At 45.7% G+C, this 51,607-nt stretch overlaps 3 protein-coding genes and 1 long non-coding RNA gene across 6 annotated transcripts in view; 3 read left to right on the top strand and 1 right to left on the bottom strand.

Annotated features, from left to right (window-relative positions):
- The first annotated feature begins 4,633 nt into the window (after window positions 1–4,633).
- LOC306802824 lies at window positions 4,634–7,636 on the top strand. The gene is made up of 2 exons (XR_013774483.1): window positions 4,634–5,034; window positions 6,968–7,636. It is a non-coding gene; the product is annotated as an uncharacterized lncRNA (long non-coding RNA).
- A 1,031-nt stretch (window positions 7,637–8,667) lies between these two features.
- On the bottom strand, window positions 8,668–16,691 carry CD8B (CD8 subunit beta). Of its 2 annotated transcripts, XM_079307396.1 has the most exons (5): window positions 14,850–16,682; window positions 12,225–12,572; window positions 10,250–10,345; window positions 9,558–9,647; window positions 8,668–9,240 (listed from the first exon to the last, which is right to left on the bottom strand). In XM_079307396.1, the coding sequence occupies exons 1-5, from the start codon at window positions 14,893–14,895 to the stop codon at window positions 9,200–9,202; spliced, it is 621 nt and encodes a 206-aa protein (XP_079163522.1). In that variant the 5' UTR covers window positions 14,896–16,682; the 3' UTR covers window positions 8,668–9,199. The 2 variants fall into 2 exon arrangements, with proteins under 2 accessions (XP_079163522.1, XP_079163521.1); XM_079307395.1 differs by lacking the exons at window positions 8,668–9,240; window positions 9,558–9,647 and having other exon boundaries at window positions 9,672–10,345; window positions 14,850–16,691.
- Window positions 16,692–18,539: 1,848 nt separating this feature from the next.
- Window positions 18,540–28,562, top strand: LOC306801950 (uncharacterized protein). The gene is made up of 2 exons (XM_079305524.1): window positions 18,540–18,687; window positions 24,439–28,562. The coding sequence occupies exon 2, from the start codon at window positions 24,449–24,451 to the stop codon at window positions 27,071–27,073; it is 2,625 nt and encodes an 874-aa protein (XP_079161650.1). The 5' UTR covers window positions 18,540–18,687; window positions 24,439–24,448; the 3' UTR covers window positions 27,074–28,562.
- Window positions 28,563–50,264: 21,702 nt separating this feature from the next.
- Window positions 50,265–51,607, top strand: part of SMYD1 (SET and MYND domain containing 1) — a 19,835-nt gene continuing 18,492 nt past the window's right edge. For both annotated transcript variants that reach the window (XM_079306054.1, XM_079306053.1), the window contains exon 1: window positions 50,265–50,680. In XM_079306054.1, the coding sequence (XP_079162180.1) occupies window positions 50,559–50,680 (122 nt within the window). In that variant the 5' untranslated portion in view covers window positions 50,265–50,558. The remainder of the gene's footprint in view (window positions 50,681–51,607) is intronic.

Below are 51,607 nucleotides of genomic sequence, written 5' to 3'. Positions count from 1 at the left end.
CCTCTAGCAGGCAGCTTTTCCGGTGTGAGTGAAGCTGTGGTTTATGAGCCCTTTGCTTCCCCCCTTTTCTTTGCAAAGCTGCAGCATTAAAGGGGTTTGCAGAATGTCAAGTGCAAGAGTCACCCACCAGGTACTCACACTGTTTTTCCACTGTAGCCACGTGTTTCCAGCTCAGTGGCCAATGCTGCCCACTCTTCTGGGTACTCTGTGTGCACGTCACATACCTCAAAATCCAGAATGCAGACCACAAACACTCCTGTGCTCTCACCTCTGCTCAGTGCAGCCCTGCAACTGACCACAGGCTTGAAAATCTCCATCATCTCCAGGCTTCTTGGCACCTCAGCTGAAAGTTTGATAGGAAACTTGGATGTGTGAAGGGTTTTCCTGGAGGGAAATTTCCTCTCTTGGTGCTGCAGAGCTCCTTTGTGCTGGCGTTCAGTAAATCAGCAATTTGTGATGCTGTCTTTTGGGGACTGGTGACAATGTTCTCTGCCAGTGCCCCAGCTGCTGTTAGGCTGGTTTTCTGCCTCTCTAATCTAAATACCACAGATCCAGACTAGAAATAAAAAAAAAGTTTTTCTATTTCTATATAGACTTAAGAAAAGGTAAATTTTCTGCTTGGCTCCAACATATATATTTTTTGGTCTGAACTGTTCTAGGAAGTGAACTGGCTTCATTATCTCATTTCCAATTCTCACAATCAGATTTCTGTTGGGTTCAAGGCACTGTTTGATTGCTGTCCCCTGAGTCCAGCTCCCTTCCAGGGTCTCATAGCCTTGGTGCAATCCCCACAGTTGATGTCTTCTGTCACCACCAATCCAGATCTTGCCATGTTTGGTTTCCTTCTTTGCTGTACACTGACCTTCTTCCCCAAAGACCTTGGGCAGGAAATCCTGGTGGAGATTCCTCAGGGTCCATCTGTGTGGTGCAGGAGGACTTCCCTGGAGCAGGGTATTGCTGTGCATCTTTACTCATAAAATCTTTGAGAAGGAATAAATTTCCACAGCAGGTGGCAGCTAATGGAATGGAGGAAGGGTTCCCATTTCTTCTCTCCACCTCTCCTGCTGGCAGAGTTGACAGAATGGAAACCCATGGCTTGCTAGTCAACTTTCTTCATCCATTTTGTGGTCCTACTAATAGTGTTTACTGGCTTATACAGCTTATTTCTTCTCAGTTTTGCATTTATTTGAAGAAGCCCCAACCCCTTTTGAATTAAACCTGTAAGATGCAACCCTAAGCCACAATATCCTGATCTAAAGGGACAGGGTGGGAGGGATGGTGGCATCAAAAAGCAGCAGCTGGTTTAATGCTCTCCTGCCATCAAAAAACCAAACTATATGTGGTGTTGAGTTTCACTTTTAATAGCCAGATCCCCACCAGTACTGCAAAGAGAAATGTGTGAATACTGTTCCCATCTTCTGCACTCCCTGTTTGTGAGTGTTGGACTCAGAGGTCAAATGGCAAATCACATCTAAAACAAATCCTGAAAACTTTGTTTTTATACACATTAATGTCTTTGCATTTATGTGTTGTAAATACAGAACTGCAGGAGGATTTTATAGAGACTGGGCAATACAGGGAAAGGGTAGGTGATTGTGAAGTATTGTGTGAAAGGAAAATCAGTCCTGACTTGCCTATAAAATTTAGTTTAAGACAGGGAACATCAACTCTTTGTCCAACAGGAAAAGCAAACTGGAGGTCAGCAGGTAGGAAGGAAATTGGGTATAAAGCAGAGAATACAGCCTTGCCTTTCTGTGGTCCAATGGTCCATCCATAGCCAAGGCATGGTCCAGTGCACTGCACAAATCCTGAATGCTGGGTGTTGGTTTCACCCCTCATCTCACAGAGGGGACTCAAATAACAAGTAGTGGAGCAAGAAAAGGTTCAGAGCAGGACAAAATCAGGATCAGAGGCCTGGGGTGGATTTTGTATGGCTAGGACTCTTTATTCTAAAAACATGATTTAAATGGATTTACACTAAAGGTCTCCAGGGTAAGGAGTGGCTGAAAAGGAGTGGAGAGAGTTTGATTATTCCCTGCCTTTTCCAATAGAGAGAGTAAAGGGCAGCAGGTGATGGTGGGTGAGGCTGAAATCAAAATCCTCCACCTTGGGATGTCCCTGACAAAGGACACTGTGGATGCAGAGCCTGGACAAATGCTTGAAGAGAGGGTCATTGTGGGTTACTCAACAGACAACAACAGGCTCAGGAAATCTATTCAGTTAAAAATAGACTGAATATTAAGGGAGAGTGTCATATATGATTTTCTTGTCATTATTACTTAGCCATCTGCTCAGAGCCAGTGTTGGAGACAGGATGGTTGTCTGGATGAACTTTTGCTTTGAACCAAACCAGTAATTTTTATATTCTTAAATGTGAGATCTCATTACAATCTGTCATTTTAAGGAAGCCATTTGTTACAAAACTCCACATCCATTTCCTCTGAAACACTATTAATTTTCCAATTATCTCATTCTTTAATGCTGGACACTTTAATCTTCCTTAGCTGCTCACCCTGCACAAGGACATTTATCCCAATAACAGATCCTGTGGTTTTCCACAGAAGAACATTTATCCCTCTTGGAAAAGGGATAATGGCCAGGAAACATGTTTGACCCTGGGCAGCTACCTCAGTTTGTGTTCCAGCTTTAGGAAAGCAAGGAGTGACCCAGGTTTGGGGGCCAGGAGAATTTGCACAGAGGCAGCTTCCCTGCCCTGGCATCTCCTTGGGATGTCACCTTGGGCTCTGCACAGCAGGATCTCACCCATATTTTCAATTGCATCAGAATTATCCTGCCTATGGCAGTGATGGGTGTCAGATGAAAATGAAAGGACCAGAGGAAAGGCATCTATTTTAGTAATGGCTGTTCTATCACTGCTCTGACTCATTTCCTCCTGCATCCAGATGACTTGAGACATGTATTTTAATAACAGGAATGTCATTTGCAGCTCATTGCCCAGGGCAGGAATATACAATCCCAGCCCACAGGAATATTATGTGTCAATATTTTTTAAGTGACTGATAGGGAATATCCTAACTTGAATTTTGCATTCAGTGTTGATGTTAAGGCATAATGTTGAGAAGCCCCATAGCTGGGCATCAGTGCAGCCCAGCATCTCTCCCTAAGACATCTGTCAGTGAGTTTACTTCATGCTTGTGCTGGGTGCTTGCACTTGGACTTTGTTGAAGAATGGCAGCAGTTCTTCCTGTGACCCTGCCTGTAAGCCAGGAGCCCCCAGAGCTCAGCATCTCATCCCTGCTGTGCCTGAAGAGCTGTCAGATATTGATAGGTTGGGGGAAATGGCCTCAGGTTGAGCCAAGAGAGGTTCAGTTGGATATTAGGAAAAAGTTTCATCACTGAAGGAGTGGCTAGGAATTGGAACAGGCTGCCCAGGGCAGTGTTGGAGTCACCATCAATAGGAGTGCTCCAAAAACAAGCAGACATTGCATTTTGGCACTGAGGTATTGGATCAAAGGTTGGATTTGATGATCTTGGAGGTCATTTCCAACCTAAATGATCCTCAGTTCCATGCTATGGTAGCACTGAGCTGTGGTGCTGCCATGTGGAAGAGCAGTGTGCACCCAGCTCCTCTGAGAATGCTGTGCCTGTTCCCAGAGGCAAGGATGGTTCTGTGCCCAGCAAGGATGGTTCTGTGCCCTGCTGGGATGGTTTTGTGCCCAGCAGGGATGGTTCTGTGCTCAGCAGGGACGGTTCTGTGCCCAGCAGGATGGTTCTGTGCTCAGCAGGGATGGCTCTGTGCCCAGCAGGATGGTTCTGTGCTCAGCAGGGATGGTTCTGTGCCCAGCAGGATGGTTCTGTGCCCAGCAGGATGGTTCTGTGCTCAGCAGGGATGGCTCTGTGCCCAGCAGGATGGTTCTGTGCTCAGCAGGGATGGTTCTGTGCCCAGCAGGATGGTTCTGTGCTCAGCAGGGATGGTTCTGTGCCCAGCAGGATGGTTCTGTGCCCAGCAGGATGGTTCTGTGCTCAGCAGGGATGGTTCTGTGCCCAGCAGGGATTGTTCTGTGCCCAGCAGGATGGTTCTGTGCCCAGCAGGGATTGTTCTGTGCCCAGCAGGATGGTTCTGTGCCCAGCAGGGATGGTTCTGTGCCCAGCAGGATGGTTCTGTGCTGCATTTCATGCTGCCTGCACAGCCCCAGCCCTGGCTCTCTGTGCTGGCAGGGCTCAGCAGGATGTGTAGTGGGTGAGATCCCACGCACAGCTCTGGGGACAGAGATGTCTCTAAAGCCACAGCCCTCCTCCCTGCCGAGCCCTGTGGGGAGGGAGGGTGTTTGCACACCAGATTTGGGTGCCTGGCCTCCTGGCTGGATGCTGTAACCACGAGAGAGAAGAGGAGCAGAACCCCCAGCGTGGCTTGCAGCTGGGGCAGGGTAAGGCTGAATCTCTGAGCTCTCTGTGGAGGAAGGGGTGGGATGGGACAAACAGGTGCCCGTGGTGGTTGGCACCAGCCTGTGGGTTCAGCAGGGTCACAGAGCTGTTAGGGTGGAGGGGAACTGCAAGATCATGGAGCCCAGCCCTGCACCCAGCTCTGCCAGGGCACCAGCAGCGTGTCCCCAAGGGCTCATGGCTTTAACCCCTCCAGGGATGGTGACACCACCACTGCCTGTGACAGCGCCTGACAGCCCTTTCAGTGGAGGAATTTTTCCTAATATCTGATCTAGAACTCCCCTGGCACAACTTCAGGCCATTTCCTCTTGTCCTCACATTTCTCTGGAGGTGTCCATTGCTCCCAATGCTCTGAGGAGGGAATTCCAATTTTTTTTTTTTTTCCCCAGAAAAGCTCAAGCCCTTGGAAAAAAAATCAGTATTGCAAAACTTCTCAAAATTTCTCCTGGATCAAGTTTTTTGCTGCCTGATGCAGAGGCTCAGTCCAGGGCAAGACAAAACACATTGCTGGGCCCCAAAAAAGCCAAGGAGACAGACTCAGAGGTGCCTGTGTCAACCTGGCTGCCTGAGAGTTCCCTCCAATCCCAGGAGTTTTGGGAGAGGATGGAGAGGGCTTTGCCATCTGATCAGGTTTCCTTTGCTTATTGACTTCCAGCTGAGTGATTCATCTTAGGTGTTTGGGGGTTTTATAGTAAATGAATTAAATAATTTTGCTGTATGAGATCCCTGTTGCAGCAGCACATGTACCTGGCAGAGAAAAGATCCTGAGCTGATGTTGTCACTGGGATTTTTTTTTTTTTTTGAGTGTTTTATTTTTTTTTTTTTATTTATTAACTAGATCAGAATGTGTAAATAGCAATAATGATACTCTCTCTCTCAAAAGTGTGATGCAGTGCTCTTTCATACATATGTATTTTAAAGGCTAAGTGAGAAGTTGAACTTTAGCAGAAAAACCCAAATACCCAAGGGAGGAATGTAAAGGCTCCTGTCACCTTGCAAACATTTAAAGCTTAGGTGAGTTTTGCTTCCTGTGAAAGAACCACTGATGTATGAACTCAAATTACCCTTGCTCATAGCAAGGTAGTAGAAGAGCAAAATATATTTATTTTTATATACATTTACATTCATTTTTATATACAAATTTGTTTTTTACTTGGTCCAGTATGTATTCCACTTGAATGCTGGAATAACAAGTGTTTGTTTATAATCCCAGAGAAGCTGCAAATCTCACCAAGTGCACTCATTATAGGTACATTGATATGCACAAGTACTTGTTATTTCAGCAAATAATATATACTGTAATATCCAGAAATTATAGTAAACAATAATTAGAAAAATATATTTTAAAAACAATTTTCTTACAAAATTTTATGTAAACCAGAAATTTAACACATTGCTATTTTTGGCTTATTGAAGTCCAGAAAAACAGGGGCAAAAAATACTCATGCTACCTGGAGGTAAATTTTTTATTCTTAGAGACCTTTTTTTGGGGATTTCCTTGCAGTTTCTGGGACACATCTGATTTTATACAGTGTCAGAAAAAGACATTTCGAAATTCCTATTTAACAGATCTGACCTGAATTCTTAGAAATCCTGCTGTGAATCAATAGCTCCTGCCAGGACAACATATTTAATTAACAACTACAGTGCACAGAGTAGTTCTGGGTGAGGGTAATCTGGAGGAATTTCAACAGCACCCATGGATAATGTATCTCCTTTCTTTTTGCACAGATTTCAAGCTGAATAATTTAATAGAGGTGTTATTCAGCCTTTCACTGTTACTCAGCAATTTAGGACTGGGAGCTTTAAATTCAGAGATAACTTAACTCTCATGTCAATAATTTGCTTTCAGTTGAATGGTTTTAACTGCACCTGATTTGATTTACTTTTTGGTATCATAAAAACACAGACCATCCACATAAAAATGAGCACTTTAAAAGAGTAAAGAAAGATTGAGCTCTTCCAATATTAGATTAACAGCTGAGATATTCTGTAAAGACCAGCAATTAAAAAAAAAGGCATTTACAGAACTGTAATAAAACCACAAAGACTATTTACTGCAATGCCTGAAGTATCTGAGTTTCTGCTCAGTATCTATGTCCTTTGAATATTTTAATGCTTTCAAGATCTGCACTGTTCATTGAGAGAATAACTGCATTGTGTTTTTATAATATAGAATAGGTATTATATATATTCTTTGTATATAGTTTATATAGTATATATTCAATATTCAATACCTGTTCTATAACATGTTCTATATCAAATATATATATGTATACTATAAAATATAAAAGCAATACAGTAATAATAAACCAGACTATTGCAACATATAATTTTTGATCTCTCTTACAATCCCTTGCCCAATGATTTGTGGAAATGAGCACAATATAGGTTAACTTTTGTACTTGAACCCATACATCTGCAAGACCCTCTTTGTCCTTTTGTCTTTGTCCAAATTTTGTGGTGTCTCCTTTAGTCATTTAAAAGGAAATAGTTTATTTACATTTGAAGCAAGGCATTTGGGTTATATATATATATAAAATCCCATTATTTTTCCTTCTAGGTATGGCTGTTCCTGGCTGCAGGAAGGATGGTGACCATGGGAGACAGGAGAAGGCTGATCATTATTGGAAGGAGTCAAGGAATAAATTAGGGACCCTCATGTGCCAGGACATGGTGGCAGAAGTGGCACTGTGATGGACACTGCACCTACCTTTATCTCTCTCCAGGGATGATGCTGTTAGCAGATATGCACAGAAACACTTTCCCATTAAAATTCAAGTTGGAAACAACGTGCCATGACAGAACATGGCATCCCTGACCCTTGGCTGGCATCATCACTGTGCTCCCAGCAGAGAAGTTGCAGATATCAGGGAACTGGATAATTTTCTCAGCATATTTTCATTAATGTTTCTGTTTTGTGCTTATTTATGCTCTGTGGAAAAAAAGTCTATGAAATGGAAATCCATTTTTATCTATCAGCTCTCACAATTTTGAGACCCACTGTCAAAACCTCTCCCAGTTTCACTATCTAAAACATTCTATTGATGATTATAGAAATTACTATAATTTTTTCATAATTTCTACTGGTAAGCTGCCCAAACCTGTGTTTCAACAAGCCAGACAATATCTTTGGGTGCTGCTGTCCTCTCTGTTTTCACTGCACACAGGTGATGTGGAGTCTGAGCGGGTTTTGGTTCTGCTGGTTTTTTTTAATTATTAATTTTTTTTTTCCTCAAATACAAAGGAAAAGTGAAGACTATGGGGAATTCAGAAACTGATCAAATTCTTTGCTGTGTTTGCTGCCCAGCCCCAGCCCTGGCAGCTCATCTCCTGTGCTGCCTGAACTGGCAGAGCTGAACAAGGTGTGGGCATTAAGGTCAGGACACCTCAAGTGTGAGAAGCTGGAATTTCAAAAGCAGCTGCAGGAAGATGGAAGAATAAACCTTTTATTTTGTTAAAAGAATAAGCCTTTACTCATGGGAAGTTTCAAAGGGGTTTTCTTACAGCTGCCCTGTGCTCAGCAGGATTTCCAGCCCCAGCTCTGCCTTGGAGCCCTGGACAGCAGCTGAGCCTTGTTACCATCCCTGGGGAGATCTTCCCTGCTTGTGGCATCACTCGTGCAGGGATGTCACACAGGGCTCAGGACACTCAGTGTCACTGGGGGCTCAGCAAACAGGGGTGTCACTGGGGCTCAGCAAAGGCAGGCATCACTCAGGGCAGCTCTCCCTGGCCATGCTGTGCTCCCTCTGGCCATGCTGTGCCCCTGGGCTCAGGGCAGCTCCCCCTGCCCATGCTGTGCTCCTCCTGGCCATGCTGTGCCCCTGGGCTCAGGGCAGCTCCCCCTGCCCATGCTGTGCTCCTCCTGGCCATGCTGTGCCCCTGGGCTCAGGGCAGCTCCCCCTGCCCATGCTGTGCTCCTCCTGGCCATGCTGTGCCCCTGGGCTCAGGGCAGCTCCCCCTGCCCATGCTGTGCTCCCCCTGCCCATGCTGTGCTCCTGGGCTCAGGGCCAGCCCCTGGGGGCCCCTGTTTGCTCTCAGAGGTGCTGTTGACCTTCAGGCTGTGCCAAGTGTTTGGCCTTGTGTGCATGGCTTTGTCTGGTTTTCCTCTCCCACTCCTGGCTGTTTGCAGTCTCCCATGGGAGAAGACACCCTCCCAGATCTGCTCACCCCTGGAGCTTTTGTTCTGATTTAACTCTTTCTTGGTTGGAGGCCATAGGGATCCCCAAGTAGGACCAAAAGACACCAGCTTGTAGAACAAAATAACTGAGTGATATATTTACTTTTGGTATTGAATAAACCTGCACAGGGTCTTCACAAGTTGCCTCTGCCCCATCCCTGCTGATTGCTTTCAGAGTGCTCAGTATCAAATTTTTATCAATTAGTATTAACAGGAGGGGAAAAAAATCACTTTTGTGCTGTCCTACAGATGAACACAGAGGAGAGCCAAGGAGCTCACAGAGTTCCAACCCATCTGAATTCCTTTGGTACACCAGCTCCTTCCCCCTGTGCAGAGCCTGCAGTGGTGTTTTCCCTGCTCAGTGTCCTTTGAGGAGTGCTCAGGATGCTGCAGAATCCAGCTTTGTCCTTTTGTCAGCTGTTGTGTCAAGGAAAATGTTTAAGTAATGGTGTTTTGCAGGAAAGAAATGTTTGTTTTGTGGTGCAAGCCCACATCTGTCTCCTGACAGGTCCTTTCTGGGTCATGTCCAGGCAGTGCTCAGCCTCGTGCAGGGGAGGCTCTGTGAACTCTCCCTGCCTGCCCGAGACACTGGGATTTACTGGGATTTGCTGGGATTTACTGCCTGTGGATGCGAAGCCACAGCCTCCGGCGCAGACCTGGGAAGAGACAGCATCCATCAGTGCCAGGACCCCTGAGAGCTCCCCATCCTGCTCCTGGCTGTGCCAGGCCTGGCACCCTTAGGGTGCTCCTGGTCTGTCCCCTCAGGCTGGCACTCTCAGGATGCTCCTGGGCTGTGCCAGGGCTGGCACCCTCAGGATGCTCCTGGGCTATCCCAGAGCTGGCACCCTCAGGATGCTCCTGGGCTGTCCCCTCAGGCTGGCACCCTCAGGATGTTCCTGGGCTGTCCCCTCAGGCTGGCACCCTCAGGATGCTCCTGGGCTGTCCCCTCAGGCTGGCACCCTCAGATACTCACGGTAGAGGCGGTGGGCACTGGGGATCAGCCCCAGCAGGAGGAGCAGGACACCAGCAGCCAGGGGGACCCAGACCAGGGGACTGCAGAGACCTGGAGAGGGGAGAGGACTCAGCACCTGGCACCACCCTGCCCCAGCAGCTTTGGGGGATGGAGTGTGGGGAGGGGAAGGGAGAAAAGCAAGGCAGGCCCTCGGAGGAGAGGGGGAGGATGTGACCATCACCCTGGGGTATCCTTTGAAGGATGCACTGCAGAATCACAGAATCACACAATGAGCTGCTCCAACCTCCCTGCTCAAGGATCATCCCAGAGCATGTAGCACAGGATTGTGCCCAGTTGGCTTTTGAATATTTTTACATAAGGGAGACTCCACAACCTCTCTGGGCAGGCTGTTCTGGTGCTCAGTGCCCCTCACAGTAAAAAAGGCATTGCAGAGAACTTAGCTCTGAGGTCATGATAACCTAAACTGAAATGCATCCTGGCCCCTAAACCTGTGGATATCCCAGGGAATCCCTCCTACAGGCAGAAGTCAGCTCTATCCAGAGCAGTGGGTCTATCTGGACCCAGGCACTCATTCCTGCAGGGTGACATTGTGGTGGCCCCCAGCCCAGGACAAGCTCCAGCTGAGCCCTGAGGAGCCCAAGAGCTCAGCAAACCCCCTTTTCCAGGCAGCCTGAGCTGGGACAGTGCCATACCTTCCCTGCTGGCAGCTTTGCTTTTGGTTATCCACACCACAGGCTTTTTGGGCTGTGGTGGCTGTGTGGTCTTGGGAGGCAGAGGCAAAGCATCAACTGGGGGAAAAGGAGAAGAAGAGGATGGTCAGTGTGGCACTGAGTGCAGCAGAGATCTCCAAGTGCAGGCAAGAGGGGCTGGGACGTTTGGCACTTGCAACAAGCCCCATGCAGTGTCCCCCTGTGTCACTCAGAGGGGTGAGCTTGACCTGAGCCTCTTGGGGATCACAGAAGTTACCAAGAGCTTTAAAAAGTGTTAATAAAACAATGAAACAGGTAAAGAAGGGAGAAGGTTAATGCGGGGAAAATCCCCGAACTTCCCTAAGTGACATTTGCTGCCAAGCATCATCTCACCAGCATTGCACAAAATCAGGAGATTTCTATAGCACTGGAATGTTTTAAGGCTTCCCTGGATCTTTTCCTTATTCACATTGCTCTAATCTTTGCTCAACATGTGATTTTTTTTTTTCTGATAAAATGAGGGCAGGATTTATTATGGTGCATCTGAATTACAATGGAAGATATTCTTTTATGAATAAAGTTGGCCAGGAAAATATGCCAGTATTGTCATTAAATAGCTGCATGTCTGACTGTTCAAACCACATTTATTCAAAATTTTAGGTGATTGAAAACAGTTTTTTTCTGCTTCTATCCAGGGTGTAAATTCCTATAGAAACTATAGGAAAAGATGAGACATCAGGGCTCAGAGATTTATCTGGATAACTTTTTCCTTACATTGTAATAGACTTAGGGAAAATAAAGTTAAAGACATTTTGTTTTATCAGGAAAAGGAAAAAAAGAAAATATCCAGCAAAGCCTGAGTCCTCCCAGAGCACCTGCTGCTGTTTGCTTTTTAATTTGTGTCCTTGATCAAGCTGCATTTCTAGCCTGTTTTTCATGTTTTGCACAGAGATATGTCCTCTGCTGTTAAAAAAACAATTCTTCTTTATCTTAAACCAGCTTTTCTCTGAGCCTGCAAGAATCCAAAAGGGATTTCTCATCCAGTTCAAGGTACAGAGTATATTTGCAAAAAAAACCCCTCAAAACTAGGACACTCGGTCTGCTTTAGAGACAGAAGCTGTAGCTGCATTTCTGTTAAATAAGATGTTTGTATCTTAGTTAAATAAGTTAATTGTCTCCCTAAAAGTCTGAAAAAAATTGAGGCTGAATCCCACTTCAAATACATTAGTTTTTCTGCATCAGCTACTGCTCTGTGGTCAAAAGGAAAACGGGCTGAAAAGAGCTTCTGTATGACCCAGATGTCTGTAAAGCCTCTCTGCTCCTGTGACACCTGCAGAAAACTGCAGAAAACTGTTATTTCTGTTTGGATCTCCCCAGGGATAGTGGGCTGTGAGCTTTGAGGAATAAATCCCATTTCAGTATCTTTTGTGAAGGGTGGTCTTGAAAGCTGCCATCAGATCCACCCCAGAGATGTGAGGGGTGATGCTCTCTGGCCTCGATGCTGCTCTTGTCTTGGAGTGAGGGTGAGGAAGAATTATGGCATGGAAGGACCTGTGAGCTGAGCAGGGCACAAATCCAGCCTCTCATCCAAAGTACAGCAGGGAATGAGAAAAAACACAGGACATGGCAATATCAGGTCTTACCCTGGAAATGCTAAAGCGCTGTGCTTTAGGATACAGCTCCTAAGAGCTCCTAAAAGCTGTGCTTTTAGCACAGCTTCAATGCTGTGCTCAAATGCCCACAGCAGAGCAACTGCTGATGGCAAAAGGATTATCACATGAAGCTGACCTAAATTTTAGCTATTTTCTGTGTTTTCTGCTTTATCCCATCTCATAGATCTCTTCAGAAAAAACCCCAGAACCCCAACCTTGCAACTCCAAATTGGGAAGAATTTACCAAAAACCAATCCTCCCTTTCCCAGGGCACCTCACCACAGCCCAGTGGTGGCACATTTTGGAACCCCGAGGGTGCTGCTTACCCACTGTGAGCTGTGTCCCAGTGCCCAGGAGGAGCTGGGAGGACTGGGAGATGGAGCAGTAGTAGGTGCCGCTGTCTGAGGGCTGCAGGTGGCTGATGTGCAGGCTGTAGGAGCTGTGGGACCTCGCCTCACGGACACTGAACTTGTCCTGGCTCACATTTGTGCCGTAGGTGGCTTTGCCCAGCGTGTTGGAAAATACCAAGAACTCAAAGTGTTGCCTCTCCTGGCTCCAGCGGTACCAGTACACACTGGTACGCTCCTTCAGCTCACAGAGGATTTCTGTTTGCTTGTTAGTTTGGGCCAGGATATGCTCTGGATTCTGGGTTAAAACTAGAGTTGTATACAAACCTAAGGAAAAAGAGAAATATCCAGTTATTATTTTAATTTCATTATTTTTCATGCAAAGTCCAGATTTTCTTTATGGGTTTAAAAGGCACACAGACCATGGGGAGGTCACATGAGTGAGAAACAGGAGCATTTTCATCAGGATGCTTCCATATTCCCTCCGAGGCCTTTTTGGATTCTCCTGCTATTGTTTTAGCAAAACCAAATTATACAGACAGACTTTTCTCTGTAAACACTCATCTATGGTGGAGGTTCACTGGTAGGGAGAGGGATGGAGGGATGGTTTTGAAGGTGTCCTCAGAACTCTTCCTTGGGAAGAGCATCCCTGCCTGCTCTTATGGATGCCCCTCTCCTGCCCTCCTTACCTTCTCATTTCTCAGACATTTCACCCCTTTTTTCAACAATTTTTTTGTGCCCCTTAAGTGGTTTGCCAGGTTCTTCTTCTAACAGATGCAACACTAATAAACATCTCAGGGGCAGAAAAAGAGACCAAACAATGTGCAAAACATCTCAGAATGAGCCAACTTGATATTAGTTTTCAGAAAATAATATTTTTCAAAGGGATTTTGAGACATGGGGAAGGAGAGGGAGTGAGGGGCAGCGGTGGGGTTCAAAGCTTTGGCTTGGCATCACCAAAGCCCTGTTTGGGCTTTGCAGCTTCTGTGGAAATTATCTAAGTCTTGTTTGTCCCAGGCAGGTGTGAGGGGTGTCTGTGTGAGCGAGGATGTGTCCTTGTGGAAAGGAAAACAGGTAACTTGTGATCCTTGCTGTTCAGCAAAGCTGCAGATACTCTGAGTGAAAAACAGCCCTCTGAAGATAAGGGTGCTCCTGCTTCCCCCATCTCTTTCCCAGGCGTGTTTAAAGCTCTGCAAAAAGTTCAATAATATGCTTATTTCTTGTCTTTTTTTTACTTTAAAATATTTATTTTTCTTCAAAATCCTGAAGTTGCTTACAGCACTTTTTTCAGCCTCATGCAGTCCTGTTAACCCAGTGGTGTGGGGATGGGTTGGCATGACCCAAGAACATCTAAAGCCATTAATGTGGCACAAAGTCCTGATGCCTCTGTGTTCCCACTGAGACAGGCAGAGGAGAGGTGACTGACAGGGGTCCAGAGACTTCCTCTGTCCCCACACCAGTGACCCCATTGCTGCCAGTGAAGAAGAACACTAACATTGCAATGCCAAAATTCAAGTGTTGCACAGCAGCTGTAGCATTTTACCACATCTTCTGGCTCTGTGACAACATTAATGTCTCCTTATCATTAAAATACATAATTCTAAGGTTTTAAAGCATAATTCTCTCAAATTTTGTCCACTGTGTGGTTTTTTAGAGGATGAAATGTGTGTGGCCATGGCACATGGAGGCTTCAGGGTCTCCCTGAGGTCTGTCTCCGTCAGGCACGGGAGACATAACTCTCCATGAAAAACTTATCCTTGACATGTTGGAGACACTGTTATATAAATCAGAAAAGATAAGAAGTGATTCTGGAAGATCTCAATTCAGTGCCAGTGGTCAAGCCAGGAGTGAGCTGGGATGAAGACAGAGCAGAAAACTCATCCTCCATCATACCTTCAACTCCCAAACCTCAATGTTCCCTTTCCTGGTGTATATTCAGGGGGTCCATGGGGAATCACAGTGCTTGGCCAGCCAGCCTGCAGCACCTTAAATATGGTCCCTTTTCCTTTTGTATGGGTGAAGCAAACTCTCATTTATTGAGGTTTTCTTAGTGGGCTCCCCAATTCACAGATCTATAACATATCAGACCCTGTAAGGCAGAATGGTTTTACAATACACTAATTCCAGCTGTGGCCTTTGGGAAGTTCTCAGTCTTTGGGTGATTTAGAAAATCTGATGGGATGTTTATCATCTGTTACACAGGCAGTGGAGAGAGGAGCTATTTTAACTTCTCCATTAGCAGCTTCCTACAGTCCATCTGCACTGAGGGTGCAGTAAAAACTCCGTGATGTTTACCATCATGCATTGAAACATGAATAGAATAGAATAGAATAGAATAGAATAGAATAGAATAGAATAGAATAGAATAGAACAGAATAGACCATTTCAGTTGGGAGGAACCACAGCAACCACCTGCTCCCTTTCCTGACTGGTTCAGGGCTGACCAAAACCTAAGCCGTTATTAGTAGCATGATCCGAAATTATTGGAAATAGGTAATAATACCCTGTGATGGTGTATTTAATCATCCAGCTGCTAGGGTGTAGTGGAGGAGAGGCTCCAGCATGATTTTAGGTGCCCTCATCCCTTCAGAGACGTGTCCTTACCTGGGATCTGGAGGCAGATGCAGAGATGGAGCCACGGCCGGGCCATGGTGGCGGACGCGGTGACCGGAGGGGTTTTGTGCCAGCTCCCCCTCTCCACTCACTGTCACCTCTTGGTGGCAGGGCTGGCTTCACCTCAGGAAGTCCTTGCCCCTCTCTGCACAGATGTCTCACCAGCAGCTGCCAAAGAGCCTCTGCCAGAGCAGCACCTGGAGCCTCAGCCCTGCAGCTTCTTCTGCGCCGAGCCCCAAACCCAAGAGTGCGTCAGGGCAGCAGCCCTGTGCTCTCCTCCAGCACCTCACAGGCTACCCTTAAACCCCCTTTAGAAAAGCAAAACCAAGAAAAATCACTGATTTTTAACTATGATTTCTTCTTAGTTCACCACCTAGTTATTCCTTCTTCTTTTAATCTACTTCTATCCTATCAAAAAGTTACAAATGTAGGAGCGTGGCCTAAAGATAAAAGCAGGAAAACATGAATTTTGGCTGTTTTTTCCCTGTTGAAATAAAAAACCAACATTCCAATCAAGGGAAAGGTGCAATTTGATCTGTGGTGGTGTTTTCTTCAGCAAAATTTATAGCAGGAGGTGTTTTTCTCTGGAAAATGCTTAACACCAGACGAACCCAACATAAAGCAGAGATGTGAGGCATCACAGAAAGCTTTGAAATCAAGAGCAAGAAACCTCAAACAAATTTGTGGCTGAAAAACCACAAAAATGAGGAAATTCTGCTGGGGCTCCCCACCTCACAGCATGTGCTGCTTCGGTAGCTATGACAGCATGTGGCTTATAGGCAGAAATATTTAAATGATAAAATATCAGAATGACTTAGAAATGTCTGTGAGGAAGAGGTTTGAAGCACTTGGGGTTTAAGATTCAAAGACAAGTACATGAGGTGAAATTACAGAGATGAATTGGTGCCAGCAGTCTTCAACATTTTTGTGTTTGGGAAAGAAACAGAAATTATTTTTTTTATTTATTTGCTGCCCTCTTGGCTGCCAAGTGAAATTCAGTTTTCTTTGATATCCCCCTCATGCAGATGCTTGTGTTCCTTACAATGCCCCAGCATCTCTCCAGGAAAGGGAATCTCACATGGGGGCACTGAGAAACCTCCCCCAGAGCTGAGCTGGCAGATGAGTAGGAAAAACAATATTGCATCTTGTACACTGCAAGCTTTTGGTCCATTTTGTACCAGATTTTTCCGTGCTGCTGTAACACATCCTCTCCCCATTTCTGTTTAAATTAATTTCCTGCTCGAAGCGGGTTGCTAGTTGCAAAATCTTTGCCACAAAGACTCATCTGCTAAACTTTAGGGTGGGCTGAGTTGCTCCTTAACTCTTTCCTGGCAGAAGGTAATTCTAATGTTTCCAAACCCATTTCAAATGCTTTTAAGGTCTCATTTTGAGACCTGAGCCCTTGATGTGGGTTGCAGCAACATTTGCCTCTGCTGTCCTCATCTTCAGCTCATCTGTCCTCTTTTGTTTCACATCACACTGAGATTGGGCCCTCCCTGGAATGAGGTGAAACACTTTTTATGTTGAGGTACAGGGGTCAGGAAGTGCTTGTTATTAGAAATGCCACTGCAAATGAATTTTCCCTTCATCCCTGTGATGAAATCTGTGAGCTGATCCCAAAATCCCCAGCTGCTGCAATGGTTTTGTCCCACTTTTCCCACTGCTGTCACCTGGAGCTACTTCTGGCTTCCTGGCCAGGACAAGAATTTTTCCCAAAGGTGGCTTTTGCCATCATTACAGCCTTGGATATGGAGGTGTTACACTGGGGTGATTCCCCAGGACATTATAGCAGCTTTAGGGAAAGAAAAAGGAACACATGAAAAGTAAAAACATAGTGTACTGCAACATGGATTAAATGGAATTTTTAAAAAATTGCTGTTTATACACAGTGGAGCTGTTTACCAGTGGCCAGGCTGTTCTCAGGACTGGCTGTTGCTCCTACAAGAAAACATTTTGGAGGGGAGATACCTTTGTCTGGCAGCATATCACCAACAAAAATCAAAGCACTGTGTGAACGTGCAGGAGGCAGCTGTTGTTTACAACATCCCCACATTGTTTGGGGCTGCTGTCCTGGGAAGAAAATGGGAGGAAAGAAGGGTGTAAGATGCTTTTATCTGTTCTCACAAGCAAGATTTGTTGGTGACCTTGCTGAGGAATAGCAGCTCCTAATCACCAGTGTTTGGCTCATGGATGGGCCATGTTGGGGGGGAATAGTTGAATTTTGGTGTATTTGTACTAGGTAGCTACACAACTTCTAGGGGGATTTTGTTCTTTTTCTGAAATTAAAGACAACCATCCCTGTCCTCAGCCCAATCAGCTCCCTGTGAACACATCCTAGTGGCAAACAGCCCCTCTTCCTTTTTCCAGCCTGTATCCTGCCCACCTCACCACTCTGTTAATTTCTGGTGCTTTCACCAGCTTTTCTGCATTTTTTACTCTTTCCCCCCCCCCCCACCCCCCCCCCCCCCGTTATGAGTTTCCTGCAGTAAAGTGTTTGTTTGGAGGGCTGGAGCAAAGCATTGGTGTAAAAGAACAGGGTTTGGAGCCTAGAAGCAGGACCTGGCTGGGGTTTCATCTCTGTAAACTCCCATACTGCAGAGGGGGTTAATTGCAGCTGGCCTGTAAATTCCAGGCTAGAGAAAACAGCTACCATAAAAATAGAGGAAAAAACATTATCTCTGTGCTTTTTAGGTTAAAAGGACTGATTTTGGGGCTCAGAGAAGGCTACTCAGCCTCCAGGCCAGTCCAACACAAGCCAGTACTGCAGTATATAGAAATAAGGGCTGCTCTGGGGGAGAAGGGATGCAGGATTGAAGCTCCCTGGGGCTCCAGCAACTGTGTGAACATTTTTTCCCTTTTAAAATATTTTAAAAATGGTTTTATTCTAATGGAGGGTTTAGCTTCTGGAGTATCTCATTAGAAGTAAAAAGCAGTAATGAAAATGATAGCATTTTCACTGAGTGAGATGATTGGTACCCTTTTCTGTGTGTAATAGCAGGAAAAAAACCAAAACAAAACAAATGGGTCAAATTTTCTAAACTTCTCCAAGCTGAGATGTGGTTTGTATGGTGAGGTTGGGGGATCCATGTGCTTTTGCAGATGCAGATTTACAGCTGCAATTCAGCTGATGCCATATCACAGTGGAGGCTCCTGACATCTCACAGGACAACCCCAAAGTCCATGTCAGTGTATGATGAGCTGTGCTGTGGCATGAAAAAATGCTGCTTTTAAAGACCAGATGCCCAAAGAGTTCTAAATGATGACTTGTGTGAATTTTCCTGTCATTTCATCCCTCCCTGGCAAATAGTTCTGTGCTTGGTGGGACTGTGTTTGTTAATTGTGTCAGGTGTGAGCTTCACGTGTGCTCTCCCCACAAACCCCAGGTGCTAATGGAGTGTTCAGTAAATGAGGGGGCCATGGGGGGATTCAGAGGGATGGACGGTCAGAGGACAGGCTCCAGCTCTCCCTCTTCAGGACATTTGGTGCAAGCAGAAGTTTAGTGTGAATCAATCACTAATCCTGGACCTCCCCAAACAGATAAGGGGCAGTGCAGGTGCTGCTGTGTGATCTCAGCTTCCCTAATCAGTGTTGAAGAGGATAAGGAAAGACAACGAAAATGTCCTTGGGAAGGCAGCACACGGAGGAGGAAAAGCCACCAAGGAAGTAAACACAGGTGTTACCAGCCCCAAACAACGACCTGCCATGGCTATAAAAATCACCAGGCTGAGACTTCGTGACCACCTTTGCCTCAAAGGTGCCGGATCTGCTGGACCTCTGCAGGGATCTTCTCCAAGCTCCTGGGACTGCCGGAACATTCAGCCGAGGATTGGTGAGATCTTATTATTGGGGTCCTGCTCGGTCTCTCCTTTGCTTCACCCTCTCCCGCATCCCTTCCCCGCTCCCTCCCCGGGAGCTGGCGGCTCGTGCCAGCTGCCGGCTCGGCCCTGGACTCCTGTTCCCACCTTCCCCTCCCGTGTGCCCAGGCTCGGTGTCCCCTCGGGGGGCTTTTCAGAGGGGCAGGTTGCGGGGTTGCAGGGCTGCAGGGTTGTAAGGTTGTGGGGTTGTAGGGTTGTAGGTTTACAGCCTTGCTTTGTGGAGGGGTTGAAGGGACTGTCAGTGCTGGTGTGTCGTGGTAGTTTTGCCCTGAGAGGAAGTTGTCTCAGGTTTTGTCCCTTTCACTATGATGAGCGACATCGTTAGCAGTTGGAAGCTGGAGCAGTTTGTGCTCCAGAAGTGTCTCCCCCCAATCTGGTCAGCAGGCTCCTTCCAGGGCCCAGATGCGTACCAGCAGCTGTGCCAGCAGTGGGAGAGCTGGTCGGAGGAGAACAAAAAGCCCAAACCCACTGACAAGTGTAAGAAGCGGGCGGCTTTGCAGGGTTTGCTGATGGTAGGCAGGGAGTTGTCCAAATTGCTGAAGGAGGCTCTTGAGAATGTGCAGACCTTGGAGCAGGCCAAGGAGGAGCTCAAAGTGCAGGTGGACAACCTGCGGGCGGAGGTGCAGGGTTTGTGCGGGGACTCTCTGCGGAGCGCGGTGGAGATCTCCCGGCTGGAAAGCAAGCTGGGCTATGAGAAGATGAAAACGGAGGAGCTGAAGAAGGAGGTTGGCAAGTGGATCGGGGAGACCCACGATGCGCAGAGCGCGGTGCGGGCAGTCCTGCAGGACGCCCAGCGCGACCGCAGCACTGGCCCCGATCACAAGGTGTGCCACGCCAAAATCCAGGCGCTGGAGGCAGAGCTGGGGGTGTCCAGGGGCATTGTGGCTGCCATTAAAGGCAAGAGGAGCCTGGTTGGGAATGGAGAGGGGGAGGTCTGCCCAGACCTGCACCCAGCCCACTATGATTATGAGGAGGATGTGTGGGGTGCTAATGGCCCCACCAGGCCATCCCCCTATGCTCCTCTGCGGGAGGAGGTGTGCCAGCTGCAAGCAGGGGAGGTAGAGGCTTCCAAAGATAAAAAGGTCCCCCACGATGAGCCAGTCAGCCATGTCCCACTCCAGCCCATAGATACCAACAGGGCTGTGGTCTGGTTTAGCCCTGAGCAGCTTAAGACAGTGGGGAAGATGCTGGGGCCGCTGACAAAGGAGACAGCGATTAACTGGCTGTCCAGGTTGCAGCTTCTGCCCAAGTGCCAGAGCAGCAACTTTGTGAGTGACCTGATAGACATTGTGAGGAAGTGCATGAGACCGGATGATTTCACAGCCCTGCCCGGGGATGTGCAGATGGGCAATGTTCAGGACATTGGGGACGTCCAGCTGGCCGTGCTGAAGGTGTTCTTCCCAGATGTCAACCCCTTAGTGCTTTTCCACCAGGAGAAGCAAAACCCTGACGAGAGGCCTGATGCCTATGTTAACCGTAAAAAGATGCTCTACCAGATGGCTGAGCTGCCTGGCTCAAAGGACTCCCCCCTCAACTTTGACAGGCCTGAATTCAAGGAGCCATTGGTGGTGGGGCTGACACCCCCACTGCGGGTGATTGCTGGTGGGGATGCAGCCAAAAAGCCTCTGTCAGAGCTGGAGCAGATCCTGAACCAGAATTTTGAGCTGCAAAAGCAGGCGTTCCCGGGGTACATGTTGGGGGGGAAGAAAGGGAAACCCTTGGCCATGTCTTTCCAAAATGCAGGGATGAGAAAAATGCAAGGAGACAACCGAAAAGATCTTGATGGCAAGGGGGGGTTTGGGAAAGAGAACCAGCAAGGACTGAGGTTTCAGAAGTTTAACCCTTGGCGGGCTGAGCTGAGGAAGCGCTTGATAAAATATGAGAAACAGGAGGACATTGATGGCTTGCCGGATGCGGAGCTCTTCCAAAAACTGGCCCTGCATGAGGCCAAAAAGCACAGCAGCTCCCCCCCGATTGACCCGGGGTCTAAGGCTCAGCAATAGGGCTGCCAGGCACCCACATCGCCCCTTTTTCTGGCACCGATTAAGACCGATTTGTGGGGGCGCCCGATAGTTGATACAACTATTGGAGGGGGGGTGCTTGGACAAGTGATGTTAATTGATATTGGTGCCTCTTATTCAATTTTGAATATGGCTCCCAGCAGAGCTGGGATCTTCCAAACCTCTGAAATTATTGAACTGACAGGGCCAAATGGCCAGAAATCCTCAGTGCCCTTCACAGGGCCCATACCCTTTGAAATTGGAGCTGCCAAAGGGTCTGAAAAATTTGGGAAAATCGAAATAAAAGGAAAGCCAGGAATTTTAGCCATCTCTTCACTGACAAAGATGGGGGTGGTTGTGGACCTGGCAAACCAAGCATTGCTGCATTGCCCACAAATTGATTTGCCTGTCATCCCGGCAAGCCACAGGGTGATGTCAGTGAAAGCTCCTGAGATCCTGGTCCCCCCTGAGTGGGAGCCCCGGGTGAAACAGGTCACACAGCAGTTCCCCCAGGTCTGGGCAAGGAGCAAGCTAGATTGTGGGCAGATTGATGGCACTGTGTCAATCAAAGGGTCAGATCCACCTCATCAGCCTCAGCCCTGGTACCCGGCTGAGGCCGAGGACAGCCTGTGGGACACGGTCAGAACCTTGCTGGACCAGGGCATCCTGGTGGAACAGCAGAGCTCCAGCAATGCCCCAGTGTGGCCCCTGAGGAAAGCTGATGGGAAAACATGGAAGCTGACAGTTGATTTCAGCACGCTGAACCAAGTCACCCCAGTACAGACCTCCGTGGTGGTCAAGTACCCCAACATCCTGGCAGCTATCTCCCGGGGGTCCGAGTGGTTCTCGGTGCTCAGCCTGACCAGCCCATCATTGGCCATCCCCTTGCACCCCGAGTCCTGGCACAAGTTTGCCTTCACGATTCGGGGACGGCAATTTGTTTTCACCAGAGTCCCTCCAGGTTTCCACAACGCCCCTGCCATCTGCCATGCCCGCATGGTGAGGATGTGGGAGGAGGTCAGCCACCGGGAGAGCGTGCTGTCCTGTGCTGGTGATATCCTCATCCACACCCGGACAAAGGAGAGGAACCTGGAGGTGCTGGCAGAGGTGCTGGGGGCTGTCCAGAAGACAGGCTTCAGGATCAGCCCCACAAAGGCCCAGCTGTGCTGGAAGGAGGTCTCCTTTGGGGGGTTGACCCTGGGGGAGGAAGGGTGCTCACTGGAAAAGCAGAGGGTTGAGCTAATACAGAAGATGTCAGCACCATCTGATGTCACTACCCTGAGGTCCTTCCTGGCTCTCCTGAGGTTGTGCCGTGAGTTTATTGAGGGCTATGCAGAGAAAACAGCCCCCCTTTGCCACCTCCTGAAAAAAGACATCCCCTGGGAATGGGGGCCAGAGCAGGATGAGGCAGTGAAGACCTTAAAGGAGAGTGTGGCACAAGCCCCCATTCTGGCACACCCTCGGGGGGACAGACCCTATGTCCTGCAGCTGGCCAGCACAGGGAGGGGGCTGCAGGCCACCCTGGGCCAGCAACACAATGCCAACCTCCTCCCTGTTGCCCACGCCTCGCGTCTCCTGACGCCAGTCGAGCAAGAGTTCAGTGACTATGAGAGGGAGGTTTTAACCCTAACCTGGGCCCTGCAGCACTGGGAGTACCTGGTGGGGTCGGCCCCAGTGCTGCTGAGGACCTCCTGCACCCCGGTGAGGTACCTCTTGTTGGGAAAGGGGGATGAAGATGCCCCGTGCTGCCCCAGGATGGCCAACTGGGTGCTGGCGCTGACCAACAAGGAGATCCCCAGGGATCTCTCACCTGGTACCTACAGGGTGGTGATCAGTGCAGAGAGGGATGGGCAGGAGCCAGGAGTCTCCCTCACTGACCCCAAGCCGTGGCAGGCACCCCTCTTTGAGAGCAGCCTCAGCCTGGAGGAGGCCAAGGAGAGAGGCTACGCTGTGTGGTTTGTAGATGGGTGCAAGTACCACGAGGAAGGGGTGCCCTGTGCAGGCTATGCTGCTGTCAACAGGGGCACTGGGGAGGTGGTGAAGGGGAAGTGCCTGCCTCACTCCATCCAGGCTGCTGAGCTGGTGGCCGTGATAGCTGCCCTGGAAAACACGCCGGCTGACCAGCCGCTGGCCATCTTCTCAGACTCGGGCTGGGTGGTGCGTGTAGCCCTCAAGTGGCTGCCCCTCTGGAGGGAGAGGGACATGCACTCTGCTGATGGCAAGCCTGTCACCTATGCCAAAAAGCTGCTGTACCTTGCAAGGCTGGCAGAGCAAAGGGCATGCCCGGCGCAGATCATTAAGGTCAAGGGCCACAAGAAGGGAACAGAGGAAGCCAAGTGGAACAAGGAGGCAGATGCCAGAGCCAAGCAAGGTGCCAAGGAAGGGGTGATATGGAAGGCCAGAAAGATATCAGAGAGTTTCCCAGCGTCGGTGGCTCCCAGCAGGCACTGGGTGAGTGTGGATCTGGTGGGCTTGCAGGCACAGGACCCCAGGCTCTGTGAGTTAGTGCAGGGCAAGGAGTACAAAGGCTGCAAGGTGTGGAAAGATGTCTCAGGGCTGGTCCTGGCACGGAGGAAGGGGGCAGATTTCCCGGTCTGGGTGGTGCCTGAGCTGGTCCGGACAGAGTTGGTGGCTCTGGTGCATGAGCAGGGGCATCTGGGGACAGACAAGACCATGGTGAGGCTGCAGGGTGCTGGGTGGTGGCCTGAAATGAGAGAGGATGTGGAGAGGTATGTCAGCAACTGCCTGACATGTGCAGCCAACAATCCTGATGCCAAAACAGCCAAAGCCATCCTGGGCCACCAGAGGGTTTCTGGGCCATGGAGCAAATGGCAGGTGGAGTTTATTGGCCCTCTGCCCCAGACAGCCCAAGGCAATATGTACTGCCTAGTGGTCAGTGATATGTTCACTAGGTGGTTGGAAGCATTCCCAGCTCGAAACAACTCAGCCAGTGCAGCTGCCAAGATCCTGGTAGAGCACATCTTCCCACAGTGGGGCATCCCAAAGCAGATCCACTCAGATCATGGCCAGGGTTTTATTGGGGAAGTCACAAAAGGGGTGTGTGAGGCCCTGGGAATCAAGCAAAAGCTCCACATCACAGGGCATTTCCAGAAGCCAAACTCAGCAGAGGAACACAACCAACCACTGAAGGCAGCACTGAGGAAGCTCTTGAGCCAGCAAAGGAAAGACTGGGATCATAGGCTCCCACTGACCTTGCTGGCACTGAGGGGTTCTCTGGCATCTCAAACACTTTCTGCCCCAAAATTTCCTCCTGTAAGAGACCTTAAGTCTCTGGAGCACTGGTGGCAAGGAGGGGAGCCCCCAGATGAAATGCAGCCCCGCGTGCTGATGGACAGGTGGGTCCAGGACATACTGAGGACGGTGTCAGCTACCTACCACCAGCTTGCCTCAGCACAGGAGACCAGCATCCCTAAAATGGATAAGCAGCTGGGAGTGCTACTGCGCCCCGTGGAGTGGAACACAGGGGATCTGGTGAAATACCGAGTGGTTAGGGAGAAGAACCAGGTGCTGGAGCCCCAGTGGATGGGGCCTGTTAGGGTTGTGAACAAGGCCAGCCCCTCTGTGTACCAGGTAGAAATTAGAAAAGGGGCGAAAAGGCAGGAGAAATGGTTCCATTCTTCACAATTAAAAGCATGGAAGGGAAACTAACGGGGCTGGAGAGCCCGCCTTGTTTATGTCTTGCAGATAAAGGAAAATGGAAGGCGATGGTGACCAGCAGGAAGGGCGAACTTTGTGGCATCACCAGCCCTGTTTGTGCTGCAGGGAAAATGCTTTCAAATTTGGGATTGCAGGATTGACTTTGCTTTCTGGTATGTGCATAGTACTGAGCACACAATGTGTCCAACCAACCCATCAGCACCTTGGACAAAATATCATTCATTCTCACTTAGAAAGGCACTTTAACACACAGGCCACAGCCCAGCACAGGGTTAGGAGGCACACAAAAATTGGGACTGATTGGCCCTGGTCCCAAGCTTACATAAAGCATACAGGAATCATGGGATTAAATTCTAACAAAGGCTTGAATTTGTCAACAGTGGTTATGCATGGGGCAGAGGTGTACCTGGAAAATGAGTGGGGCTGGGATAGCACAAACAGACTTCCACAGCTGCTGGGGAAGGTGGGGCAGCAAATAAAGGTGGGGTGCAGGGTAATTAATGGATCCACTCACCAGAGAGTAACTCAAATCTCTGTCACTGAAGTAAAAACTAAGAAGAATCAGGAAAAAATATGTGCTGTGGATAAATTGGACTGCTGGTACAATTTTACTTTGGTCCAGCCAGTCTTTGTGGTTTGCCTCTGGGCACACGACAGCAGGGGGCTATCCTTTAAGTTTAAGATCAGCACCACAGCACCCTCCTTTGCTGCCATTAAGATCTCAAAGTGTCATTTCTTGGCATGGAGTGCAGCCCCTTATGTTGAAATTGGCAACCAGGTAAAACTGGAAATTAAATACTCCCAAGAAAGTGTAGCTGACCCAACACAAATTAATGGTACCACCGTGACTGTCACAGCCCCCAACGGCCGCAAGTGGATCATTCCATTGACCTGCCTCTGTGAGAACAAAACTCTAGATAGATCTGAACTAGATGCAGAGACTTCATGGTATAATCAGGATTACGGACGCTGCCCACACCTGATCATAACCCTGCAGGTGTGGTGTCAAGGAAACCTGAGTGTAGAAATGTCCCCTGGCCTTGGAGGAAAATGGTGGATAGGAGGCCCCGAAGGATTTAAAAAAGAATTTTCCATCACTGCTGTCTTGCCCCCTCTCGTTTCCAAAATAGGTCCTTATGTAGTGAAGAAAAACCACATCCAGGAGCTGTTGACAGGGCCTGTCCGGTCACTAAAGAAAGTAGTGCTGTCTCTGTCCACTGTTAATATTTCCTCTGTCAGACCACACTGTGCCCCTTTCCTGGCTACTCTGCACACTGGCTGGCTAGCATGGCTCCACAGCCGCTCCCTCCAGGCCACCCGGGCCAGGAGAGACCTGCTGGCCACAGTGCTGGGAGGAGGAGGTGCTGGCCTGGGAGTCCTCAACAGCATGAATTCTGAGATCTTGGCAAACAAGCTGGAGACTGTCACCTCGGGCATGCAGAACCTCCTCAAACCCCTGAATTCATCCCTGTCCAGCCTTGGGATGGGGCAGTGGCTTGTGTCAGAGGTGCTGCCCACCTGGGAACAAATAAGTGAGAAAGACCATCAGGTGCTGTTGCGAGCCCTGGGCATCGAACAAAGCAACGTGTCTCTCGCTCTCAGCTGCATCCAGGCCCAGATGTGGGTGCAGAGTGTCGTTGCAGGCATCCTGAGGGACGGGGACAACGGCGTCCTGCCCACTGAGATCCGCAAGATCGTGTGGGACTCGGCCACAGAGAAGGAGCGGCAGCTCCAAGCCTGGTGGAGGCTCGTCAACTTCACCCACGACCAGGCCCTCGACGCGGTCATTGCCCACGTCCTCACCGTGGCAGAGGCTCGCATTGAAAAGGTCTACCCCATCGTGGCCCTGGGGGTGAACACCAACGGGTCTGTGCTCTACCCCCTGGAGCACCGCATGTGGTCCAGGGTGTCTGGTGGGAGGTGGGAGACGGTAGATTTGGAAGCCTGCATTTTGGAGAGGGGGCTGGGATTCATATGCGAGGACGATGCCCTTAAGGCGAGTGACGTGTGCTTTGACACCAAAGAAGGGGTGTGCCACTTTGAGATCAACCCCCAGAGCAGTAACAAAACTGTGTTAGTCTACGTAGGGAAAGGTTGTGTGTGCTTCAGAACAATGTGTAAATACGTGCAAATTAATGAAGCTTATAACCAGACTGTCTTTAGCGACTCAAATATGTGTGCTTGCAATGTAGCTACTATTAGAGGCTGTGATTTTGTGTATAAACCACCTGTGTTTAGTACCCAGCTGTTAATCAGAAACTATACCTTGTATCGTAGTATAACCCCGACCCCCATCGGGATGGATTTATCACTTGTAAAAGAAATGTTAGAACATGTAAATTTGCAGCAGCTCCTAGAAAATGCCAAGGCCGAAGCTAAAAAGATCCTAATAACAGTTCACCATGATGGTAAAGTTATAAAACAAGTAATGGAACGAATTAGGAGGGCGGGAGAACACCACTGGTGGGAAGTTTTTTTTGGCTGGTCCCCCACGGCCACTGGCATTTTCAACGCGCTGCTGCACCCCGTTGTAGTTATACTGCTCATGCAAATCAGTGTGTGCTTTGCCATGGTAGCCACTTGTTACCGGATGAGGCAGGTGAAACTCTGCTTTGACAACCAGGTGAAAGGAGCAGGGCTGGCCAAGACCCTCATCAAGTAGTCAAGGGCAAGACTGGGTTGGCCTCTGTGTTTGCCACCAAGAAGATCTGTTGGCTCCGCTGTTGGCTGCAACCCAGTAGGCGTTGAGCGGTGGGGACACATGCCATGCCAGACCTTGATGAGAGGGGTGGCCTCTCTGTTAGCAGAGGGCCATCCAGGAGGGAAGGACAGGCCAAGCAGCCTGCAGATGGCATGAGCCACAAAATAGCTGAGGCTGAAAGGGACCTCTTGAGAGGTTTCATTTAGTCTGAACCCACCTGCTCAAGCAAGGTCACCTAAAGCAGATTGCCCAGGACTGTGCTCAGCCTGGCTTTGACCACCTCCACATATGGAGATTTCACAACCTCTCCGGGCAAACCTGTTTCATTGTTTGATCACCCTCATAGTAAAGAAGCAAAAGTTAGCATAAGTAATTTGTTTTTGAACTTCTCATCCCCAAATACTAATGTTAAGAAGCTGCTCATGTGTGATTTAAGAGTCCTTACAATGCCTGTAGATGCTACCTGGAACAGAGGCTAGACAGAGTTAATGGGATTTATTAAAAGGGCTTTAGAGGCTACACCTTGGACAGTATAATTCATGTTTATGAATTATTATCTATGTTACAGTGAGTGCTACAGCACTTCTAGCTAACAAGCTAAAAATTAAGAAATGGAGATGCATCCCTCTCATTACAAGGTCTTTTAAGGCTTAATTGTCCAATTAAAAACTAACACCTAGATTATTTTTACTTTTGACCCCATGACCAAACACCCTTTTGAGTGACCCGTGGTGTGGTATTTTCAAATTAAACAAGATCCCACCTAGACCCATGAAGAAGAAAAGAAACCTCCACCTTAAAACCTCCATCTTGCCCTTTATAAATTGCTATATTCTAAAACCATAAATTCCAAATTTTCCACCATGTGACACTACACACTTTTATTCAAACTACATACCAGTGATTCTAGTTCTGTCATTCAATTTTGGAAACCTTCTCCAAAGCCTCAGGTCAAAAGCAGTGCTCTTTTGGGGGTCAGTGCCTGACAGCACAGAAAGTTCAAAACTCCCAGTTTCCAGGGTTCCAACATCTCAGAGTCACACAATAAGGCAGTACAGAATCTAAAAAATAAGAAAGTTAGAACTCAAGGCATCATTTAACCAGGGAGATGGGGGTAAGGAAAGCCAAGGATGCTGTCTTTGGAAGGAAAGAGAAGAAAATTCAACACCTGAGCTTGGAAAAGCACCCATTGAAGACAGCAGGGGTGTGAACAGCCTCAAAGCCTTGGAAAGATGGTAAAAGATGAGCAGAACAGAAGACTCTGTAACCACCATGGACTTTAAGGAGCTGAATCCACATGGACCTTTGCAGCACCACCTCCAGGTTCCCAAGACTCCCTGCACGTCTGGCCAGCGGCTTGGTGAGATCTTGTTTTTGGAGACTGGACATCACTGCTTTGCTTTGCTTTTCTTTGTTGTGCACATATTCAATAAATCTTTCTGTTAGAGAATAGGCTGTCTGTCCAATCATTGCCTCTCATTCACTACCCAGGCTTCTACCTTTGGCTTCACTGGGAAAGAGAAATTCTGGTAAAAAGAAAAAAAATATGGGGTTTTTTTTTCTCTCTTTTATCTCTCTGGATCTCTCCCTTGCTTTTTGTCTGCAGAATATTTACCCAAAGACAAAGATGTGCAGCCTTGGGCTGCACAATGGGGCTCTGAGCTGATGCTCACAAACTCACTCCCCTCTCTCACACTGCCTCTCCTCATGTACATCTCTCCCCTCCCTCTGTATACAGAAAGAGCCTCAAAATATATGTAGGGGGTCTCAAACAATTTTAAAACATGGGCAATTTCAAAAATTAAAATATAACCACCTTATTTCCAGCCCATGTTCAATTTCATCTCAGAGGTGCTGCATTCTCTGAGAATGGGGTAGGGTGTGTGGGGGGGTTACACAGACAAAAAACCCTTTGCAATTCAGGTGGAAATAAATAGATAAGGTCCTTTAACCCAGCAGAAACCAAGTGAAAAGTGAGAAATTAATTTAAGCCCCACTTTTCACAATCACCAGGCTGAGAAGTGCAAAGAAATACCATGTTGCTGCAGCATAGGTGTTTTCAAGAAATGCAAGACTTTCATAAAGACACTTCCCCTTAGAAATATGCATTAGAACTGAGCTCATGAATAAATAAATAAATAAATCATAGTCTAAACCCACAGAAATCCATTTTTTCCTCTCCAAGAACAACAAATACACCCCCTTCACCCTTGGGATGGGAGGTTGAACTCTCCCTTCACCTCTCCCACCTGGCTGGGAAAGGGGCCCTTTACCTGGTTCCCTCTACTCTTTGCTGCTCCCTTCAGTTTCCCCATCACAAAGCCTCACAGAAAACACATGGTTATTTTTGGTTAAAGCACCTTTCTTATTTGCTAACATCTCACATGTTTAATGAGAGCTAATTTCCCAGTGAATAATTGCCCTTTTATACAAATCCTTTACCCTTTAAACCTGTTAGAGAATTCCCATTATCCACTCTAATCCCAAAGATGCACTGTGAGTGTGGCCCAGCAGGATTAGCCCTGGGGTGAGGGTATAGCCATAGGGAAAGGGGTTCCTGCACCTACACACAGGTTTCAGCTGAGCACAGAGCCCTGCACGTGCATCCTCTGCAGCTGCACTGAGCTGCCCCCCTGCACAACCAGCTCATGTGTGCACGTGGGCTGGGAAAGGTTAGAGAATATGAAGCTTTCCCCCCTTCTACTGTCATTTGTTTATCACCACAAACCAAAGAGGGCTGTTTTCACAGTAGCAGCACAATTGCTGTGGCTGTGACACACTTGGGGCTGCAGCCTGGGGGCAGGAACTCAGGGTTTGTCTGTTTTTCCAGCAGCTTCAGTAGATCCCAGAAAAGACTCTACCCAAACCTGCCTGCTCTTCTGAGATAAATGGGTAACACAATTGGATTTATTCCCTGGTCTTTATGTCCCCATCCTCTGTGCTTTAGGACAGAGTGGGCTCTGTGCAGTACAGTGAGCCTGTGGAAGGCCTCCATCCATCCATCCATCCATCCATCCATCCATCCATCCATCCATCCATCCATCCATCCATCCATCCATCCATCCATCCATCCACTATGCTCTGGCTTCCCTCAGCTCCAACTAGGCAGATCAGAGGTAGTTTTCAGCTTAGCTCAGCCTGGCTGCCTTTGTATCAAGCTGTGAGCAGGTCACTAGCCCCACTGACCTGGCCCCATGGCAGTAATTCTGATGAAATTCTGAAAATCTGGGGTTAAGGTGCTATTGAGAAGCAGTTTTGACTTAACCTGAACAAAGTGATGTAAAAAGAAGACTTGGTGGAACCCCAGACCTGCTGGGGTCTTCTTAAGAGTGTAAAAAATGCCCATATGGGACAGAAATGTACCAAACACATAATTTAAGACAAGGTAAGTGCTGATTTCTGGATATATCTCATGAAACTGCAGAGGTACTTCTCTGTTATTTCTCTTGTGTACCTGATGTGATGAACATTTCCTGCTGCAGGATCCTGGTGGTTTTGGAAGGTGGCCTGCAGTCCACAGAGGTGCCACAGCAGTCACTCTATTTGAGCAGACACCATCTCCATCTCCATCTCCTCCAAAGCACAGAGGAGTGGCAGTGTGGAGATATCTGATCATGGCTGCATGGGGACATCTCCAGAGCCAGCCCTGGGGCAAGGATCCAACAGCTACCCTGAACCTAAACATCCCACACAGGCTCAGACCTGAATCTAAACATCCCACACAGGCTCAGATCAGGTGCAGAAGGAATTTTTACCTGCGTTTTTCCCCTGCTAGCCTTGTACCTGAGCATGCTGCTCAGAAAAAGCTCAGACTTTGATTTCCCATCCCCAAATCTTGTATTTTCAGAAAAACGTTTAACAAAGCTTGGAGCTTTCTTGGGGGTGTTCTGCCTCTGAAACCCTGAAGACCATCAAGGTTCATTTCATACCTCTTTGGGCAGGGCCAGCTGGGCAGATTTCTCTGTCAGAGCTACCATCATCAGCATTTTAACCACAGCCAGTCTCTGGTGTAAACTTTGCTTTTCAAACTTAAGGCTTGGCCATAGCTTTTTCCTAGTCTTTCCTTCTCTCTCTTCCCTCTTTCACACCTCCAGCTTTTACCCCTTCCTGCACCGGCTGCTTTCCACTTTCCTTAACATCACTTTTCTTGCTTCTCAAGGGTGACTGTCACTCCAGATCATCCTTCAGGAGAGAGAAAGCTCCAGGGACAGTGATAAAAGTGCAGTGATATAACCTGGCTGAACACAATTTGTTACATATGGGCATGATGGAAGAAATGACCTTTAGGCAGAGGAATAGGGAAGAGCATGAGGACTGAGAGGCACAATAAGGAGAATTGATTTGAGAGCTAAAATGCTGGGTAGCTCATTTGGGATGTGGAACAGAATATGGGTTGTGCTGATTTTTTTCTCTTTCATAGAGTCTCAGACACATTCTGTGATGTGCCAGCACTCAGCATGGAGGGAGATGCTTGATTCATTCCTCACAACAGCCTCAGGAAGTGATCAGATCTACATCAGGCTGGCTGAAAGGGTCATGAATAACTCAGCAGGGTGTTAGTTTACTCTTAGCAGTGGTGAAATGACTGAAGATATATCCTGCAGAGGGAATTCTTGTGGGTTCACTCATCTTCTTAAAAATAAAACACAATTGAAACACATTCCAGTTTTGAGAGATACCTATTATTAATATGACTGCTGAATTTGGCAAGGCAAACAAAAGACTGTAATTAAGTAATTAATGGTAAGTAAGAATTAGGTCTTCTACAGCATGGGACAATCAAAATACCCTTGTTCCTCCAGCTGCTCTCAGCATCTTCACCAGTGGATAGGAGTCACAGGTATCTGGAAAGAGAACAGAAAGACATGAAGTTACTTGAATAGTGCAGGCTAGAAGATATGGGGGGGAATATCTGCCTTAAAAACCCTTAAGTTATCCTTGCTCTCCATGAGGAAATGTTGCTGTAAGGCAACAAAGATGTCTGCTTGCCTATGTTTGCCTAAGCAAACAGCATCAGAAAATCTATTAAAAATTGCTAAAAAACATAAAGAAAGGAAGGTTCATTTGTTTTAACAGCATGCCCACCAATGAATGAGAAAGTACCACCACAACAGCAGTGGTGTGTCCTCACTTCCTCCACACTTCATCAGAAACCTCATCAGTAATCATAACCCAGCCAGCTGCCAGAGCTGTAAAATCAAAAGGAAAGGTGCTGCAGCTGTGAGATGAGTGTTGGGGAGTGAACAAGGCCACATGGTGAGGCAGAGATGGACACCAGCTTGGGGGGGCTGTCTCAGCCTCCTTCCCTTCAGCAGCTGCTGCTTCTCTCTGCTTTGAGCACAGTGAGAGGTGCAAGGCAGGCTGTGCCTGGCTGTGCATCCCCTGCTCACAGCTGCAGGGCTGGCTCTGCTCGGGCTGGTGACACAACACCTCCACCACAGGCACAGTGCTGGGGTCGGCACCAGCACCCCTGAATGCCTGTGGTTGGGTTTCTTTGCTTCTTGAGCTAGGGAGGAAAAACAAAATGTACTAAAAAGAGCTGTAAACAAGCCAGAAGGCAGTCTGGCATCACCTTCCCCATCTGATTTGAGAGGGATTTTTCTGAAAGCAAAACCTCTTCCATAAAATCCCTGCATTTTAAGGGCAATTCCAAGGAAATGGGTCCATCTCCTTCTTTAGGCTGTGATATCCTCAGAGGGTGACATGGAATAACTGAGCAGGGAAGAGACATGCATCTCAAGAGTTTTCAAAAAATTTCACAGAACTCTGAGTGCATGAACAGACACAAATGCCAGCAATGCCAACTGCTGGCCAGAGATGGTCCAAAACACAGATTTTCTATAAATCTGAAGGGATCTGATGCTGTTCTGCAGGATACCACTCTACCATCATGGTATTGATTTCACATCAGCTTCCCAGTTATCCTTCTGACCATGACAGCGTGGAGCAGGGATGAAACTCAAATTTGAACATTACACACAACACAGGTGAAAAAGGTGCCTTCCCAAGGGGTTCTGAGGTCTCTGCATCCTGAGCAGCACTGACACAAGCTGCTGGGCCCAGGGAGCTCTGTGCAGGCACAGATGTTGCTCCTGAAGGTGAGCCCAGGTGCTGCCTGAGAGAAACCCACAGGAGCTGAGCCCATGTGCCCTGAGCTGATCCTGCAGGAAACTGCAGCACCAGAACCTCTATTCTCTAAGAAGTGGGCAAAAGAGCCAGATCTTGCAAGCTGAGGAGTCTCATATTTCAGTGGTCACACACCACTTTGCCCAGACTGACTCATTTGTCCAGACAGAAATGCAGTTTCCTGGTGTTGCAACAGCATGGGGAGTGCAAAGCAAGAGAGGGAGCAGTACTGGGGTGAATCTGAGCAAGGCAGAGTGATTTGTGGTATTTTTTTTTAAGCACAGCAGTTGGCCATGCCCCCAGCACAAGAAGGGTGTGGATCTGGTGAATGGATGGCCATGAAGATGCTCAGAGAGCTGGAACACCTCTGCTGTGGAGACAGGAGGAGAGAGCTGGGGATGCTCAGCTTGGAGAAGGCTCCAGGGAGACCTTCTAGCACATTCCATCACCTAAAGAAGCTACACATATAGACTGATATAGTACAGTCCCAAAAGAGATATTTTGAGGGGAAAAAGCTAACCTAAATGCAAGTGGTATCACAGCATATATATTTCACACCTCATGATATTATTGATGACCGTGGTTCAGTTTGTGGAGCTTGAATTTATAATGCAGATGGTTTGGAAACATCTAGCACTTAACTTTGGGGAAAACAACTTCATTTCAACTGTTTATTAGGTCGGTGCTCAGAACACTGCTGGGAACTGTTTCATCCTTAATTCTAAGGAATCCTACTTCACTTTAAAGGTGTCTTTTAGATCTGCCCTCTCCCACACAAACACATTTTCAGTTTTCTCCACAGCTCTCACAGAGAAAAAACCCACAATGTACTACTTCCTTCACAATCTCCCAGCTGAGAATTTAGTTTTATTTCAAACTTTCATATCACAAGAACAGAAACAGCAAGGACCTGAGCCTGTCAATGCAGGAAGGAAAGGTCTGTGTCCTGAGGATCTGTGATTTTGCCAGGTGCTGTTAAGTACCAATTCTGCAATGAAGCCCAACTGTGTGACAAGTGGCACCAATACATTGTGCAAGGTGGGCTCCCACAGGTGTTCAGGACTTGTGGATTTGTCAGTCACCTGTGGAAACTTTGATTTAGGATTTATGCCCACACTCAGTGTTCCACCCTGGAGCAGGAGTGACTGACAGCACACTCCTAGGAGCAAATCTGGGCAGGCAGTTTTCTGCAGCCCTCTGAAATCAAAGCAGGATTTTCCTAAGTTCAATAGGAATCAATGTCTAAACCTTAATTTTTCCAGGAAAAAAAAAACAAACCAAAAACCAACCTGGTTGAAATAACACCTCATTGCTTTAAACTGTAAATTAAGCTCTGAAAGGGAAATGAAAGACATTTAGTGCTTCTTTTCCAAGGCTGTCCCACAGATCTATGGCACTGCACTTATTCATAGTTTCCTGTTCACTGGGGGTTTTTGTGACTATTTTGTGACACCTGTTTTAGGGTATAATCAAGAACTGTTACAGCTGGTCAGGGTTAAAAAGATACCATGCTTGGCTGCTCAACACATTGCTCTGAGAACAGAAGCAGGAGGGAAACAGGAAGAGCTGGAGGGACATCAGCAGATCTGGCAGGGCTCTGACGTCCTCCCTCAGGCCATTTCCACCCCTGGATGTCCAGGAGAACCAGCAGCTACAAGATGCTGTGGTTAAAAAGGCTATAGCTGGAAGAGCTCATTTAGCACCACACTTGTGGCAAGTTGTAAATCACAAGAGAAGCCTGTGGGAAGAGAATACCAATCTGCCAGTCCTCACCCTGGTGCTTTCCTCTTGGTAGATAAACACAGCCACCAAGCACTGTCAGATCCTGTGGTGTGGGATGGCCAGGAACTCCGTGCTGAAAAAAAGCCCTTAATTTAATTTAATTAAGCTGTAGCAGTTCTCTGACGTGCTCAAACAACTGTTTCACGCTGTGATCTGGTTCCACAGATAAATGGCACATTTGAGATGCAGTGCAGGGTGCTGTATTGGGGTGATTTGCAGTGATTTTGGTTGAATGCCTCTCAATCTTTAAGGAAACTTGCTTGGAAAGGTTTTGAGGTCAGATGTGACCAGGACAGGGCTCATAAGCCAGCAGAGGGGTTAACTTGGCAGGTGTTGGTGCTCACTGAAACCACAGCCTGAGCTCAGGGCACATGAGGTGGTTCAGTGGTTCTCCCTTCCTTTGGTGAGAACCTCCCACTGTGGAAACAGCATTTTGCTCACTCCACCCTGAGCTGTTCTGTTTCAGCTGTGGACTTTTCCAGGCAGACTGTGAACCAGGATCTTGCCACAAATTATTCATATACTGCAGCCAGTCATGAAACCAATGTATAAAAAATCATAAAGGGGAAAATGAACTATAAAATAGTGGCACTATTTTGCATTCATGGCACCCTTCACAGGGCAGTGAGTGTGACAGCTGTGTTCAGAGATGAATATCTGGGCTCCACTGTGTTCATTGAATGAGTAATTCCACTGCTTGCAGGCATTTTCTTTTATTCCTGCTCCCTCAGAAGGGTGCTCTTACCTCCCTCTAAATTTGGCTGCCCTTTATGCAGAGTTTCAGCAGGTCTCTTTGCCTGTGGGGGAGAACAGCAGACACAGGGACACAAGGATGTCCAAGGGGTGTCCAGGAAGATCTGAAAGATTTTCTGTTCAGATGTTCAGACAAAGATCTGGTGCTCCATTTGTTTCTCAGATCAGAATTGTAATGCTTTGGTGGCTTTAATGGGAGGAAGAGATAAGCAGAATTAGATTTCATTACTGACATTTGTCTCTAAGAAGTGAAAAAAAAAGATTTAAGTAAAGAATAAATAACATCATCAATCTCTGTGTTTAGTACTTTAAATGTAAAGAACTACTGGCACAAATGTGAAAGGTCAGGAACAAGGAGATCAGGGAACACATGAACAATAACCATTATTTATGACCTAAGTAAATTGGTTATTGCTTACCTAAATTAAAGCTATAAGTAATTTCTGCTAGATGACAATCTGCTATGTCTCATTTGTAGCATTTACATCATAGATGCATCATTTTTTAATGGAAATGTGACAAGAATACTTCATTTAGGGTTTTATCTTTCATGTTTGACACCAAGAACCTTAGTTTAGAACAGTTTCTGCAACCACTTTCCAAAGAGTGGGCAAGCAGAATACAGAGTTCATGTACACATTTGGGAATGATCACTGAACAAACCAAAACCATTTCCTTGCTCTGCCAAATTATTTTCAATATTTTCAGAGATGGTAAGCTCCTCATCCTGACTTCCAAAAGTGTAGCTCTTGTTTCAAAATTGAGTCAATTGGCACTTCAATTAGTTTGCTCATGGTGTACAAGTAGAGTACTACATCATGGCCTTTCCATCTGTTAGGAAGTTTTCTAAGTGTTTTTAGACTGACTTCCTAAGTAAAGGAGGTCTATGTGACCATATGCAGCAAGAGTGCTCTAGTAATAAATGCCACTGGCCAAATTTGCACAGCCCTCTGTGACAGAGTGGCAGAAATCCAGAGGAAAAGTCAGATATGAGTGAGAAAAGAGAGCCACTGAAGAAAGCAGAGGCATTATCAGTCTCAAATAAAGACTGGAAGAGTTTAAGAAAGGGGGGTGAAACAAGAACCCCATGTACACTTTGAACTTAAAACTGAATCCTCATGGACCTTGGGTTGAGGCTCCTGGAACTTCTGACCAATGAATTGTTACATGTCCCTGCTCAGCTTTGCTCAGTTATCTCTCAGAGGATGAACTAAACTACTTGACAGTTCAGGTTCTGACTACCCAGATTTATCATTTAGCAGTGGCAGGAAAAATCTAGAGCCAAGATTGCAATCAACCACAAAATACAAATTCAAAAAGAAACCAGAAAGAGAAAGGAGACAACATTATTTTTCAGGGCTTTCCAACCTTCCTCGTACTCTCACAAAACTAAAAGTAAGAGAAATCAGAAAGAATTCAAGGTTTTGAGGGCTCTGGTCTGTACTCTATCCCACAGAACAACAGCCCACAAGAGAAAGCTTCAGTTGGGCAGATTTACTGAGCACAGCAGCTCAGCACAGGTGGCTCTTCAAACAGACTCACCCTGGGGGAAGCACAGAGTGCTGCAAACCAACAGTGTGATGGTTTTCAGTCCCACATCAAGGCTTACAGAAGCTTTCCTGTGACCTGAAAACAATGAGACACTCCACAGCTTCTTATGAAATTGCTTCTAAATGATCAGTTTTCAGAACTTCAGTGTATTTACTCAGTCCAGCAGCTTTCAGTACATGTCACACAGGTCCTCTGCACCAGCCCTGCTCTGAACACAGCAGGCAGACTGTGCAATTCCCCTCTTTCTCTTGTCTCTCCCTGCCTACCCCAGCCCCTGCAGAAGCTGATGTTTCCAATGTCTGGGCTCATTGAAAGTCTCACTCATGAGTCCTGGGAGCAGCACAAGAGCTTGAACACATTATGGAATTATAAAATCATAGAATAGTATGGGTTGGACGGGACATTTATAGATCTTCTAGTCCAGCCCCCTGCCCTAGATTGGGTTGCTGAAAGCCCAAATCCAACCTGGTCTTGAGCACTTCCAGGGATGGAACATCCATGACCATCCAACAGAGAACAATTTCTTCCTAATATCCAATCTAAACTTGCCTTCTTGTTTAAAGCCATTCCCTCTTGTCCTGTCACTCCATGCCCTTGTTCAAAGTCCCTCTCCAGCTCTCTTGTAGCTCCTTGAGGCACTGGAAGGTGCTGGAAGGTCTCCTGGAGCTTCCCCTCTCCAAGGGATCACCCCCAGCTCTCCCAGCCTGTCTCCACAGCAGAGGGGCTCCAGCCCTCTGAGCATCTCTGTGGACTCCTCTGGACTTGCTCCAGCTGATCCATGTGCTTCTTATGTTGGGAAGCACAGAGCTGGATGCAGTATTTGAGGTGGGGTCTCACCAGGACAGAGCAGAGGCAGAATCCCCTCCCCTAGCCTGCCCACCCTGCTGGTGATGCAGCCCAGGACAGGTTTGCCTTTCTGGGCTGCAAATGGCCAGCTTGTGTCCAGCCTCTCATCCACCAGTATCTCCAAGACCTTCTCAGCAGGGCTGTTCTCATTCCTTAAAAGTCAGGAATGTGTGAGGAAAATCTCCTAGATGATATGTACAACTCCCATGTTTAATGGACTCATTTGTCACTTAGAACTGGTAACAAAAAAAGCAAAGCAAAACAAAAACCCCAGTAACAAACAGCATCTGGAATAATTTTGTTAAACTGTAGATAGGCCTATAGTAGTTTCCTACACTCCTGTTTTGAGGGATTCTAATTCTGTTCTAAACAAATATTTAAAATCACACCAGTTGTTCATCAGTCTTTTGTGGTTTTATTATTATTGTGTCTTCACTTATAATTTTTTAATGGCCAGGCTTGATGATCTTAGAAGTCTTTTCCAACCTTAACAATTCTATAAAATGTTTTATCAAAATGCTTAATATTAAGCAATTTTGGTATTTAGCCTAGTTCCACAGCACTGTCTAAGGAATGCATCTGAAATCACCTTAAAATCCATTCTGCAGTGTACAATCAGCAGCCCTCTCCTGGGTAAACAAAAAAAAAAACCAATCCAAAACCAAAACAAAAAATCCCCTCAAACTTACTCAAGTCAGTTAACAACAGCCAGGGCTCGTGAAAAAATCTAGAAGTGCAAACTACAGAGGAATAGTAACAGAAGACTTACTGACTTGCTTAATCTGGTGCTTATTTTTGTTACATGTGAAAATGGAGTTATGGACTGGATCTCACTATGGAAGTAAGTGTGATGTTACAGACAGAGCACAAGTTCCAACCAGCCCCAATTGCTGAAAAAAAGGAACCTGTAGGTTAGAGACTGCAAAAGAGGGGCAAAACTCAAAGCACACCATGATCCCATCCCATGCAAGAGTCCTGACACAATGACATAAACAGCATTTATAAATAATACAGTCTCTGCTGCAGTTTTACTCTAGAAATTATGGATTTTACTCTAGTGTTTATAAAGTGAGCTGGTAAGGTGCCCAGTTGCAGTGTAACCATGGCTTAAACATTAACAAAGAGAATTTCTGATCTCTGAAGTGATGCAAGATAATTCCAGCAAATGTTGTCAAGTGCTGATGAGAATAAACCATTCTGAAAATTTAAATAGTATTATAGAAATTATTAATAAATTATTTTTTTAATTAAAAAATTAAATAGTATTATAAAGCAAGCACCAATAGATACCAAATTAGTCAGTCCAGATTTAATTAAAATAAGATCAGTTTAAACATTATGTGAGGCAGTATCACCCCAGGAGCGTGGCCCCAACAAGGAATGCCAAAGTGGTATCAAAATGCTGCTGATTAGCATGGAGTGCCATTAGTTTCCAGTATAGGAATTAATTTTCAACTAAAAACTTCCTTTTTGTGACATACAATGGGCCTGGTGGTTCATCTTTTAAAGATTCTGTATGCTATGGTGTAAGCCATCCAAAAAAGTTCAATATTCTGCTGTGACTGATTCATGCAGCTTAACCCCTTCAAGCAGAGGAGTGTAAGATAGACACAATAACTTGAGTTGATTCACACAAGAAAATCCAATTACTAAATTCTGACCATAAGATGAAAACCCTTCTTGCACCCAAAGTACATGAATTGCCAGTGTTTGTATCAGAAAGGGCATTTACAGAGGAAAATTGCAGCTTGCTCAAGTGTACTGAACTGTAAAAACAGCAGCCTAGATAAAGGTAGATGGAACAATATTCTCCATTAAAATTCCTCCCACCCAGTTAAAAAAGGCTAATTGCATCTAGGCACAAGTCTCTGAAATGTTACTGTCATGGACAGTATGCATTCTATTTCAATTTGCATAACTTCTCACTGGAAAGCATGTATTTGTTTCAAAGACTTCTTTATGTGAATTAAAGACAGCACTTTATATATATTTTCCTTGAATTAGCAGTGAGCTGCACAGCCTTCTTGGCAGACATCACCCAACCAAGTGCACACTACAAAAAAAGCCCTAAAAACTTTATAATGTAAAATTGAAAATGAGGTTTAGTTCACCTTTTTCTTGCTGACAACTGTAGTGAAAAGATTGGATTGTAGAGACTAAAAGTCTGGTTGGCCCAGTAACTTCTATTGTGCCTCCTGGAGCCATCCTGAACCCTGCTGTGTCCTTGTCCTCAGTATTTTACAGTAACTGATGAATTGCATGGAAATATATTCTAGGGACATCTTCAAATATTACTCTTCTTTGTTATTACAAGATCAATTTTCATTCCTTGATGTTGCAAAAAGGCTGAAAGTACTTAAGAGTCTTTCTTCATTGTAAATTCATCACATTGTAGTTCTCTTATCATATTGTTGTCTTTTCTCTTGCTTGTTAAGCCAATTTCTCACCTCTTAATGATGTAGTTCCTCTGTTTGGGCTCAATCTTTGTAAATACAAAATTATGCTGCTCCAGCTGAGTCAGCAGTGATGAATGCAGAGCTACAATAACCCCTCACCTCAGTCTAACACTTGTAGTGCTGTTAAACCTAATAATTCATTTTCCCCAAGACAGAAACAACCTCAAAAGCAAAGACACAGAATTAAAAAACATTTGTTTCCATTTCTGAACCTTAAAGATTCACTCTGCTCAGGTTTTCTGCCTGGTCACAGGATGATGATTAACAGATTTGACATGAAACAGTTCCCAAGCAGTAACTTGGCTGGGAAGGCAGAGCAGCCTGGCAAAGGCTTTGATGCAGCTCCTGGCACTGCCCTGCTGTTCCATTAGCAAATGGCACAGGAGCTGAGCTCCAGCTCTGCCAGGGTCACACAGCCAAGCACAGCACAGCCCCACCTGCTTCCCCCAGCCCAAACAAGGCCAGGACACCCTGATCCACAAATGGGGACAGCAGCTGCTGCTGGGCATGGCTGGAAGCACAGCAGCTTCAGAGGGGCTGGGTAACCACTTTAAAAACTGAACTGGTATAATTTCAGCTTCAAACCACAAGGAAATAAAATGTACAAACATGCATAGTGTTTTTCTTTTTATTTTTTGTGTAGTTACCAGATTTTTTAGGCAAATATATGTTTGTACATACATATATATATATGTAATGATGGGCAGTGTTTTATACATGGTGTTCTGACAAACTGCACGAAGACAAGCTCAAGAATAAACTGATGTGTCTCTCACTTAAATCCCAACCAGGCAGGCAGCTGTAAATATCCTTGAGTTTGGTCTGGGACACTTCTGGCTCTTTCCCAAGGGCACCACACACATCCACAGCCTCTAAATGACACATCCCTGCTCACCCCCAGAGAGGGGTCAGGAACAAGTCTGCCCTTTCTCCTTCTAACTCTGCCTCAAGGCCATTTGCTACACACAAAATTGACAGAGCATGGGGAGATCTGTGCTCTCACTGCCTGTGTGCAACCTGTTCTAAAGATATTAAGCCTTACTTGAGGTTTTTAGCTTTCAGATTCACAAAACATCTTTCCTGGTGACTAAGAAAAACTCCTTTAAAAGGTTACTTGACAGTTTGTAACCATGCCATCAGAAAATTTTGAGAGAATCAACCAAAAGCTGGGGCCCTGCAGAACTGCCAGACTGACACTGCAATTTATATGCCTTCAAAATACTTAATGGTGCTGGTGGTGTGAATTTAGAGTGGATCAAATTTCTGAGATTAAGAAATGATTCACTGCAGACCAGACCAACTACTGATTGTCACAAAGGTGCAGCTCTTTAATAAAAATATATTGATAAAAATTATCAAGAAATATAAGATTCAATTTTAGTTGTATTTTTTTAAAGTAAAAGATACAAGCATTTGTAACACATTATGAAGTCAACCAATAATTTTCAGTGTTGTTTTCCCTTTATTTTTAGTCTGAACTTTATTTTTAGTTTCCTTTTGTTTAGTCTGAACAGTTTGTTTGTCAACATCCAAACATCAGAGGGAAAACCAGATTTCTGGACTGGAGGCATGAATCCAGCCCATACCTCCTATTTACCAGGACCCAATGGCAATATTTTCTCATGTGATTCTTAGCAAGTCTTATGGTTTGTCCTTGCCACAGGGTCCTCAGCTGTATTTTGGAACTTATGGCACTTGACAGTGCCACAGACATGCTGTGAGAGTTCATGGCTTGTGAACTCCACTGGCATACCAGAGCTACAGCAAATATTAGCAGCAGTTTAAGTATCTAAAAGGATGCACAAGTGAAGCAGCAAACATAAGGAGTTTCTGGAAAATGAATTATTAATCTGATTATACTGAAATGCTAAGAAGAGCTTGGCAAGTGATTTTAGCACAAAATATTTAGCCTCAGGTACTCATAAGATCCCACAAAAAGAATTGCAAAGGTACCTCATAGATTTAATTCCACATTAATGGGAAGTGTGGAGCACTCTAACAATTCCCTCTGGTTTTTGGGATGAGAAATCCCACTGATCAGATTGGTACCTCTGCAGTTATGGCCCTGTTTTCAGTTTCACAACTCACCATCTGCCCCACCTGTACCATTTGCTTCGCCCCATCATCCTTCCCAAGCACTACAGAAATACTTTTCAGAGGGAACTGAGCTGAAAAAAATACCTGTCAAAGCTGATTAGACAGAATGGGGAGTGAGTGTTCAGGCATAAAGGGAAAATCCAGCAATAAATCTGGCAACATCTTCCCATTCTGTCATACTTCACTTTTGTGCCTAGAAAGTAAATGTGAAATACAGCCTAGACTTCCATGAATGTATTACCTAAAAGCTGTTCTTTAAACAGCAGATATTTGTGCCAAGAGAAACAAAATATTACTGTTGTTGGACTATCAAGGCCAAAGAAAGCAGACCCTGGAGACTACTGCTGCCCATTGTGACATGATGCTTTTCACTACCAACTCTCAGCAGCCATACACTATTTATTGTGGTTACTTTAGCCCTTATCATGAGCCAAAAATTTAAAATCTAGGACACAGAATTGGTGCCCAGAAGATTTTATCTATCAAATTGCCTGCAAAATGCTACAAAAGGAAAACTCATGGACACAAAAGTCAATCTTTTTTTTTTGACAAAAGTCAATTCCTTCTTGGGTGTGTAACACTATTCATTTATAGTAGTCATTAGAGATACTTGGGCATTTTAATAAAGGGCTGCTTTACAATCAGACTTATATTCCAGAGGCTATGGAGCTCTAACAGAGAAGAGAGACAGAAGGGGGAGTGAGAAAGAAAAAGTCTGAAAAGTTATCTTATGCCTCTGCACAGAGACAGGGGACAATACTTGGTCAACACCCTTAAATGTAAATTCTCACCTGTGAGTACTTTTGTATCTAGGCTTTAAGATTGAAATCTCATTTTCACTTCTGTGCATCTCTGAATCCTGCAAAGGTAGCACAGGAGAAATGAGTTACTGCAAAGGGATGAGTTAAAACATAATTCTTATGAATGTAACTTTGATGGACCTTCCAGTATTACCCTGAACAGCAGAACTGGCATAAATAGCATCACTTGAAATAAATGTTTTCAGTTAGGATATGAACAACCTTTGTCTGAATTCACAGGTTTTATCACAAAACAGGTGTTTCAAACCAAGTGCTTGACTCCTTTGAGCAAACACAGTCAGAGTATTTGCTGCATCACTGCTGCCTCTGAGTCAATGTTCATCTTTAGTCACACTTGCAGTTCTGCCTCATAGTTTTACTTTTTATGAAACTATTTTAAAAGCTTGAGATACAGGTTTGTAAGGTAATAATTTGATTAAAAAACAATTTTAGTGAGTCAGTCTCAGTCTCACAAGTTCTCCAGCATAAGACAAGCCATGGATCACTGAAAATTTATTAATTACCAAAAGCCACTCAAACTTTATGAAGACTGGTGCATGGAGAGTTTCCTAAACACATGCACTTTTACTCTCATAAAAATGATTTCTCATTCCTATCTCCAATGTGACTTAAAATGGCATGAATAAATAGAAAGAAACTGTTATTAAAGCAGAATAAATAATGACAATAAATGCATGATTGAAACCCAGCATACTATTTATTGGTGTAATTTTCTGACTTGTGCATTCTGAGAGATGACACAGCACCCAATATATCAGATGAAGTGAAATTAAAAGCAGTCTAAGATAATAGTGAATAACAGTGAAGGCAAAGAACAACTTCATTGTTTCAATGTTCAGACAGAAATTATGGACATTGAGAAGGCAAGGGGAACTTCAGACTCTCTTAACCAAAAACCTGAAGCCTTTTAAATAAAAGAATGTAAATAGCTGAGGTGGATTTTGAAAATCTGAAACCAAACAATTTGCCTAATAATAATGAATCAGATTCTTACTGTGTGAATTGAAAAATAATAATTTCTTACTATTTCTCTATTCTCCATTGTGATTTTAGAATGACATCCATCTTTTTTTTTTTTAGTTTTTTTTCCCCCTCATTGTCACAGCAATTCCATGAAGCTACTAAAACCCTAATGTGAGAATGCTTAGGAACATTTTAACATTATTATACTTGCATATTTTACCTCTTGAGAGAAGTTTAAGAATGTCTTTCCAACTTCAAACTTTTGCTTTTTTCTTACTCTTGCTGCATTAATTGTAGAAGAATCTTTGCAGAATCCCATGTAGGAAAGGCAAGGAATAGTGTTCCCTGGGGGCAATATAAACGTGGTAGGAAAAATAGTAACATAAATTAAAATATCAGAAACCAAGTAATTTAAAAAAATCTGTTCACCCCAGGATTTTCTACCACTTGATTAAAAAGGAAATGCTCCCAGCTTTAGCCTACTATTAATTTTCTTTCCTAATTCTTCAGGGCAAAGAAGACAGAAAGCAGAATAATGGAGCAAAGAAAATGTCTAGGCTAGACAAACCCCGTAAGGCAAAGGGATAAAGTTTCAAGTTCAAGGTACTAAACCCACAAAATGACAGGGCCAAATTGTACCTTCAAATGCCAACAGCAAAAAAAAATTTAATGAGAAGTAGGTGGAGATACATGAATTAAATCGGGTACAACAACTGCAGTTCCTCAAGAGCAAACACTGACTCACACCTTTGCTCAGTTTATGAGCCCAGGCACATCCCCACAAGCCATGGGGTTACACAGCTCACAGGACACCTGCCAGCCCCTCTGAACTCTGCATGCTCCAGCCTGTCCAGCAGCACACAACAGGTTCATTTGCATCACCTGCACCTCATTAATCCACATTAATTGTTCCACTCTGCAAGCAGCAAAGGCAGGAGCCTGCACGCAGGCGTTGTCTCAGCTGACTGCTTGCAGCTCTACATGATGTTAAAACTCTGCTGCTTGTGATCAGCACATCACATTCCTGCTCCATAAAGGGAGGAAAGAGGAACAAGAACTTGGATGCTGAGAGTGTCAGGTGTCCCAAACTGCAGGCAAAGAGCAGCCCTGGAATCCAATCCCTTTTGGCTCAGGGGCAGCAGGAAGCATGGTCAGTGCACAGGAGGAGTCAGACAGCAAACCTAGAAATGCACTCAGATATCCACAGAAATTCAGCTCAGAAAGGGCAGGCAAAGGGAACAAACAGACTTTAAATCCCCCGTCAAATACACTGGCCTGGTGTTACAGCACTGCATTCCAAATGAGGAAGAGAGGCTCAACCAGTGAGATTTCCCTTTCTGCAGTTAGGTGAAAGACATTTCTCCAAGGAAACAATATTGTAGTAGCATTAAATTTTCATTTTCTCAGTGAGTTTACTCACTGAATATATTTTAAGTGATTTTCATTTTGTTTTCAAGGCTCATGGGAATGTAAAAAACGTGAAACACCGAACTGGTTTCTGCTTGGAAATGAATGCTGTTAATGCTGGCACTGCATGTTTCCATAACCTAGTTTCATCACTCAAACCCTAAGAATTTTCCCCCACAGAACGCTGTAATGAGTTAACTTACAAGCTTTCATATTCATCTTTGAACACTGAATTAGCATTAATTTGGCTACAACACATGACTAACCTTGTGCTCTGCTTCTTCCTTCCTATCACACCCATGATGTGCCAGACTGTCAGTGCTGCAGCAGACTGAAATCAGCTATTCTGCTTTTATCAGAAAAAAATAAAAAAGCTGCACTTTTTAAAAGTGCAAATAATTTTTACTGCAACAAACAGCTCAGGATTTCAGAAAACAAATATTTGATTTTTTGTTCCAGTATCTGTAAGCATGGTTTGATCCAGCTGTGCTTTACTTGTTGAACACACCATCAAACTTGACTAAGGTGCAGCAGAGAGCTGATTAAGTCTATTGGGAGTGATTGATTCCTTCCCAAGAAGAATCCTTAGAAAAACAGACTTTTCCCTTTCCACTCTGAATGTTTTAGTCCTCCTTGTGCCTGAAGAACACAGTAAGAAATGCACCTCCCAATCCTCACTTTGCAGACTCTCTGGGGCAGGTTAAGACAAGGTATTGTCCTTTTGCTCAGCTCTTTTCTGACATAAAAATGTTCCTGTTTGATTGCAAGAGAGCAGTTTGTACCAAGCTATTTCCCAGCTTACTCTCAGTACTATTTGAATGGGTTTGTGGAATACTGGGTGAGAAACATGACAGTAAATTGGTACCCAAACTCTTTCTCCTCTCCAGTAAGTGAATAAGATGTGCTGAAGAAGGGAGAGGGGGAAATTAGTAATTTATAACATATGAGAGCTATTTATTGAGTCTTGAAAAAGGATGCATGGCTTTAACTACAAATTGACTAAATTCCTACAGAACCAAGGAGTTTTAGCTTGTTACTACTGAGTCAAAGAAGCTCCTTACAATTAAACAAAACAAAACAAAAAAAACCCAAAGGAGCATGTGTGAGCTGTGTGATAAAATTATAAAGAATTGTGCCATTGAGTCTTTCCAGCTCTGCACTGAAAATAAGGGTGTGAAGTACCTCTAAAACACTGAGGATTTAAAACCCACGACCTTCAGACTCTTAAAAACCCTTGAAATTCCCAGGAGGTCCAAGTGCATCTGAAGTTGTTAATGTACCAAAACAGATTTGGAGTTCAGAAATATGACAATTCAATTTAGGAAATATGTGAGAAAATTGGAATTTAAACCTAAACATAGCAAGACCATATTGCAACTTTCCCCAAGCATATTCCTTTGAAGAGCTTGCATTCTTACCCCCAGAAAGCTGACTGCTTAAAATAGCTGTCAGCTTTCTAAAGGGAGTGATTAATTCCACTGGAGTTATTTCTGCTTCCCAGAGTACTATTAAATTTAACTGACAATGGGGGAAGCTGCTGCTAATGGATGTCTCACATATTTTAAATAAAGCCCACATTTATGCGTTGCTAAGTGTGTGTTTTTTTATTTTTTAACATGATTTTCATTATACAACCTATCAGTCAATGCTTATAAACCACTGACCAAAGCCATTTAATGACTGCTAGTAATTAATTAGCAATTACCTTGTAATTGCCTCAGAGCTTGTAGCACCTGTCTAGTAATTCCCAGTAACTACTAGAGCTAGTAAGTGCCTAGTAACTGCTCAATAACTGCAATAAGAGCCTCTCAGTAACTACTAGGAAGAGTCTAACAACATTGCAATAACTGCTTGGTAACTGCTGGTAACATCTTAGTGCCTAACAACTGCTAGTAATGACTTGTAGCTAATATCTAATATCTGCCTAACTACTAAATTACTAATTACTACCTTGTAAATGCCCAGTAAATAATAGTTACTGCCCAGTGTCTGCCTAACAGCTCCTAATAGCTATTTAATAGCTGCCTAATAATTACTAGCAACTGCCATGTAACTGCCTAGTTAATACTGGATAATACCAGCCCTTCCCTTCATGGTCCCACTGATCCATCCCTCTTCAGGGCTGAATTCCCCTCAGCCCCCATTGTTTCCACTCCAAGGAGAAGGAGCAATTTCCCCCCAGTTTTCCCCTGTTGTTGCCCCAAAAAGGGGCTTCATCCAGGACGCCCTGTGAGGTGTCACACTGGGTGGTTAAGCTGGAGTGCAGTGGCAGGATGTGTCTGGGGAGCTCCTGCTTGGCACAGGGATTTTTTTTTTCTCCTGCTTTTTCCTTTTTTTTCTCTCTAATTCATGACTTTTCTGAGCTCAAAGCTGCTCCCATTACATTTGATAAAATCGTGCTTTGGATGATTTTTAGAGGCAGCAGAGGGTGCTGTTAGTTCTCCTGTTGGGAGGATGGGGCCACTCACCCCTCCAGCCCAGAATCCAGACAGACCCAAAGCACAGAATAATCTCCTGCTGAGGGGTGCTTTGCTCCATGCTCCAAAATTGGTGTTCTTCTCCAGCTGGCTTTGAAATTCAATGTTTTTTCTAGGAGCTCAAAGTAGGTTCACTGCTCTAAATATGGATTGGAAAAGAAGGAATACCTGATATCCAGCATTGACTTAGAAAAGACAGATTCTTTGTTATAATTATATTATTTGTTCTATTCTATTCTATTCTATTCTATTCTATTCTATTCTATTCTATTCTATTCTATTCTATTCTATTCTATTCTATTCTATTCTATTCCATTCCATTCCATTCCATTCCATTCCATTCCATTCCATTCCATTCTTGTTTGTTATCTGGGAACCAGAAACAGTGCTTAATGTGATTGGTGGCTGTGTTCAATATAGCCACACTCCAAGTTGTGAGAATTTTGGAGGAAAATACAATCAGCACTGATTTTGAAATGCTAAAGTCCTTCTGGCAGCTTCTAAAAGAGCCTAGAGCCAAGGGAATAACCTCTGAATCACAGAGGAGACCAGAGCACTCTGACATTACTAGTACACATGTAGAGATTGCAGCTAAAATGTAATTGCTTGTAGGAGTTAATTGCCTGCAGTGACTTTTCTGGGCTGCACAGGATGAACTGGGAAGTTTGTGCTGATGGCTCTGGGACAACTTGGGCTCTCCTCAGGAGCAGTGGAGGTGTCTGGTTGTTATGGAATTACTGCTCATAACCACATGAACAGCCAGATCACCCTGAATTTATGGAGCTGTGGATTGATACTGTTTGTGCTTGGCACACACAGGCAGGCTATAAGAAGGGATTTGTTATGATACCAGACTTCATTTGCAGGCAAGGAGCACTGCCAGAGGCTTTCAGCAGAAGGTGCTGAGCAGTTTTGTGTCTCAAAGAGCCCAGTGATACTTCCCACTGCCTTGGAAATGTAAAGGATTTATTTTACTGCCATAGGACAGGATTTACCCTCTTTATTTCTCTGCATCTCACTTTCCCTGCTAACCAGGCAGATTTTTCTGTGCAGCACAGAGAAGAGGGAAGAGGTTTGCAATCACTGTTATCTGCACAGTGCTTAGAGATGGAGGAGGAAACAGCAGCAGGTTTCCTGGAGTGAGGGTGAGATTAGCAGGAGCCAGCCCAGTGAAGTGCTATTAAATGATAAGAAAGTGCTGAAGGGCAGTGTGGGCTGGGTTCAGTTTTCACAGTGAGGTTCTCCCTCCTCATGAAGGCCTTTCCTTGTGTCTCTCTGAGCTTGCACTGGTGCAGAGGGTAAAGCCAGGGCCTCGTTGCTCCTGAGTTTGGTCTCTGTGTTGGACCCTCCTTTGCCACTCAGGTGGCTCAGATTCTCTTCCATAGCTGCACTGCAGGTGGGGACAGGTCTCAGCTGCTGGTTCAGAGAGGTTTAATGCATCCAAGATGGTGAGAGTGTCTGGGGTGTTCTGTTTGCTCCCACAGTCTGTGCTGAACTGTCCTTCCAGCTCCTTCCACACTGCTCTGCACACACACTGCCACTGGTATTTGGGAAGTGAATTCCTTTTTTCCTGGTGGTGACAGGATGCTGAGAATGTCAAGGCACATGTTTCTCTGTTATCCCCTGCCTTTAAACACGCTGTCCATCTCTTTGAGGGTAAAAATAAAGCAGCTTTGTTTGATTTCTAGAAAAAGCCAGAGAGTGCAGGGGTCAGAAATAGGCATCCCAGCCCTCCCCATCCCACTGTCTCAGCTGTTGCCTCCTGAGAGACAGAAGCATGTGGTGGCTAAAAATACCCTGCAAAGAGAATACATTCCCTCTCCAGTGGGAGAGTATAAATTAAGCTGAGTTGTAACATATACAACTTCTTGTGGTTGGGAGAAACATTTCCCAACGTCACTTTTGGAGAGGGTTTTCCTAATGAAGCAGACACCCCAGCCCTGTCCCATCCCTGTGTAGTTTGGGAGATACTGTGAGAGGATCTCCAGCTCCTGCCTCTCCTGCTCCCACCCCCTGTCCCTCCTGTGGCAATCCATGTGGCCAGGCTGGGGGCAGACTTTTATCAGCCTGGCCTCACAGAATATCCAAGCTGAGAGGAGTGACAGGAGGCTTGACTTGCTCTGAGATACCTCCCTATCCTTGGGGTCTCTGGGATGACCAAGGAGGCATGGAGGCAGTGGAAGTGTTCACAGCTGAAGGCAAAGGCAGGGGTTTGAAAGCCCAGAAGGAATTCTTGCCTGGGGATGTCATCTTTGCAGAGCCAGCCTACGCAGCTGTGGTTTTTGACAGGTAAGAGAAAAGCACTTGTAAAACTCAGACCAAAAGTAATCTCGCTGTAAAATTTCATTGGGATGGCTGCATGAACGTTTGAGGTGTCTGGATGACAGCAGAGAAGGGATTGGAGGGAAATCAGAAGCACTTCTGGAAAGACACATTCACAGGTTGTAGTGAATGTCCTTCCCAGGGCTCAGATGAGCTTTCCACTTCAGTATGGTGCAGCTTGTTTCCAGGATGTGACCTTGCAAGGTGCTTAGTGTTGTAACCTTTTAGAAAGCAGGGAACCTTAGCAGGAGTTAGGGTAATTCAGGTACAGCAATCTCAGGCTGACTTTACTGAAGTCTCTGATGGGTAATGCATGATGGAAGTGAGCTCTGTTGTGCTCTGCTCCCCATCACCCGCCTGCCCCGAGCCAGGAGCTGGTGGGATCAGCGAGTGACACTGTTTCTGTTAAAGAGATTTAATGTTTACAGCTGGCTGAGCTAACTGGAGACAAACGTCTGCTTTTGCTCTTTGATGAGACTGGTTTTAAATTTATGTTCGCACTGATGTAGCCAGGCTTCTGGTGCAAGGATATTTTTCTTTTTGGCTGCTTGTTTTAATCACAACATTCACTCAACTTGTGCTGCTGGTGTGGCTGGTGGCTGCTCACTTCTGCCCTTTGAACCAGTGGAAAATTCACTTAAAATAATCTGGAAGAGAAAAGAAGCAAAGGACGGATTTCTATGTTGATCTCCATTGGCTAAATCTAAATTAAAGCCTCTGACACAAATGAAATTTCTTCAGCCTTATAACCTGCTAACTGAGAACAGAATGAGGCCCAAATTTTTAAACTGAGGACTTAGATGGCAGCTGAAGGTTTAGTTCTGAGTTTAAGAAAGTTGTAAGTGTTCTTCAAGGGCACCATGGAGACTCCTGAGACTGAGTTTTTTGCCCTGA

The sequence above is a fragment of the Erithacus rubecula genome (assembly GCF_903797595.1).
Source record: "Erithacus rubecula genome assembly, chromosome: 5".
In the NCBI taxonomy this organism is placed as follows: domain Eukaryota; kingdom Metazoa; phylum Chordata; class Aves; order Passeriformes; family Muscicapidae; genus Erithacus; species Erithacus rubecula.
This window is presented reverse-complemented; position numbering and strand designations above follow the sequence as displayed.

Coding starts and splice junctions, on each gene's coding strand:
- CD8B (XM_079307395.1), bottom strand. CDS start 14,895: ATGGCCCGGCCGTGGCTCCATCTCTGCATCTGCCTCCAGATCCCAG. Junction 12,573..14,849: donor CATCTGCCTCCAGATCCCAG/GTAAGGACACGT, acceptor CTTTTTCCTTAG/GTTTGTATACAACTCTAGTT. Junction 10,346..12,224: donor TGGGACACAGCTCACAGTGG/GTAAGCAGCACC, acceptor CTTTTCCCCCAG/TTGATGCTTTGCCTCTGCCT.
- LOC306801950 (XM_079305524.1), top strand. CDS start 24,449: ATGGAAGGCGATGGTGACCAGCAGGAAGGGCGAACTTTGTGGCATCAC.